The 72,089-nt window shown below is 41.3% G+C and overlaps 1 protein-coding gene across 1 annotated transcript; it reads left to right on the plus strand.

Moving 5' to 3' along the window:
- The first annotated feature begins 8,565 nt into the window (after positions 1-8,565).
- On the plus strand, positions 8,566-58,575 carry PLEKHF2 (pleckstrin homology and FYVE domain containing 2). The gene is made up of 2 exons (XM_069220506.1): positions 8,566-8,701; positions 57,676-58,575. Exon 2 carries the CDS (start codon positions 57,686-57,688, stop codon positions 58,436-58,438), a length of 753 nt encoding a protein of 250 aa, XP_069076607.1. The 5' UTR covers positions 8,566-8,701; positions 57,676-57,685; the 3' UTR covers positions 58,439-58,575.
- The last annotated feature ends 13,514 nt before the right edge of the window (positions 58,576-72,089 follow it).

The raw sequence follows: 72,089 nt of genomic DNA on the forward strand, positions 1-72,089 counted from the left end.
GCACCAAATTTGGCAGAGAGCTAGATCTTGGTTTGCAGATTGCGGTTTTTGTGCTGTGGTGTAAATTCGATCAGTAGTTTTTGAAAAATTAAGGATAAAAAATAATTGTATATCTGGACAGATAAGCTTGAGAGAAGTTTGCAGGAGTACCAATTTAAAAATAGAGCATTCTGATTGGCTCATGGAGCTTTATTTCCCTTGGACCATCTCAGTCCAGGAGGAGTGAGCGCTCTGATTGGCTGCCAGCAACATAAGAAAAATGTTGCAGGTAGCCATTAGAGGACTTGGGGACTTAGGGCCATATGTACAAACACTTTTTCCCATAGACACATCTGGCCCTTAGTCCCCTATCCTGAAGTAAAAGCAAAATAATACAAGCAGGAAGAGGGAGTTCTTCTGAGCCACTGGGAGGGGGTCCCAAAAACAAAATAAAAATTTGCAAAAAAAATGCAGCAATCCCACGGGACTCCCGCAGGATAAAAAAAAAAGAAATAGCAGCCAGGCCACACTCACAAATTATAAGTCCTGGGGAGCCCACCCCCAGGGCTGTATTCAATAAGGTGAGGAGAGCTGAGTGCCCCCTCTCCCGAGTCATTAAAGGCATCTCCCCTTTAATTAAAAAATGTCCCTGAGGGATAGATTCCACAGGCACTAATAAGGCTCAGGATGGGGTTGGGGGGGTTCATGCGGCGCCCCCCTCCCCTTTCATAAAAAATCCCTGGTGTATGGGTTCACCAGGGCCTAATAAGGCTCAGGGAGGGGGGCCAGCAGCCCCCCTACCCTTTGATAAAAACAAAAGGCTCTGGGAGATGGAGTTGCCCAGGGCCTAAAAATGAGACTTTGGGAGGGGGGATGCGTGGCCCACTCCCCTTTGACAAAAAAAGGCTCCTCCCCTTTTTAGTAAGTCTTGGCCCTGGTGGTAGGCTTCCTGGGGCCTTTAATCGCTTAGGGAGGCCTCCCCTTTAAAAAAGGCCCTTGGGTATTGAGCCTAATGAGGCTTGGGCAGGGGAGCCATGCGGTCCCACCTTTCCTTAAAAAAAAAATCACAGCCCTGGGGATGGAGTCCCAGGGCCCTATAAAGACTTGGGGAGAAGGGTTGCATGGACCCTTCCTTGAAAAAAAAAAAAAATTAAACTGCCTGTGGGCCTAATAAGGCTGGGGGGGGGGGCTCTCGGCCCCCCTCCCTTTAAAAAAAACATAAGGCCCTGGAAGATGGGGTCCTCAAGGCCTAATAAGGGTCACGAAGGGGGCCATATGGCCCCCTTGTTCCAAAGCTAAGGCCCATGTGGATGGGGTCCCCAGGGCCTAATAAGGCTTCGGGAGGTGGCCAACTTGGCCCGCCCACCCCTTTAAAAAAAAGACCTGGGGATGGGGTCCCCAGGGCCTAAGAAGACTAAGGGAGGGGGGCCACGTGGCCTCCCTCTCCTTTTTAATAACATAATGCCCTGTGGCCGACCTCCTGGGGGGCTGGCTTTACATATGGTATTAAAATATTACTTTACGTTAAAAAAAAACTAGAAATTCACAGAAGAAAACAAAGGTTAAAGTAAAGTTATGGTTAGATGTGATAAAAAGATCTGTTTTTGTTTTTTTAAAACACCTTATAAATTCACTGAAAAAAACAAAGGTTAAACTAACGTTATAGTTAGGTGAATATGTCAGTGACAACATTAACGTTTTGAACTAACCAAACACAGAGCTAACTATAACGCCCCCCCATGACTGCTTATGACTCTACCTATTACGTCAATCATGACATGTTCTATGACATCATTTATGGCATCACTCATGGCATCTCATATGCCATTATATTCCAACTCAGCCACATTTGCTGTTGATATTATTGATCTGGTCACCCTTTACCTATAGGCGTCTTCCCTATAGCTCCATTTCCTCTTCCTCTCTTCATTGTCAATCTGTGCTAGCTCCCCCTCATGCTGGGATTAGACTGCTGGGGAATGGAACATTGAGTGTGGGGAAGTGGGAGGCAAGAAAGTTAACAGCAGTATCTAATGGTTGTGAAGTCAAGAAGGATCAAATTAGTTTACCTCTACCTGTGTGTAGTGCCTAAGGCACCTGAATCTGCATGTTGTGGTAAACAGCATATGGTTTTGTCTTGCTAAATTCCAGTAGGTTTGATCTGCTTAATTTTAACGATGGGTCAGTTGTTTACCACAAAACCACCCAATTTAGAATTCCGACCCCTGCACAAACAGGGCTTTTAGCAGGGGTTGCAAAAACAGAGACCAATTCAGAATTAGGGATACAGTAGAAGATGCGGAAGAGTACAAGCTGAGTGGCTCCTGCCAGCGGTAGGCTTCTGGCCTAAGTTCTGGTCATATCATCACAAGGCTCTTCTGCTTCCTTAGCTCTGGAAGATGTTTCACTGGGAAGGACAGGCAGAGTCATCTACTGCAGTGTTGGGAACCTGTTAACTGACCAAATGGGAGGGTGTGCTGCAGGCAAACAACCCTGTGCCAGAGCTATTGGTGACTCTATCAGGTAGGCAGACGTCACCAATAAACTGCTGCTCAGCTCACTGGCATATGAAGCATGGGAGTAAGAGGAGATTTATCCCCAGTTTCTATAATGGCAACTGAAGATAAACAGTCACAGACAGAACATCTTTTTCTGAAGCCATGCTGCACATCACCTGTCTCCTTGAAGTGCTGTAATCAGAGAAGCAAACGCTTTGTGGGCTGCAAAATCTCTGCCCTGGCAATTATATAATTGTGGTCACTGACGAGGCTAAAATGACTCTGTTTGTTAGGCCTAGTGGGCAAGCTCAAGGGAAGGCAAGAGATGCTCTTTTCAGTTAATATTACTGCTGGCTCGGCTGACTTGGGAAAAAGAACGATTTTAGAAGAGGCTCCACATCTCAATGATTGCAATTAGATAATTAGCAAAAACAAAGCGAACTCAGAGCCCCTACTGAGTTTGTTATTTACGCTACAGCTCTTGAAGGAGACGCTTACGAAGAGCAGCATAATTTTGGACAGGCATGTTCTGCTGCTATGTTTGATCTTCATTGTCTGTGCAGATAATCAAAACAGAAAGTCGCACACCTAAATCTTATGACGACTTATAAATATGCATGTGTATTGTGTCACTTTGATTTGAAGTTTGGTAATTGTATTTGTGGAAATACTAATATTATTTGAAAAACTAAACATAAAGCACTGCCATTTGGAGCTAAATATAAGTGACCAGGCTGAACTGCACAGTGTGCCCAAACTGCGTGATCAGTGGGCCATTGGTTTACTTCACTATGTATAATTTCCTTAACCATCCAGTTTGAGCGTACACAGAAGTAACACTATACAGGATCTGTGCGCTACAAATTACTCAATTGTAGAAAGTGGAAATGTCCTAAGGGCAAGGGTGTTTTCTTGAGTGTTGTAAGTTTAAAAATACATTACCTTTCAATAAATACCCCTCAATTCAGTGGCATAACTGTACCTAACTTTGACACTGTGAAATGACGAAAAAATAAAAAAAATCATTTCTACGTCTTACAACTAAGCCAGATTCCTGTCTAGAGTCTTGTAAAGGCTGTGTGTGCCCCCCCCCACCCCGAGAAACACAGTGTCCCCTACATCAGTGGTTCTTAATCTGTGGTCCAGGAACCCCCTTTGGGTCTGCGAAGCCTACTCAGGGGTCTGTGACTGCTTAGAAAATTAAATAATATGAACAGATTAATAAAATGTATATAAACAATAAATCAAACCGTAAATTTGAAAATGTTTGAACATTTTGTAAATGTGAAAAATTTTGAAACCGGAGGTAAAAAATTAAATTAGTATCCTCAGACTGATTTGTGGGAGAAGAGCAATTATATCAAACAAAATATAGTATGGACAATGGGTGGCCTCATTTCAATTTAGAAAAACACCACCCTTACCGTTAAAATGTATATTGTTTGTAAATTAAACTGAATACTTCATAATTTTTTGGGATAAATACTTATTTCGGTATTTTTTATACATTGTTCTGGGGTTCAAATCATAGAAAATGTTGTAAGTCCATCCCGGTTTCCCGTAATGACTCACTGGGGGGAGGGTACCTGGATTCCAATACAGATTTAGTGGGAGTCCCCAGGTTCCAGTAATAATTAAGTGGGGTTCTACAAAAGCCAAAAGGTTTAGAACCACTGTCCTACACCCTACACCCTTTGGTCAGGTCACCCTCAGACGGCTCCCCCCTTGGAGTGGCACACACTAGCTTCTAGAGGTGAACGTTTGAGCCAAGCTCAAGCCAGAAGCTGGCTCTGCTCAAGAAACTGTTGGAACCGCCAAGCATGTAACAAGCTAAGCTTTCATGTGGCTTTTGCCTCCCTTCCTTTACCATGGATGATGTGTGAAGGCCATAGCTGCTCAATGTGGAACTTGGGAACCAGGTTTGAGTCTGGGTGTCAGTTCAACATCTTGAGATTCTGGGCAAATACCTTAGGGCCTCATTGCGACCCTGGCAGTCTTTAGACCGCCAGAGTCGCAGTGGTGGTCCGACCGCCACCAGAGCGGTGGTCTGACCGCTTTGCCAGTGATCTGATCGCGGCCACATTACAACCATGGCAGTTGCGCCACAGTCAGACAGCCATCACCACCAGTTTTCCTCCACATGAGGGACTGGTGGTCCTAATCCTCCAGGGTAGTGCTGCCCTGGGGATAACAAACCCCTCTCCGCCAGCTTTTACATGGCGGTAGCCCTGCTATGTAAAGGCTGGCGGAGATGGGGTGCACAGGGCCCCTGCACTGCCCATGCACCTTGCATGGGCAGTGCAGGGGCCCCCACGGCCAGGCTCGTCCCACTTTTGACTGTCTGCATTAGTGAAAAGCACGGCGGGCACTGCTGCACCCTATGCGCTGCAACATTGCCACTGGCTCAAATATGAGCCGACGACCAAGCGTGGAACTCATAATAGGGCCCGTAGGGAGGCAGCAGCCCTGGCAGCCACCTGCCTGTCGGGACTTCAGCAGATGGTGCAAACCGTCTGCCGAAGTCGTAATGAGGCCCTTAATCTCCCAGTGCCTATAAACAATGGATATGACCTTGTATAATGTAATTGGTGCTCATGTATGGCACTCCAATTAGTACTTAATTTGAGCTGGTAGGGAACACAGCAATCATTTGTTAGGCTGGTGTAGACTACTGGCACTCATTTTTAGGTTGAGCGTTAGCGTACGACCTCTTGTACACTTTTAGTATACTTACTATGGGCTAAAGTGAATTATCTGCTTGTTTTTGTGTCATTTAAAAATCCTTCTTTGCTAGTGGTCAGTCATGCCTCTTTGTCTCGCCTTTTTTTCTTTGGGAGCAGGGACCAACTTTTGAATGATTACGCTTTGTCCTGTTTAAATCTTCTTTAGGGGACATTTTTTTTCTTCTTTTCATGTTTGTGTTCTGCTAAGCTTCAGGTTTCCTTTGCTTCAAACAAGGGTGTATACCAGGCTATCTTGGTCACATTTCCTGTTGGAGCCAAGTGTGCCTGTGTGTGGGCCACAGTGGTTGCATGCTTGTTTTTTATTTAATTACTCTTTTTAAGTTTCCGGTCTTTACGTGACTACAAGCTACCTTAGACAAGGGCATATTATATTTTTATAGGCAGGGGACATTAGGTGATGTTGAGCCGAGGCTGTGGCTTGAACCCGGGTCCTCAGTTCCAAAGTTGGCAGATCTAATCCTTGTGCAACATTCCCTGTTGGAGCGCATGAGGCATTCCAGCTCCTGTAATTGCTGCAGCGCGGCCTGACGCGCTTTACATTTACATATGGTGGCCTGTGGCTGCATACAAAAAAAAAGAAATGGCATCTACAACGTTGAGAACTCTTTGAAAAAAGTGACACCGATTGCATTACAAATGATTGCATTGAAGTAGTGTTCCTTCCCATGCATACCTTAGGGGCGTGTGTCAGATTAGTCCCATCTCTTTGTCTGTACCTCCCTAGAGCTGGGAGGGGACGGTGGAACGCTCCAATACTGATTTTGCTGAGGGATGAAACCTTTACTTTCCCACGACCCCCTTCCACCGCTGGGTAGATAGGCGGTGATGATGAAGTCAAACTGATACTGAACCGGACCTGTTTCGCTTTGTGGCGCTTAGAGCTAAGATGGCGGTTGCTCCCAGCATCCCTCTCCTTCTACTGATTTTTCTGATGCCCCTATGCCCTCCTCCCTCCTACCCCTCCTGCTGCTCCTGTGGGTCCAAACTCATCGACTGTAGTCAGAGCAAGCGCTAGACAAATATCCACAGGCACTACCACCCTGTAAGTAATTTACAGAGGGGTCACAATTTTGGTGGTTCTAAGTGGTATTGGGGGTCGTCTTGTTTTTTGTATACAGTTCGCATGTCGAATGGAGAGCAAATACAGATGTTGCATGGTAGCCATCTTTATGCCCTTCAGGATTGCTGTGCCATAAAAGCTAGAAGGTAGGCCTTGGAGAAAGGAGGCCATGCAGGAAACGTTTTGAGTTTTATTATGGTTTTTTAAAAAAAGTAGGCACTTCCTTTGCACACGGGAAACCTAAAAAGAACTGGTATGGTCAATTTATAATCTAAACTTTTTCTGAGATCTCGCTCCGCAGGGAAGAGTTAAAGTTAAAGTGCCATATCAAAGCAATCTAAGCTGAGTCCCTCAGGACCTGTGTGATGGTACGCATTGGAAAAGTGAATGCTGATGTTGCGCCTACACCGCATCTCCAAAAGCAAGGAGTAGAATTATGTGTCCCAGTAATCCACTGGCATTATCCATCCACCTCCGAAGGGAAGACCATTAACCTGAGGGGAACTGATTATTTATTTGAGGTTTTGCTTAACTCACATCAAGTCGACGTCCGAGTGCTTCACGATGGAGTGAGGCTGTGATGAGAACCTGTCGAAAGAACACACATAAATATAAAAGGTAATAGCAGGGTACCGATACTGGTTTTCACAGGGAATGGGGTTACACACCACAGTAGCAAAGAATTGGCACATGTTCAAAATAAATATTCTCATACAAATACTGTAATGGTATAGTGTTGTAAGATAATATCGGACTACTTGAGAACTGGGCATGTCCAAATAGTGGAATGGTTGTAAGTTGTAATTTAGCGTCATGATAGGAGTTATTTTAGTCCTCTCTTGAACACTATCAATGATATTCTCAGTTCCTGTGTTGTGCTTCTGCCATTGAATACTTTTAGCGAAGTTGGTAACATGATCTGTTAACGAGCGTGTTTTCAAAAATAAAACAGAAGAAATTGACTCTTCTTACTTTTTGTTGGTTTAGTTCCTAAAGGGGTTTATTTGAGCGTGAGATCCATTTGTGTGATAGTTAATTTGTTGTTTATGAAGAGGAATTCATTTTTGACTGGATTAAGCTTTAGCATGTAGGGTGGTGAAAGTGGTATTATATTGGAATTAGAATGCAAAATGGCAACATTTACATTTTCTTGCTGCAGATAGAGGAAAAAGGTGAAAGAAGTGCTTTAGTGATGTCCGTGGAACTGGAATTATATGGCAGGAAAAGGCAAAATTATGAGGCAGGGTTGACCAATTTATGTGGGAAGAAAAGTCCAGTTATTAATTTAGAATGCCAATAGCTGTAACTCAAGGAAATGCGAGACCTATTGCATTGCAAATACTTGTTTGGGACTGGCACTTATTTTCCATCATCCAACATTTCCAAAGAGGAAGAGAGAAAACAAGAACAACAGAGAAAGAATGAGAAAATGAAAGACAGAAAAAAATTCACAAAGGGAGAAAGCAGAAACCTGAAAAAAAGAAAGAGATAAATGGGCACTTTCTAGAAGTCAGCTAAAGAGGCATGAGGTTGATTCCAGACTTTACAGCCTTAGTAATATTAATGCCGGTTGTGGGATTCTGAGCAAAGCTTTGGGCACCAGGACTTAATCTTCAACAAAATAAGCACCAATACCTTGGGGTCGAGCGCGCAAGGTATTTTAAAAACTACAAAAGAACGCATTGAGTTGAAAACAGAGCATTTGCATGAGGAAAGACAAATAGTTACCACCTATTTACTAGCTAATAAGAGAGTGAAACCAGAAAGTCTGGACAAATCGCAGCTTCCCTCGTAAATTGTTTGATCTTAAGCAAATATTTTATTTCACCTGAACTCTTCTTCTTCATTAACGCGTATGAAAGCACTTCCCCCCAAATAATGTAAGCTCAGACTACCAGTTGTACTTTTAATAAGTTCTTCTCATTGCTTTTCTATACTCCGCCCTATTCATGTGAAGCTTCGACAAACTAAATAAATGTTTTTTTCAACTTCTTAGAGACTTTAGCATACTTGACTCGTTGTATGATTTACATAACACACATCTTCATGGCTGGCCTCGTGCACGGGCGCTACCACCTGAGTCTGAATCTTGGCTCAGACTCCACTCTCCCTTGTACTTTGTTACTCCCCACTTTCACCAGCTTCACACGGACGCGATTTGCGGTGCATGTATGGTCAGCGTCGCTCGGGCGACAGAGCAGCGGAGCCACGGTGCACGCCCGAAAGAATTCAGAGCGAGGTCACGGGACGCGACGCGCTTCTGACGCATTGTACAGGCCGGGTGGCTCTCTTCGGCGGAAGTCTACTCGCTAACTCCGGTCCGCTCGCACCGCGGGGGTCTCCAGCTGCCTCGGGCCGGGCGCGCCCTGAGCGGGACGGTTCAGAGCCCGTCAGCGGACGGAGGGCTCGGCGCGCAGCGGGTGAGTTGGGTGCCAGTGCGCGGGGCTGTCAGGCGGGGAGGAATACAGAGTCGCTGGCGCCCGGGCAGCAGCAGTGAAGTTCGGGCGGCCACTGAGCACCGTCAGCCGGGCGGGGCACCGCGCTGGGGAGCTCAGCAGCGGAGCGGCTGTCACGGAGAGGGCGGCTCGGCGGGCCATGGATGCCTTCAATGTTTGCCCTGGCTGCCCCTAGCAGAAGACTTTCCTGAACTTCCCTTCGCGATTAACGCATGAAGGGGCGCCGGGTCTCTCGGCTGCAGCGGAAGCTCCCGTCCCGCAGAGGAATGCCTTCAGCAACCAAAGACCACAGTGGAGTTTGTTTACATCTTGGCTGTAACAGTAATTGTAATATGTATTGAGACAAACGAGGTTTAAAAAGGCAGTGTCTGGAGTGCAAGCGCTATTTCGAGCCGCTTTTCACTTGGAAATAGGAGGACTAACTTTTAAGAAATGTTTCTCAAATTCAGTATGGTACCTTCAGCTGTGTTGTACACTGCAGACGTATTTGTAACCAATCGCTCTCTATTAGAGGAACATTTAACGTTCAGGAGCCATGCCAGGATGAATACACCTGAATACACACACGTATCTGTGTTCTCAGTGTTGCGTTCCAATCCTTTATTGAAAAAAAATGGGAGCACACTTAAAATCTGAGAGGATTCTCCATCACAGGATGCATATGTTAATATTGTCGGTAGCAACCTGCTTGTTAAAGATTGGTGCGTTTCATAATGTTTGCTAGCATTAGATAGTCTGTCAGTTGTAGAGAAAAGATATTCTTCTAGTAACTTCCAAGTTCACTTTTTATTAGGAGCAAGCGGTACAACTTCTCATGTTCTCGTCTTTCCTGTCTCCAACCACCACTCCCCCCAGCTCGCATTCCAACCGCGAATCTCCCCACCTTGTTGCTACTATATATTTTTTCCTAAAATAAATATCAAAGTTAATAACATGCTATAAACTACTCAAATTACCAGCAACCTTATTTTTGTTACTAGGTAAATATTCTACATCATATACAAAATCTAACAATCACAATGTCAACCTAGCTATTCGTGGCGCAGCCCTATTTATGTTACTTGTTGTCAATACCTTTACTAAAGGTTTGTGGCCAGTGCGTAATTTGAACCTGGAACCCCATTCATACTGCCCGAACTTCTCCATACCGCATACAGCTGCCAACATTTCCTTTTCAATCACTGAAAATTTTTCTTCACACGGTTAACGAACGAGAAGCATGCGCTATAGTACATTCCTCAACCAAATTATTTAACTGTGTCAACACTTCACCTAAAACCTTTCCACTTGCATCTGTGGTCACAATACTATACGCACTGGTATCAAAACCCTGTAACGGCACAGCAGAACATATAGCAATTTTATTGTTCTCAAATTCCGTCTGAAGCTCCTCATTCCAAATAAACTCCTCTCTTATCTTCAGCAGTTGTCTCAACCCATGCGTTTTCATTGCGAAGTTCTGAACAAATTTGGAATAAAATTCCGCCAGACCCAGAAACAATCCAAGTTCTTCCTTCAATGTAGGAGCTGGGGCATTTTTCACGGTTCAATTATTTTGTTCCTCGGAGAAATGCCATCCTTCTCCACTTCATGTCCCAGATACGTTACTGAATTTACTGCAATTTTGCATTTCTTCAATTTAACTGTCAATCCATTGTCATTGTTCTCAATACTTCCTCTAACTTGTTGTAATGTTCCACTTTATCTCTTCCCATTATTAAGCTGTCATCTTGGAAGTATGTTACTCCATTAATCCTCTTAAACAGTTTGTGCATTACCCGTTGGAACACAGCCGCTGCTGACACCAACCCAGACGGCATGCGCACACACCTATAACAACCAAAAGATGTGATACATGAGGTTAGGCTTTTACATTCAGGATGTAATTCTACCTGATGGGAAGCTGAAGTTAAGTCTGTGGTAGAAAACAACTTCACACCCTTGGTTTGTGCCAAAAGTTCATCAATCTTTATAAGCGGATGTTTCTCCACTACAATATTCTTGTTTAAGTCTCTCAAATCGATACATAGCCTTAACCGTCCATTAGGTTTCCTTGCTACAACCAGAGGTGTCAACCATTCCGCACTTTCCACTTGTTCTATAATACTTTTCTGTCACACCCTTGGTTTGTGCCAAAAGTTCATCAATCTTTATAAGCGGATGTTTCTCCACTACAATATTCTTGTTTAAGTCTCTCAAATCGATACATAGCCTTAACCGTCCATTAGGTTTCCTTGCTACAACCAGAGGTGTCAACCATTCCGCACTTTCCACTTGTTCTATAATACTTTTCTGTTCCAGTTTATCTAATTCCTCCATTACTTCTCTTTTTATCCCCAAAGGTATATTCCTTACTTTGTGACATATTGGTAGAGCTCCTTTCTTTAGCACGATCTTATGTACATAGCCACATAATTTTCCTACCTTGCCAGAAAATACTTTAGGACATTTTTCCACCATTCCCTCTCGTACTGATATTGCTGGCTCATCCAAGGACAAAACTTGTTCTTTAATGTTGGGATCCAGAGTTATGCCTAAGTTTCCTTGGTCAGTCCATCCTAACACCGAAGGTCCCCTTTCAGCTACGTATAATTTCCCCCTGAAATTTCCCTTCTTGAAATTCGAATGTGACTATTTTACAACCCACCATTGGCATTTTTTCACCAGTGAATGTAACAGGATGAACATCCATAGTATTCAACTCTTCTCCTAAAATGTTTGCAAACTTTTCCTTCCATACTGATTGTTTTACAATAGTATATGGTGACCCAGAGTGAGTTATTATGTTAATGTGAACTCCATCAATTGTTATGTTACACATGGGTCTCTTCTTATTTTCCCCATACACATCTAGGACTGCATCATCTCCAATATTCAGTATACTTTTCCCCCATCTGTGACTCGTCTCCCTCTTCCAAATTCATCCCTCTCATCTTCCAAAATACAACGCACTGTCTCCTTACTGTCTCTTCCTTTCCTTCTTCTGCATACTTTAGCAAAATGGCCCATAATTCCACAATATAAACACTTGCTTCTCATCACCAGACAATTCTTACGTCTCGCAAAATGTCCCATGTTTCCACACGTAAAACATTCTTGATCCTTAATGGTCACCTTCTGTCCACTATTGCTTCCACTCCCTTTGAAGAACTTATCAGTAGATTTCTCATTTGTCTTATATTTATAAGCACTACTATTTGACAACTTGCAAACAGATTCTCCTCCATTTTCCGCCTTATGTGTAGCTTTCGCACATCTTTTTGAGAGCTCAGCTTTCTTTACTATGGCTACTATTTCTTTTGAGTGGGGCTTCCCCACAGACCCACAAATTGTCTTGTATGCTGTCGTTATTTGAATGCATAACTATTTGATCTCTAATCAAGCCTTCTGTAATGCTTCAAATTTACATGTTATCGCCAATTTTTTTAACGCAGATACATAGTCTTCAATTGATTCTCCCATATTTTGTTTCCTCTGAAAAAATATGTATCTGTCAACAGCCACACATACTGTACGTTGATAGTAAGTATCCAAATCTTCTAAGGTGTCCTTGAATGCAACACTGGTCTCTTCCGTTCTTTGTTTCTTCTCCATTTGGGTATATAAATGTAACCCTTCTGGTCCTAAACTATGTAACAATAGTTTTTTCTTCCTTTCAGAAGTAAATTCTTCTCCATATTCCTCTTCAGTTGCTGATAAATAGTTGCTAAAAAACTCTTTCCAATCTGCCCATTTCATTTTTGGTTCTCCTGGATGTGGAGGAAATGGTACAGGTGGTGGTAAGCTTAAATTCTGCATTGTTATTTAATATTATCCTTTTATTTTCCTTCTTTTCTGTTCTTAGTTACGTAGATATATTCACTTCAGCATGTAACAATCAGAACAATTACCGTACTTTCTCTACTAGATGGCGTGTATGTGTAATTCTTCCACAAAACAACATAGATTGTATGGCAAAAGATAGCAATCCCAGTGCGTCGTAGCTGCTTGATAACGCGTGCCTAGCAACAGCTAACATGCATGGCTACAACACTTGCATGCTTAGCAACCATTCACGCGCTACAATTCACGCTCACAATGAAATATTTAAACCGGTCTGTGGCTAAATCAGCTTGTAGGCTCGCCGCAAATCAAAGACCGATTGCTCCCGCGGTGACCTTCCTTTTTTTTTTTTCTCCTCCTCCTCGTTCCCAATGTGTATCCAATGATCTGTTTCAAATACAATAGCACTTGTGCATTCCTCTTGCTCTCCGCGAAAAGTGATTCCAGGTCCTTCTTTCAGCACTCGTCGCCAATTTGTAGAGAAAAGATACTCTTCAAGTAACTTCCAAGATCACTTTTTATTGAAAGCAAGCGGCACAACCTCTCATGTTCTCCTCTTCCTTGTCTCTAACCGCCACTCCCCCAGCTCGCATTCCAACCCTGAATCTCCCCACCTCATTGCTACGTTACTATCGAACCTGTAGCTTACATAACAGATATCATCATAGCTAAATACCACAACAGTAAACTTTGGCAATTGGTAATATGGGCCAACTCCCATTGCGCATCTTCTTCGTATATTTGCGAGCAAAGATTTTTTTTATCTTGTACGAAAAACACCTATTTTGGCCTGGTGGCAAATCATGCTCTGTTGTTTTTAATTTGATCTATTTGCATGTATTATGTCTGCAACTGTTTTTTTTTTTTTTTTCTCTTGAAGTTTTGTTTTAGTTAGTGTACTGAAGCTGCGGTTTGAACATGGACACTGTGTATTGATTTCTCAGGACCTTTTGTTTGTCTGCAAAATAAATGAGACTTTGAGTGTCCCTGTGCTGGATGTCCATAGATATTGCAGGTTGGAGATGAAGTGGGGACATACAGGACACATATTCACTAAAACCAATGCAATTTGACCTAAAACAAAACCTTTTCATTGTCATTTTATGTTTTTTAGTGTCTGTGGTCTTTCATGTGTGGTTGTTTGTGCATGGTTTTAGCACATGGTTTAGAGAACTTTGTTGTTCACTCGTAGGCTTTCTCCGTGCAGTACTTGATTTCAACAGTTTATTTCTACACGAGCAGTCTTATACCAGTAGTTGTTTTTTTTTTCTCAGTAGTGGCACATGAATATTTTTGTTTTCTTTTCTAGTAGCATTTGAATGAACGAACAAGCATTTAATTCCTATTAAACATTTTTTACTTCTACACTTTTTAAAGTTTCAGTCATTTTTATTTAGGCTACGCAGAAATGAAAGCAGCCCAACAGAGAACTTCACAATTCAGAAAGCCGCAGTGAAAGTGTATGCCATCTCCGATTCAGTACATCTTTGAGCACCATTCCAATCCCCAACCCAGACCAATGGAATAGTGGGTAGAACATCTTCTATTGTTATCTCGTAAATCTTTTTTCTTTTCAAGACCTTCCCAGCTCCCGCCCTAAAGCAGTAATCATTTTGCATGACTAAGTCACCGAGTTCCCCCTGCTAGCCAGCAAGCCATCTTTGTTCACGAAGAAAACAGTGCTTTGTTTGCCTATAATCCTCTTTCCTTGCCTCCATGAAACTCTCACTGCCTCAGTCTTCAGTAAAGATGTGACATTGACCATCATTTATTACTTTGACTTGCCTGGATGTCCCAAATATACATCTAGTCCCAGTGTGTTCACATCTTCTTGATGGTTTGAAGCTTTTGGCATCTGATTTGTGTTGAGTGGCTGTAATCCAGGATCATCTTGTCTGTGTTGTGTTGGATGCCTCCCTTGGTGTCCTTTTCCTTTCTTGGGCGCTCTCAAATTGTGCAGTCACTGTGCCCCTGGCTTTCTTCTTGCCACTTGGACCTTGCGTAGGGTGTTGATGCGGCTTTCACAATACCACACACAGGGTCAGCAATAGGAAGGGCCCTTGTAGTTAAGATCATCTGATTGAAATAGCTAGTGGTTTCTTTACTGTCAACTGTTTTGGCGCTTCCTCTGCCCAGCAAGCAAATATTAGTCAATTGCATCTGTTACTCTGTTATCAATCTGTAACAAGATTGGACCATCTCAATCCTTAAAGCTGTGCTGCGCTTCATTATCCTCATGCACTTAAAACACCTAGGCCTCCAGCTGTGCAATCTTGATCACATTCCCTTGACCGCTCCTTCTATTTTAGCCAGCTGTTCATCAAAAGTAGCCCTTGTGGCCTCTCTGAAGCTTGCCTTCTCCTTAATGTCAGTGGTGGTACATAGCTGTCAGGCTCAGTGTTTCCCCATGTGTTGTATGATCCCCACCAGTTCTCAGTTTCACTCTCCCTCAGCTGAAGTGAACACAGGGGAGGAAACAAGTTTCTCCCTCCCTTCTTGCGTTTGGCTCTGTCTTCCTTAGGAGATGTGATATGTCGTGGTATAATTTGTATGTCACGTTTCAAACATTTGAATGAAAATTGGGCCATCTAGAATCCTAGAGTGTAGCTACAGGACCAACCCCCTAAAATCCAGGGTCAGTTAGTAGTCTTGTCTACTTAAGTGCAGCAGGGCCAGATTAGCCGCAGGTTCCAGTGGCCACCCTTGTTCTCACCACTCCTATGCAGCAGCCATTTCAAGCAGCAGGGCTGTCCCACGTGGTCCTATAGGTTCACCATTCAGTTGGCTTAGCCCCTTCCTCAGTCTCTTAGAGCCTCAAAAATGGCCTTGCTTCTCTCTGATTCACCCTTGATGGCATTTTCACCACTTTTGCTTGACCACCTCCATCTTGGAAAAACTTATACTGTGTCCCCTGAGTCTCTTCCCTGCCTACCCTCTTGCCCTCCAGAGCAGATTGGAGATGCTATGAACAGGTCATCTTGATGGCGGACCGATGCTGTAAATTCACCCTGTAGCCCTTCTAGCCCCGCCCTTTCTATGCATTTGTAGGTCTGGCCTTTGAGATAGCATTAGCTGTTTCACTAAACTATTAACTTTCCGAACAATACATACATAATATGCATACAGAGGGTCTTTAGGTTAGTTGGGTTAATCCATCGGTCACTTTGCCACATCTTGTTTTCCCCAGCATACAGCATGGGACAGTGGGTCAGTCCACTTTTCCCATTGTCTCTTTACTTTGAGTGAGTGCACAAAGCCTGTGCACATTGTTCTGAAACAGCCCCTTCCTCTTCAGTGACTCAGATGGATCAAAGTATTTTTTTAAACTCTATTTATTTTTTGTACTTTCTTAAAATACCAGCTATGTGTTTTTCTTACAGTTCGGATGCCAACTTAGATGGTGATTTAATGCATGCCATTTTTAAGGCCTCGCCTACGGACAGCTTTAAGCTGACTTGTTGAAAGACCTCTTGTTGACCGTACCAAAATCTTACAGTGGGTTAAGAGCCAGCTAATTGGTTACCATTGGTTGGGTTTCTTGTGTTTCCTTCCTTTTCTTGTGTTGTCCCTCCCCTGCAGTATAACCTCTTCCATCATTTCAGTTAAATGAGTTGCATCCTTATCATGCATGCATGTACATACAGAATTACGTGACCCCCAGCAGTGTCCTCACTTGTATCCACGCATACAAGTATTCCCTTTCTGTTCATGTATTTATTTCCTATTCACAGACCTTTTTACTTTGCCAATATTTGTTAATTTGAACTTAGTATAAAGTCTTTAAGTGACATTGTAGCTGCCTGTCATTTGAGTGCTTTTGGTTAGGTGGTGATTTTATTCTTTTCTCTTTTTCAAATAATAATAGTAAAATGCACAGCACAATTGAAATACTTATTTCAAAGCAAAAAACTTATTAGTAGAACAGCCACGTATATAAAAATTGATAGTAAGCAAATGGCCATCACATTTAGGTAGATACATGCTTTCCTTTTTTTTTTTTCTTTTCTTTTTTTTTTTTATGGCACACCCATGCAGTAAAAAATAAAGCCCAGTGAAGCGATTGTTTCAGCTCACCAATGTTAGTCATTGACTTTGCCAATTGTTGTTTAAATGTGTATGACCTTTTGAAGTTTTAGAAAAACTTAACGTGTTGTGTGCAGTGTAAATTGGGGTTATAATCTGAACATGACAGTGTGTCTCAAGTCTCTGTAGCTGGTATCTTGGTCTTAGAAATACCCACTTATGTAGTCAGAGGTGATAAAGCCAATATCTGGACTGAACTGGGAACGTGGTAAGCAATTGTCAGTGTTAATCTTCCTTAAGAAAGTGGAGTTACGTGGTTGCTTTTCTTGTACAAACAAGAATATAATGCCCTGCTCATTTTCTACTGAGTGTATCATCCCCTCTGCTATCTCCCGATTTTACCAACCCCCCCCCCCCCCCAAAAAGGTCTTCATCCTTCTTGCCAATTGATTTGGTACTTTCTCCCTAACCTCATGTCTTTCTACATACTTACCAGTAGCAATGGGCCCATGGTCATCCTCCTTGGCTTCCTGTTCCCTCCCACTGCCCACGCCTTCCTGGCGCTTACTGTATCACTTCCCCTCCCATACTTCCTTTCGAATGTTCCTGCTTATAGATACTTTCCTTCCTTTTGGGCTCACTTTTCTTCTTTTTTTGCCACTTATCACCTATAGCCTGTTCGCGTGGTGACCACGTCTTGGAAGCCCATGAAGCCATGTTCCCATTCCTTAAACTACCTTTCTCAGACTTTCATTGGCAGACATTCCCCTATGTGCTATTGTTTGTCTTGGCAACTGCTTCTGAATGGATGCTTGCCTCTCTCTTTGTAAAGAGATGGTCTGTTGTCCCGCCAATATTAAATTCCCTTCATCATTCATGTCAGATTCTTCCACAGTGGTACCTGCTCTTTCATTCCTCTCCCCATGTTCCTCTCTGCAGAAAATCCATTTATCTCCCTTTCCTTTTAAATTTGCCACCCAGGTCAGTGCTGCTAATAATCGTCCTCCCTTTCCCTACTGGCCCTCCATCACTTCTTGCCTTTCCCTGCGTGGGTGTGGTGGTTGACTGAGCCTCCCCTACCTGCTGAAAAGATCTCTGCAACACAGTACAAAGTGCTGAACTGCCTGTATTGGAAGCCAGAACTACTACACCATAACCTTGGTGCAACAACCAAGCCATAGCTGATGCAGGCATAACCTAATATAAAATGTCGGCATTTAAACCAACACAGTTGTCCAGCTACTATGTACCGTTATCTTTGCATTAAACTAATGCCCCAATTTAGACTGAGAACCTAGTAAAAAACAAACGTTTATGTAGTCATTACGTTGTACAGGATCTCTGGCCAAGTGAAACTCAAAGTAACTGTCTTGCTTTCAGCCTCTGACTTACCAGAAAATGCTTTCACCCTCAAGTACATAAAGAGCCCAATTACTTCTCTGCTCTCTACTTAGTTTAGGTATTAAGGGATCTGCCCAGTGAGCTGTTGCAACCCTCTCAAGCCAGCCTTCTTCACTTGTTAAAGCCTTCCACAGGTCCCGCCATTTGGCTGAATCCTTTAATGCTGTGTTGCCGGTGGAACAGATCACTTAGATGTTTGGGAATGCAAGTTTCCATCTACTCCAGAATGGTTGCTGAAGAGTGATAGGGTCTTTGTACTGTAAAAGGGAATGGTAGTACTCAAACTACAGAGGTCACTAAGACTCTCTGAGGGTGGGGCTGCTGCAACAAACGCCTGAAAGACCTTGCTAGCACTGCATCGGCGCTCTCTTACTATAGGTTGTGTGTATGGTATAGCACAGTCTCATTGTGCTGTCCCTCTGCTTGGATTCGAGTTTTTGCTGGTCCTCTCACAAGCACTTTCTGGGTTGATGCTTCCACTGTCTTAACTGGCCGTCACTCTGCATAAAGGAATTATGTTGCACATATGTTTCAATATACTATGATGATACGTTTTGGCCGCCTGATTTATTGCCCTTTCGAAAAAGGTATGCAAGATGGGATGAAGCAAGTGGAAGGCAAAAGGTTCTGAATTTTGATAAGGGTTATGTAGGACAGATAACCATCTCGGGGGTGGATATTACTTAATACGAAATGGCTCGTTTTAGCTTGAGCGCATTTTGCCCCATATTTTATTCATCTTTATTTGTGGTTAGAAATCCTTTCTCTTTTTACCTGGAAAGTGTGACCAACGTAAAGTAATTCACCGGAGTACTTTATTCCCGAGTCACATTAGAGCATTTGCAGTAAGACAATGTTGTAATAATGCATATCAGATTGCTGTGTTTGGAAAAAAATGTTTTTTGTATTTTGCAAACATGCTGAACGGTTATCACATTTTTAGTGTATTTCTCATGTCTCTTCATGATTGGAAATTATTTCTCTATATGGAACTTTGTCCTATTATGTACATTCCCAGTTAGAATTGTTGGTCAACCTGTCAATATGTCTCGCCTGGGACAGTGAATGCGCTGGTCCTTGCAGGACGTTTTGTTAACTAAAAAGGGCTTGGAGCCTGCCCATGGCTTCCTATTGGTTAGTTTCATTGTCACTCTTATTTGCTGGCTCGTGATTAGTCAGCATGTGCCAATTGCACTTTTCCTTTGTTCGTTTCTGACCTCTATGGAGCCTGGAACTTCTTTTTGATTAGTTTCTTTCTGCTGCTCGTTCTGGGATTGAGATACCTTTTTTCTTCTTTCTTGTTTTCCCCCTTCGTCATTATTACTTATCTCCTCCCCCCATTACTTGCCAGTTGTTGCTTGCCCTCCTCCTGTGTCATTTTGTTCCGTCACTGTTGCTTTCTTCTCCCCTCTTCTCCCTCCCATGTCCTTGCTTACTATCATGGTATTAATATGATTGTACTGCATATTCTGCCCTCATAAATAGGTTTGGAATAGTATTCCTCCTGCTTCAGTTGTAAAGCGTTCAGCTCAAAGCAATGGTGTACGAATGCCAAACCAACTCATTACAAGACAAGAACCTAAAAAGCATGAAATCCACACATGAACATCAATAGCTGTATCATAAACTGTCAGTACAGAAGGGCGTCAGCTGCAGACACTGTGCAGGCAGTGTTCACCCTTTTGAAGTATGGAGCATAAACTTGATATGCAATAGATGTATTTAATCACCCGCTCCAAACGTGTTTGTAAATGCAGTTTCTCATCTGTAACTGCTGTTTAGCCCCTCCTCTGAGCTTACGAGAATGGTAGGCTACATATGCTCGAGGAAGTGCAAAATGCATGCTGTAAATGTTCAGCAAGAAGCTTTATCTCACAAGGTTCAGACGTGCACCTGCTGCCTTTTTTTGCTTCAAGTGTGAACAAGGATTATCAAAGCAAGTAGGTCTCGTCTTTGTTGATGTTTTCTTACCCATGTTCTATAGCAAAATGGCTGAAAGTAAAATGATACCAGGTGTGCAAGGATAGTTATCACTCAAAATAATTGCTCTTTCAGTATTTTCTGCCTTAAATATGGAGCGGTCTTCATGATCTATCATCAGTTCTTTAAAATATACATAGTGGGTTAAGGCTCTTCCCAGAGGAGTGTTCTCTGTCATGTCATGCTGTTGGCTGTTTTGCGTATTATTTTGCCTGCTATGAAGTCCTTGCATTACAAAGCATGAGGGACTGTTTAACATCTCAAAAGTACACTGAAACATCACATTCTTTATGTTGTAGAGCATTGTATACTGAAAGCAGTCTTCTCTTAAATGCAACTTTTTTTTTTTTTTTTTTTGCTGCAGTTGGCTTTTTAAACAATATTTTAGTCAGGACTTCCAAGTGTAAGCCAGACATCTTGACCTGGCCCGTATTATTATTTAAGGGTGTTTTTTATCATCATCCAGCTTTTATAGAGCATTTGAGATGAAGGTGCCAAATCCAACAGTGATAAATACTCTTACCATGTTGTGACCAGCTTCAGTTGTGCATTGCATGTTTCGGAAATGACTGGTTGTCTGCTTGGAGTGTTCATGCTTACAGTGCTGTGAAAATGAAAGCTTGGCTTTAAAATCTGTTGGTGTGCTATGTATTTAGCAATTGTAAATTTATTTATATAGTGCTTACTACCTCTGACGAGGCGTTGAACCACTTAACTGTGAGTAGCACACTGTTCTGGAACCCAACGTTTGTGGTTAATCCAGTGATTATTATGATTAGTGATGTCCTCTTCAGAAAAAGAGATTAGGTAATGTTAGATTATAACGAGAGGGTCTTAAAAAGGAGAGATTGTGAACTAAGAAATGAGGTATCAGTCAATTGCAGAGTTACAATAAGAGAATTAAAGTAGACTGAGAGGAGGTTATACCCGGAAATAAAAGGCATGCATAGGATGGAATGTGTGAGGTTTTGGGTGTATGGTATGATATGGATATGACTCTCAAATACTGTCTTTTGTCCAGTCAGGTACGTTTTCTTAACCTTAAACTCAACCCTGGGTAGCTGTGGCTGCGAGCAGTAAGACTTAGCAAAAGAACGTGTAAAGCATTTTAAAGCACAAAACAATGAAAAAAAAGTCACACAACACAACCCCCCTCCCCCCCCAATTTATACAAATAGATGATATTTTTATGAATATTTAGAGATCTTGATCATCAAAACCCACTGCAAGGTTCCAGAAATACTAATTTTAGAAGAAATAAATAATTTTTATATCACCCGCAAACCATCATTTGCCAAAAAAAAGTTTGGAAACTTTTGAAAAGTTTGAAATGGTTAGTTTGGGAACTCTTGCTCTATTTGGGTGACCAAGTCAGGCAGGACAAAGGTCTTGGGGGCCAAGAAGGATACTTTTGATAGTTACCTGGCCACCAGAGCATTTTTAAAGCAAGATCTAAACTTTACAGGACGACCCCCATAGACATCAACAGATGCCGAGGGACAGAGGTAAAAAGATGCTCATCGCATCCTTTGGTCAACAGGGGTGCTTTTGTGGGTGTTCCTCAGTCCAGAGGTGAAGTTGGGTAGACTTGGCCACAGAGGTAGAGGGTCCCTCAAGGTCCTCTATGTTGCAGTAGCAGGCCAGCCGATGCTGGGTTACTGATCAGTCTGCACCATAGTTGGGGCAAAATTGTTTGGTGGGTGCTAGAGTCTCTTGGGTATGACAAATCCAAACTGATAGCACTCCCAGGTCCAGCAGACCCAAGTGCAGGTTTTAGCTATCTTGGCTTTGTCCTCTTGGGGGCCCAGTGACAGGTGGTGGCATAACTTCTTCTGTGGTGGCTACCAACTTGTCGGTTTGGGCTCCTTCAGCTCTTGGGTCCCTACTGCTGGTTTCAGGAGATCAATCGACTGATGCATGGGGTCACTGCTGTGGTTGGATGTTGGGAATCAACTTTTCCTGAGCAAGGAGCTGTAGGCACAGTCCAGCAGATGCAGTCCTTCCAAGCATGTAGCCTCTTTTTGTGCAGGTCCAAGGGCAGCTGGGCACTCCTTCTTCGATCCTCTCTTCGACTCCAACATGATTGGAGGGTCAGAGTGCCATATTTATTCCAGGAACATGCCCTGAGGGGACCACGTGGTCACTAGCCAATAGGCTACTGGGTCCCCTCCTACCTAGTGATGAAGTTCCTGTGATGTGTTACATATGGCTATCCCAGAATTCCATATTCTAGCCCTTTTTAAGATGGCACCACCCTTCCTTGTTTGTCAGTAGTTTGGTAGCCCACCCTCGAGGTGTGGCTACCTGAGGGCTACACACCAACAGTAAAACAGGTTTGGGTGTGAGTTTCTGCTCTCTGCTCTCTGTCCCTGTCTCCATTCTGTCTACAAGAACAGAAGGCATCCTTCTCAGGGGTGTTGTGGCTGGCAGCCCACTGAAGGTGGCTTTGCCTTTTGAATCTCGCCCTCTGGATACACCTACCCACCCCCTCCCCAAGTGGCCATCTTGGCAGAGGACGTGATGCCTCGCTTTGCAGTCGATGCCTTTGTTTTTGAGCCTGGGGGTCGTTCACACATCTCCACAGGTGTGTGTGTGTGTGTATGCCTTTGTGAGGCTACTGGACTAGCAGAGGCATAGAGTGGCAACTTTCTAAAAGTTGGATAAACTTAAAAGTGAAGTTAATTTTGACGTAACCATCAAGTCGTATTTAATGCCACAATTAATGATTAATGTGATACCACACATGACCCAGTTTGGTAGTCCTACTCGGAAGTTAGCCGGGTTTGGATGCCACCCAGTAACTCTATGCTAGCCAATAGGGATGCTGCCGTTACCCACAGCAAAACGACAGTTTGAATGTGTTGCTGTTAAGACGCATCGAAAAACATATGTCTTTCTGAACAAAATACAGCTCCCTGATATAGGGTTCTTTAGGCCTTCCTTAGAGGAGACTTGTATATAATGTTAAGGGATAGATTGGATTTGCCATTGGTTCAAATGGCAAAGTCGAACTTGCAGTGAAAACAGTGTTCTTTCTGTCTGCAGGCTGGGAGCCATTTTATATCTTGTCACACAAAGGGTGGCACAAACAGTGCTGAAGGCCTACGGTGACACTCTTTTTCTTGCATGCCCTGGGTACCATATACTATGGGCCTATAAGTAAGTCAGTCCCTGCCAATTTGGGGTATCCTGTTTGATATGCAATTTGTATAGGGTTAGAACACTGGCAGTAGCAAGCCTCAATGCACTCAGTCGAAAAACCAGCAGCATCAGTCCAAAAATGTGAGGGTGAACATGTAAAAAGAGGCATTTCCTTACATAATATAAGGAGAGGGTCACTCTAAAGAAAGAAATGAAAGAACAGAAATCGAGCAGGAGTTAGGCAAGCTCATGTTTTCATGCAGGGTTTCAGGAGTTTAGAGAGATAAAGGCTTTTTGACATAGCAAGTAATTGGAGGATGCAAGTAGTAGAGAGAAATAAAATTAGACAAAGTGCTACATATCCAGGGCAGATCGCTTAAACTTGTGATTCAGAGCGTATTCATCACTTCAACATAAGCCTGTTGTGTGCCAAGCCTAGGATGGGCCTTTTAAATATTATCTGAAGTACAGGGTCCATATGCTGCCCTAGGGGAGTTGGTGCCAAAAATAAAAAGGTCTAATCTAAATATCTTCCCTCAGTATACTCTGATTAAAGGTTTTTCAGACACTCGCCGAAAATGAGTTATTTGGCACTAGCTGAGAGTGGCCAAGGCACAGTCCTATTTATACCCTGTTTTATCACCTAATCCCATCCAAGTGTATGTTGTGAGTGTTTGTGGCTGTCGTATTATTATATGTATCTGTGAAACAGAGTCAAGAAGACAGTGGAAGGGTATCAGGATAGAGGCAGGAGGGAGGAGACTTAGACAGTGAGTAGACAGCAAAGGAGAAAAGCCTCTTATAGAAATTCAGTTTGTTGCTTCCTGTGGCACTTCCACTTTGGTAGATGGTGGGAATGATGGGGCTGCAGTCTGTTCAGAGTGTGAAGGATCTTTAAGGTGAGAAGAGCCTTTTCTTTTTTTCCTGATCACTGTCTTTGTGGCTGTTCAAAGCAAGATGCAGAAAGTTCACACCTAGTTGTGCCTCAGTCAAGTGTGCCTCAAGGATGGAGACTACTCTTCTGTGAGGAGTATCACCCCATATCTGCAAAACAGAATAGAGAGGCCATTGAAAAGGGAAGCTGGACCAAACCAGTTCTAGCTGGGCCATCGGCACCTATGCGTTTGTGGGGAAATCAACCTCATGGCACTCCTAGCAAAAAGAAAACATCCAGGACATTCCAGGAGTAAAAGAAAATGAAACGCCACTGGCCGCCCCCCATGCAAAAAGTACTCAGTTGAAGAGTACTGCGTGCTCTGCTGCTTAGGATATCTGTCCCACTTAGTGACACTGCAAGACAATAAGACCGCAGGGTATGCTTTAACTACAGAAAGTAAGATAGGTGCACGGGCATTAGCGGATAGGGCGCAGAGAAGCTCTCACAGCTCAATATGTATAATTACAGGAATTACATTAAAAGATGTAATTGGGGAATTTCAGCGATTACAGAAGAATACTTTCATTAAGCTTTGTAAGACACTCTGCAGACAATTATAGATACCTCAGTAAGCTGAACTTTGCTTATAAAGGCGAGTGTTCTGCACCCCTCCCTCCTGCCCTAACTGTTCAGCAGTGTGCCCCTCGCAGGGCGTAGAGAGAAAAGGCTCCTTGTTCATCCTTTCTGTCCCAGAGTGACTGCAGCACTAACGTCGCTCAAGCAAAGACTGGACTAGGAGTGTTGCCGTGTCATCCCACTAGCTGCTAAGACGAGGGTAGCCAGCCGCCTACTCAGTTATGGAGCGGTCAGCACTCTGCAAGGCTTTTGTCTAATGGAGAGAACTCTCATGACCTCTCACAGTCTTGTGAGATCACATGCATGTTGTGCACTGATTATATCAGTATGTTCTGTAGATTGACGCCATCTGTTGCATACATATTACAAGCACAAAGCCATACACCCAATTACTTACTCACCCACAAACGAAATTAGGAACTCAGTGCAGTACATTCTGACATGGACTTGGTCAACATGATCTGCTTCCCCTAGGGATCGAGATACACCGTAACAGTAAACGAGTAAGCATGTGCACACTGCAGTTGTTGGTGATTTGTGCTCACTAGTTCCCTACTTGTTTTTATTTGTGGGCAAGCTGTTAGTACTAGCAGAAACCTGGTAGTATGTACACATGCACAGCAGAAGAGAGGGCAATTTGTGGACTATTGTATTGGGTCTATGTGGTGTTTGTTGTAGTGTGTGAAGTACACTTTGGTGACTTCATACATGCTTGGTGCATTAGTGAGTGTGCAACTATATTGGTATTGGAGTGTGATTTGGTAAGGTTATATCATGCTTGTAATCAGGTAAGCAAGGAGTCGTGCATAGCAACGGAAATGCAGGTGGCATATACATGTCTTCTCCCAATACCCCTCTCCCCCCCCCCCGTAGTTTTTCCCTGAGTGGCGCACAGCGTTCATATTTGGAGCGCTACCTTTGTAGATGGGTTATTAACTTCTCTGGTATAACCTTGGGGAGTGCTCGCTTCTGCTGTGTTCCCATGCATTGCCCAGGTCTGAAGATAAAAGCAAAGTTGGGGAATGGCAACTGGCTGTTTCACTGCTGCTTCCCGCCTTTCCTGGGTCTCAACAGACTTGAAGGAAGCAGGAGAACACAGGCTATGCGTGGCCTGCTCAAGTCTGCATTTTTCCTTGCTTTTATACTTAGAAAGTTTAATGCTGAAGATGATGTGGAAGGGTGCCAGATATTTATTTTTTCTTAATTTTGAACGGACGGGTAGATGGATGGCCAGAGGGTGGTAGGGGTGATTGTCGGGCAGGAGGCAGAGTAGACCAGGTTCTGCATGGCTTCTCCAGTATTACTCTACCCCTGTGTAGCAGGGGCAGATGATTTGGTCGTTTGTAGGGGAGGGTTTAATACATAAAATTGAGAATGATGCTCTTAGAAGCTTGAGTTGTTTATAATGTCACTCTTTTTATCTATTTGTTGTCCTTCATAACCAGACAGTGAAAAAAATCAAACTAGTTCACAAAAGTCTGTGCTTTTTATCTTTTGACTATACATTAGGCATTTTTTTCTCAAAATCACTGTACTCCATTATGAATTGTTGAAGTACAGTAGTGGAGTGTTTCAACTATAGTCCCAAATATGTACACATTTCTTGGGTCTCTTAGCGCCCCTCGTGTATAATTCTTCTTGACATTTTGATTATCACTTTTTTTCTGTGTTTATTGACCAGTTTTCCCATGGGATGCAGCTTTTCGAATTTATTTTCTTCCTGCTTTCTTGAATGTAGTATATTGATACTGCGTCTGGGCACATTTGTTCAGAAACCTTGATCTGGACCGTAGTCTGCGTTTCCTGCTGGGAAGGGATAAAACCGAAATAGTTATAAAACCCTGCAATTTAAGGTCTGTTGAACGCCTGGGGCATTGTCGGCTCTACTTTCGTTAAGATATGTCAGATGCAGTAAACTGCCACTGGCAAACAATTTTCTGTTTATCATTGGGCGAAATGTTTGGATATCTACGTATTCGTACGTGGCTGTGATCTATTACTTTCCACAAGGTAAATGGTTAGCCTTAAACCATTTGTAGCGCATTTTATTGTGCAAAAATAGAATGTAAACGGCAAGATCAGGTTAGTAGGCAGTCCTTCCAGAAATGGGAACAGGTTTGGAAGTGGGTGGGTTCCCTGACCACAGGTTGGGAACCACTAAACCATTTAAAAACTTGCAAATTCTTCCACGATGTTGTTGGTTCAACAGCACACGTTGGGTTCGCCAAGCATTGCTTGCAAATAGAAAGTTGCAAAGCGTCCCGTCTTTCTCTATTTATAAACTCTGTTTCAAAACGAAACTGCCAATGCCTGTGTGACCAGTTTTAGCTGTGGCGTCTGTTTGCCGTGTAGATTCAGGCTGCTCATGAAGGAAACTATGCTACATTGAAGTTGACTTCCCCAGATTATTTGTCTGAACATGCTAGAATCTTGGTATTTGGACATCTTGCCTTTTGAGGAATAATAGTTGTGCCACATTTATTTGGCGAAAGGAATGCATGAATACCATATCTCCCTTACAGATAGGATAATACAGCTAAATTACACATACAGTGGTGTTGACACGGTCTCTGCCGTTTTTAGAAGTTTAAGCCTTGCTGTTTTGTGAATACTGTAACTCAGGAGACTAACAGAGTAGCTGGCGTGACCGCCGTGTGGCCCTCGGGTCCTTTAGTGAAGATACGAGTCCATTATTTTGATCTGTGGCAATCCCCATCTTAAATAAGCTCAGAGGGGAGGGGAGTGCAAGGCTGTTTACTTCTGACTGTACAGAAGATTGCCTCCCAGCTTCTAAATTCCACATATACCCCCTATGTCGCCTCAACACTTGTCTTCCATTCGCTGCCTTCATAGTTAATATTGCATCTCTGTCGACCACTCCACCCCTCAGGTGGGTTTTACTTTTTTGTGGAGCAGCTCTCAAAGGTTTAATTTCTCTGTTGATCCATACTATATCAGAGCTTTGAATAGAAACAATTAATTACTTGTTACTTGCAGTTTACCCCCCTCTTTGTTTTTGGTACAGATAATCACCCCATCGGCCACTGGAAAACTGAGACACTTGGATATTCCCTGCTTGTTGAAGCTGATAAAAGAAAGTGTTGACTCAGTATTCATTTTCGCAGTTTAGTGTATTTAAGGAAAAATCTTTTGTAAATAACGAATGTACAACAGCCACCTCCTCTAAGGCCCACAGCTTTGATGCATTTGTTCTTGTAAGCGGATGCATCAAAGAACTGTGCATTATAAGATAGTCATTCTCTTGAGAGTGGAGGAGGCATTGACTTCAAAGAGGCAAAGCTGGTAGTGAAGTGTGTGCGTCCTGTCTCAAATTTCTAGTCCAGGTTTGTACACGATGTGCGCTTTCAGAAGTGGTCAGGACAAATCATGTATTTGTTATGCTTTTTTTCCATTGGTATTATTCCCTAACTGATGATGTACTGCCCTTGATGGCAGGTAGGATCAGTCCCTCCCGACCCCCCTGCGCCAGACCCAGGGCCTCCTCACCTTCAGGAGACTCCTCAAGACCTGGCTCTTCGACCAATAGCAGCTACCCCCCCCCCTCAGCGCCTTGAAACCCTAACGGGTACGTAGCACGCTTTACAAATTTACTGATTGATCAGAAACAAAATTCATATTGATTTGTCCGCTATGGCCGCATGGTTTCTGAAGGCTGCGTGTTCTGGTTGTTGCTCATTGCTTGATGGAATTGGCCATTCGTGCTGTAAGATTATAAATAGTACCTGTTCACATTGTCAGAACAGCGCACGTGAGCCTCCGCCTGTTAAATACTAACATTTGAGGGCAGTTTTTGCTGATAATGAGGAATAGGGACTTTTTCTTCATTTACAAGGTGCTTTTGCAGACGAGCTCTCTGGAGTTAGGGTAATAAGTGTAAAGTAAACATGAATGAATTGTAAATTAAGCATTATAATTGAGAGAGTATGTATAAAGAGAGAAATAGCAGCTCTTTATCAGAGTTGAAAGTATACTTGGGCCTTAGCGGAGCAACCAGGAAGGAAATGTAGTCATTTTGGATCATGAAGAGAGCAAACGCAGAATTTAGAGCAAGGTAGTTAGCCATCAGTATAATAAAATTGGTTATTAACTGAGGGGTGGAGTAAGTACCCACTTCAAATAATAATCACTGTCTTTGTCAGGATGACCCTCTAAAGTCAATAAATAAACCTAAGCTTTACCAACTGGTAGCTATGGCACAGAGTAGACAGACCTAATTTGGTGGCAATGTGTAAAGCGTTTATGCAGTACTAAAACATTAATAAAGTAAAAATACAAAACAAAAAATTCCAGAACATATAAGAAAATAGAGTACATTTTAATAAACAAAATCACAAAAAATCCAAAAAGGGGAAACGGAACTAAGATGTTTTTATTGTTTTAAGTAGAAATAGTGCCCAAGCAGCATACAGTGCCAATGGTAGTCATTAGTCACGATAGAACACAACCTGTGCACAATTTGACCCTGACTTTGATGGAGCATGGGTTGCATACACTAATCAAATTCTTCCTGGTCAAAGATTTTTCCCTTGACATTAGCTCTTTAACCCCTGCGCTGCCAGGCCTTTTCCCCCTCAGGTGCTAAGCCTTTTTTTTGGCTGTTTGTGTCAGTTTGCGCTTAGGCCCTCATTACTTTTTGTCCACATAAGCTACCCACGCCAAATTTTCGTTCTTTTTTCCAACATCCTAGGGATTCTAGAGGTACCCAGACTTTGTAGGTTCCCCTAAAGGAGACCAAGAAATTAGCCAAAATACAGCCAAAATTTTGGTTTTTTTTCAAAACAATTGGGAAAAATAGCTGCAGAAGAAGGCTTGTGTTTTTTTCCCCTGAAAATGGCATCTACAAAGGGTTTGTAATGCTAAAATCACCATCTTCGCAGCTTTCAGGAACAGGCAGAACTGAATCAGAAAACCCAATTTTTCAACACAATTTTGGCATTTTACTGGGTTTTTACTATTTTTTGTGCTTTCAGCCTCCTTCCAGTTAGGGACAGAAATGGGTGTGAAAACAATGCTGGATCCCAGAAAGCTAAACATTTCTGAAAAGTAGACCGAATTCTGAATTCAGCAAGGGGTAATTTGTGTAGATCGTACAATGGTTTTCTACAGAAAATAAAAGCTGAAATAAAAATTTGAAATGGAGGTGAAAAAACCCCAGCCTTTTTTCACAATGTTTTACTCTGTAACTTTTTCATGCGATGTCAGATTTTTGAAAGCAATATACCATTACGTTTGCTGGACTCTTCTGGTTGTGGGGATATATAGGTCTTGTGGGTTCATCAAGAACCCTAGGTACCCCCAGCCAATAAATGAGCAGCACCTTGCAATGGGTTTTCATTCTATACCGGGTATACAGCAATTCATTTGCTGAAATATAAAGAGTGAAAAATAGGTATCAAGAAAACCTTTGTATTTCCAAAATGGGCACAAGATAAGGTGTTGAGAAGCAGTGGTTATTTGCACATCTCTGAATTCCAGGGTGCCCATGCTAGTGCATGTGAATTACAGGGCATTTCTCAATTAGACGTCTTTTTTACACACTTTCTTACATTTAGGAGGAAAAAATTGAGAGAAAGACAAGGGGCAATAACACCTGTTTTGCTATTCTGTGTTCCCCCAAGTCTCCCTATAAAAATGGTACCTTACTTGCGTGGGTAGGCCTAATGCTCGCGACAGGAAACTCAACATGGACACATCACATTTTTACATTGAAATCGGACGTGTTTTTTTTTTTGCAAAGTGCCAAGCTATGGATTTTGGCTCAACCGGCACATAGGAAAACCTACCTAACCTGCGTATTTTTGAAAACTATACACCTAGGCGAATCCAAGATGGGGTGACTTGTGGGGCTCTCACCAGGTTCCGTTACCCAGAATCCTTTGCAAACCTCAAACTTTGGCTAAAAAACACTTTTTCCTCACATTTCAGTGACAGAAAGATCTTGATTCTGAGAGGAGCCACACATTTCCTTACACTCAGCGTTCCCCCAAGTGTCCCGATAAAAATTATACCTCACTTGTGTGGGTGGCCCTGGTGCCTGAAGCAGAAAAATGCAAATACCCTGTAGAGATTGAGGGATTAGCACAGTGAGTTGATAAGCACATATTTTTCTTTTATACATCTTTTAGGCTGGCTCTGCTTTGGGGACCCACAGAAGGGACGTATCATTTTACTTGGGAGACTGAGGGGAACCCTAGTTGGTAGGAAATTTGTGCCGGAGCGGTGATCCTACAAAGAAAAGTGAGGAAAATATGCTTTTTTTTAAGCAAATTTTGAGCTTTGCAGAGGAGTCTGGGTAAGAAAATGTTGGGGTATCCAGGCAAGCCACACCTCCCTGGACTTCTTGGGGTGTCTAGTTTTAAAACATGCCTGGGTTTGGTAGGTTTCCCCCAGATGAAGGCCACACTTGGGACCAAAAACATAGGTGCCCCCCTACCCCCCAACACAGGTAGTTTAGCACTAGATCATTTTGATGTGTCCACGTACTTATGTGATGTTCGAAACACTAAAATCGTGAAAAGAAACACACTTAGGTTATGTTAAAAAGACCCCTCACCCAACAACCAAGTTGGTGGCATGCTTCATCATCGGGGTCCCACCCGAAACACCTAGCGTGTCACGGGTGTGCTACGACGCATGCTTACAGTGGAGCAGGTTTTGTTATTTTTACCACGCATACTGGTTGGATTTGGCACAAGGGTGAGTGATGGTTTAGTAGATCAAATTTTATTAACAAGAGATTTAAAAAAAAAAAAAATGCACTGTTAATAACTGAAAGGCCAAAAAACTGAACCAATGACTCACAGCTCGTGAGCTGTAAAGCCACGACAAGGCACCAACCGCTTTACAGTCCAGTCACTCACCTTTTATACATGACATGCACAAGACAATTCACGCCGCCGGCCACGGGCCCAGCACATTACAACACTTGCATTTGCAGACCGCGCCACTCAAGGGCCCATCACTTACATACACCCTCATGCCTGATACAGCAATCACACCAGCTGATGGGAGTGTGTGGACTAACGTTTGCCTGGCAGTGTGTTACAGTAGCCAACAGCAAGTCAGTATTTACACCGCCAGCCAAGCGCCACCCCACGCACACCGCCATCACTTTTTTGTTTTTAAACAACAAGGAAACCACTAATTATAAATAAGTAGAAAACTACAAACACAAAAGCTCTAACTGAATACATGACAGTAATGCCAACCATGAAACTGAACATATGAAAATACAAAACAGCAGTTTACGCTCACGGTATTTCCCAATAATTCTTGTGTGTGGTAGCTCCTGAAACAGCCACCCACGCACAGCCCAGGCTTTGAAGGAGAATCAGGGCAGTACATCCTAGTCTCCTTCCTGATACCTCTTTGAGCACAGACTCTACATCTCTTAGCAGGAAAGTTTCATTTTTTTTTTTTTTTTTTTGGCCGTAGAGGAATGTGCTCAGCAAAGTGACGATCTTTCAATATAGCCATATCCTCCACCACTGATTCTCTAGGAACTCTTGCCTGTTCCAGCACACCAAGGCTTGCTATGATAGACTCCTGAAATTTCACAAATGTCATCCTTGACTCTGGAGAACTATCCTTGAACACAACAAAAGCATTAAAAGTTGCCAAGTGGAACAGGTGAACCGCTAATTTCTTATACCAAACGTAAGACTTACGAGCAGCAGTGTAAGGTTCCAACCTCTGATCTACTCTATCAACACCACCCATGTGCTTTCTGTAGTCTAAAATGCACACAGGTTTGCTCACTTCAGCAACTTGACCCCAAACAACCACAGGTGAAGTACTCTCATCATGGATGGTACTTAGCGTGTACACATCCCTCCTGTCTACAAATTTCAGAGCTAGCAGCTCATCATTCCGCAAGGCACTGCACTGTCTCTTCTCAAGTTTTTTACAGACAAGCTCTCTTGGATAACCTTTCCGATTAGAGCGGATTGTACCACAAGCAACAATTTCCACTCTGAACAATTCCTTGAACAACTGAACTCCAGTGTAGAAGATATCTACATATAAATGGTGACCTTTGTTAAACAGTTGTCTACCAAGTTCCCACACAATTTTCTCACTAACTCCAAAAGTGGATGGACAACCAGGGGGGTCAATACTGGAATCGCTAGCAGTGTAGACCCGGAAATTATAAACCTACTACTTTAAGGCAGCATATACAGTTTAATTCCATACCATGCCCTCTTGCTAGGAATGTGCTGCCTAAAAACCAAACAACCCTTGAACAGGACCAAAGACTCATTTACAGATATTTCTTTGCCTGGAACATTGATCTCTGAAAACCGATCTACCAAATGATCGTGGACAGGTCTAATCTTAAAAAGACGGTCAGAATCAGGGTGATCTCATGTGCAAGTCTAAAGCGTTATCTACAAAATGCAACATCTGAAGAAGAAGCTCATACTGGTTATGACTCATGATTGCAGGAAATATAACAGTTGCTATCAAGGGACTAGTAGACCAATATGAAGACACTGATGGCTTCCTTATCAGCCCCATCAAAAAAGTTAAACCCATTAACTTTTTCAACTCTTCCAGATTTGTGGGAAGCTCTAGAGTGTGGCCTAAGTCTGGCAGCGTTGTCCCTCAAAAACTACTCTGTATACAAATTAGTCTTCTCAACAATCTTTTCCAAAAATATATTGTCCATAAACAACTCAAAAAGTTAACAGGCAAAAAGTTTTCCGTATCAAGTCGACACCCTGGGAAACCAGTAAACGCAGGCAACTGTGGCTGCTCCATGTTTGGTGCAACCCACGTGTCAGGTCTTCCAATGGAAAGCCTTTCAGCCGCTGGCTGCTGCACCATAGGCACATCTGTGTCCTCCTATAAATCAGGCCCTTCATCAGCACTAAGAGTGGCTTCATCATCAGATGATTCCTCTCTGACAGAAAATTCACTTCCAGAATGTTGCACTTCCTCCTCTGCCTCAGATGCAGAGTCAGTCTCCTAAACATGTTCAGAAGACGACTCAAAAAGCACACCAACAACCTGCTGAGTGGTCATCCTACGACTAGCCCATGATCCTTCCTACAAAAAGTAACTGGACAAATCCACCACCAACAACCAGCACTGTGTAAGATAAGTAACAAACAAAGCAGAGATTTATCACTAAGAGTTATAAACTCAAAAGCTATACTGCTCTCTTGCCTGAAAAAGCTTGACTCACCAGCAACTACTCAGCACAGCCACAGCAATCACCAATGATATCCCACTAAAAAGAGAAAGAAAAGCAAATTAAACATAAGACAACACAATAATCATTTTTCATAAATCTAAGGACAATTTCACACACAATTCTGCATTCAGTACACCACGTACAAACATGTCATTCACGCATGGCAACAATACTCCTTTGGAGTAAAATTATTTACTTACCTAAAACATGCAACTACGCAAACCGCACGACCACCACTGCCAACACTGCAACAAGCCACAGCAAAGGAAGCAAAAGCTTTGAACTAGAACAAAAGGGAGAAATAAACTGTTATTATCATAAATGCAAATACTTCGCCAGTTGAGAAACACCCTGCCACCAACAATTTTTAAATTTTCCCTGGTGTCTAGTGTTCTCTGCTTGGGGGCAGACGGGCCTAAAAACAAATTGGCCAATCTGCCCCCTTAGGAAATGCAAAATTGTGTGTTCCATAACAAAAAAAATCCCCATATGTTTTCTCCCTGCTACAGCCGAACCTACTTTAAAAGAACTTTACCAATTTGGCAGGAAGACAGAAGTGTGTACAAGTTATTTTTATGTATTAGTATAAATCTGTTGAGTATTTTTGAAGGTATTAGGGATTTGAAAAATTAACAGTTTACACTTACCATTTTTTCTAATGTATTTCTATATCAATCAGATATGTGAATGGATTTTGGATCAAAGTGTCTCATAAAAAAAAAAAACAATCTTTTTGAGATTCATAATCTGCTGGGACTGTTGAATATGTTTTATTCCACTGGTCACGTTCTAGCAATATGCCTTGCAAGAGAATTTTCGAGATTTAGCTCTAGAGAATTTTTTCTTCTGTCTCCGGTGAGCAAACTCACACGCCCATAAGGGCGCACTTCAGATGGTGGAGAAGGCCATCATTTGCCTTTAATATTGCACATTTAGTCTGGATACTTATCACTGATTGCACTTCCTGTGAACATGTACATTGCAGAAACAATTCTTGATTGCAGTAAATCTACTTTAGACTTCTTGTGAACGCTGCAGATGTGTACTGTGGACTTCAAATTATGTCAGTGGTTCATTTCCATCAGTTGTTAAACACAACTGTATTTTCACCTCCTTCAATAACCTGAATTTCAGTTCTTCCCTATTCCTACCAGTTTCGTTTTGTTCTCCTTATAGTCACTAGATACACCCTTCTGTTATCCACAGGCCCTTTAGACTAAACCCTCAGTGCACAATCTATCACAATTTAAATCTTGTTTCCTTTCTGTTTTGACTACCTTTTCCTACTCAGGACCAAACAAATAAAGGTTACCAGAGTTGAAACCAGCAGAAACCACAGTCCGCATAAAAGTGTTCAAAGCTTAAAAGGCTTACCTTGCAAAATGTATGTTTTTTCAGCATTTGCTATGAACTAACCAGCAAGGAGTGCCTTCAGCTTATCAGGAGTGACTAGGTATGACCTCCTGATGTTCTTTGAGACAAATGAATATAGGGAAGAGGCAGTGAGTCATGTGTCATGAAGACCTGTGTCATGTGTAAAATTGCACTTTCTCTTCATTCCACAGCCACCTGCTTTTACCCAGTAATTAAGGGGGGGATGTTAAGTATGTCCCCCAAAAAAGTCCACCTGCTTATGGATCTCCTGTACCACGCATGCATAAATATTTTTTTCACTCAGCTGAGGTGTACGTTTTGTCCACGGTTGGTACTTCTTATTCTCTCTGGTGCCCTGGGAAACCTCATTCTAACCTGAATATTTTGACTTTCAGTACATCCCCATCTTACCCTGCCTCAGCAAAACCATGGAAAAGGAGTTCAGAAGAGCACTTAGAAGAAAGAGTACTTACCAGTCTGGGCTCAGACCCACACGTGGCACCAGAACGTACTTACTTAACATCATATGGGAACTCGTGCTGACCTTGGATGCAAACAAGAAATGCATCCTCCTTGACTTGTTATAATGGGTACAGTAAACCACTTCAACTAACGTGAATTTCAGAATGGCCTGTAATGGCTGAATTACGCCTGTGGTGGACGTGATCCTTTCCAATCATGGTTACCATGGACAAACTTGGTCGCTGATTTAGTCTTCTAGTGTGATGCAGAATCACTAAAGAGTCATCCAGTCCTGCCTGCTCTTCACAAGCTAGATGCACTTTCTGGAACAGCTCCTAAAGCAGATACCAAGTGAAACCCTAAAACTATGCTAATGACACCCAAATCCACATTAAGTTTGATAGTGGACTGTGACCCAGGCATTCATAGCCACCTGACTGGACTCCCTGTTCGATTGGATGAAAGTGAGCTTTCTAAGCTTGAGCAGAGACAAATTTAAGATTATGGTACTTGGAGGAACATAATCCACCCTGCTGCTCTTTCAGTGGTTTCTTAGTTTAGACACTAAATTCCCCCATAAACAAGGAACCTGGGAGACATTCTCAAGTTTGACCTCTTTCATTCCCTGTGTCAATACAGTGGTTAAGGTCTTCTACCTGCAGCTGGTTTTTCCTAAGAATTCTCCTGCTCTGTTGTACAGACCACTGAATGGAGTTGATACGAAACTTCCTGATGATGCGCTTAGACTTGCAGCATATTCTTCATCGAACACCCTAATAACCATTTTTCCATGGTGCAGAGGCTTCAAAACGTAGGTGCCGGACTGTGTCTCAACCTCTCCAAAACACAATTGAATAAACCCAATCTTGAAAGCAGTACACTGGGTCTTGGTAGTCTCAAAGATAACGTTCAAAATCCTGTGTATCATTCATGTAGCCTATTTTGTGGCCTGAGTGATCTATAAAAACGTGTACCACACTATATGCCTAACATGACCATGGCTTCAGTCACCGTCCACAGCATTACTCCGCAAACTTTGTCAGATCACACACAAAGTTAGCACTATGATCATTTAGGATACCACAGAGCAGAGACAAACTGCCTGTGTTTCAAAAGAGGCCAAAAAGCCCAAACTACCGGATTTCCTGTTATTGAATGCATTCACATGGTGGATAGGAATGAAGAATTATGCCAAGCCCGCTGGCTCGGTTTACTAATGTATCCATTGCAGGAATCTCACACCATGGTAATGGGTTTGAATCCCCAGTGGGTCCACTTATCCTTTCAGATTTTCTTCCTGTCTAGGTCAATAAAAGTGAGTGCTATTGAGTTGGATAACAATAAACATATGTTGTCCACATCCAGTATGTTCCCCTAGATGATTTTTTTTTTTTTAAGGCTATCTGATTCAAGAACATCTTTATCAGTGGGAGAGATTACCTCTTTCAGTTCAAAGCAAACATGTGGAGCCTAGGTTGGTGGAAGATGAAACAAGTAATGGTCTTTTTTAAAAATGTGGTTGCAGTGTATATGTGTGTTTCACTTTACATGTAAGTAATTTCTGTGTGTCATCATTTCTCTTAGTCATAATGCAAACTTTTTTTGAGGAAAGTCATGGAAGGAAAAAATAATCATTCTTTCAAAGCTGTGAACAATTTACAAAACTAAATCTTGTAGGATGTGTGAGCTTGTAAATTGTTCTCCTATTGAACCAACTTAATCTCCACAAAGTTATTTTTAGGGCATTTTGGCAACCCTAAATGAAGGTAAACAAGTAATGTACTTTAGCTCAGAATATTATAGGGGAAATGTATCTAAGTGCACCACTTCTCTTGCGTCACAAATTCTCCCCTACCCCTCACCTTTTTAGGTGGCGTGCAAGCGCTCTGGCCTGTTGTAATCTATCTTTGGGTTTTTAACCACACCCACCACACACCCTCACTATCACTTGTTCATGATATTTGCTTTCAAAAATCCTGTGTTATTATTGGTAAATGCTTTATGTCTGTCCCTCCTTGGGACAGTTTTGTTACTGCCTCGGACATCGACCCTGTTACATGGATAATTGCACTTTTGCTGATACGTTTGACAGCGAGCAAACTTCTTTTTCCTTTTGTGTCTCTCCTTCGTTCACCTGGCGGCCGTGGCACTTTGAATCGGCTTGCTTAAGTCAACTGTCTTACTTTTCCCTTTTAAGTTTATGTGGTAAGAAAAGTCCAGTTAGGAATTTACAATGCTAATAGCTCTTACTCGAGCAAACGCAAGACCCCCATTGCATTGCAAATGCTTGTTTTTGTTTACTTTTAACACTGTTAAGGATGCCGTATGGTAGCGTCATACAAGGCAGTGTCTTTCACGTTCTTGAGGATGCCAAGGGTAAGTTGATGTGAGCTCGAAGCCAGTGCAAATTAGTGTGTAAAACGTGTCATATGTAGATGGATGTGTTTTTCACTGTATAAACGTTACATTAAACTATAGGAGGACCTCCACTCAATCACTTTTGCATCCCCTCCCGTATTGCATTGGCATACCCTCCACTATGTTGTTGTGCCGTTCATCTGCCTTTTCTCATCATTATTACTTCCTGTCCCTTGCCTGCATAAAAAAATGTTTTGCTCATTTTCCTTTCTTTTTTGCTATTGATCAAACTCAGATTGGTAAATGAATCCTTCTCTCCCCACCCATATCCTTCTCTTCTGCCCTCCGTGTTGCCTCAACCACTGCCTGCTCCCTACCCCAAGCCTTTTCCCATTTTTGTTTATTAAGTGCTTTAGTGCTTTATCAAAAAAGTGTATTCTCATTGTATCAAAGAAGCGCATTTCGCACAACTTTTTATTTGCCACTCTTTCTCAGGAAAAAAATGCTCCACTCATTTTGTAGGTATGCATCAAGGGTGGCATATGCCTACAAAATGATGTGACAGCCACGTCATAGCATTTTTTTTTTTTACATTATTTTTAGCCATGATGCACAGCTGCTCTGATGCTGTACAGCGTGGCTAACAAAAATAATTGCCAAATACAGTAGGTTTCATATCTGAGACTGATTGGTTTTGCTAATACTTGATTTATTATTGTTGATCTTCCAAAAAGCCCCTTTCCTTTTGCTGGATTGGCACTTTACTCCGTCATCTGCATGCTGGTGCTCCCTTAGCACATTTCCGTGATGTGGCAATAAAGCATCAGCATCACCGGTTACTCTGTGTATCCTGATAGGGGTAAGGAAAATTGGATTTGGAATTTTGTGATAGGCTATAATCTAATTTGTTCACTACAACTTTGAAAAGCATAATTTGGTCACCTTATTGTGTCCATTCCAAGATTGTGGAAGATAGGTTAAGGGGGAAAATGTTGCACAAGTGAATTAGCCCATGCTGTCCATGTAATATTATCTCATTTGAAAATCCGTAGATGAGGTGTCCTTGCATGTAAAATTAAAAACACTGAATGTTTGGCAAGCCTGGGGACACCCTGTTTAACAGCTTTCCACCTTATAAAGAGATATGGTTATGTTGAGAACATTAACCATATTTGCAGCCTCCAATGGTTTCCGCTATAAATTGTGTACATGGTTGATCCACTGTCCATGTTATCTATGTTTGCTGCACTAGAGCAGGCTCTCTGTACTGTGTGCTTACCATACATGTGATAGTCAAACCCCTTGCGTGGATTGTCAATACATTGTGGGTGTTGACACGAGTGATGTTGAACTGCAGTTGCTATATTCTTGTGCAAATGGTGGTGGCTTCTGTAAGGTTCTTTTACGCTAGCTTTACTGTGAGTATTGCACCCAAATATTAGATCATCTATGCTCCAAAGATTGGCTGTAATCCGACCTCAATCTGACAAATGTTAAATACAAATAGTAATTTTGCACTGACATTTTAGTGTACGGATTGAAACACCATAGAGCTCAGAGGGAAGCTGTGCTATGTCATCCATTCAATTTTCGAATCTGCTATTATAGGCTAGTAAGTGTTTGTGTTCTCCTGGCTTTGTAGAAACACTACAGAAGGAATCTTGGAGACAAACAATCAGATTAGGAAAGAAATTACTCTGTAACTGGCTGTACAAACAGTGTGTATTGGTACATCTGGAGGAGCACGGCATGGCCAGACACCATTAAATGTTTGCCATTTTGGATTTGTGCTGGCCCATACATACACTGACAGTGCAGGGAGCTTTAGTATATACATAGTAATAGGAATATATTATGTAAATGTTTGGTGATGTTCCAATTTAAATGTATTGGGTCATAGTCTAGTATTCTATATTCTAGGTGTAATATGTGAATGTGGAATGTTGCACATTCTTCTGATGGGAGCTGTTGCTGTTGTCAGTACGCGCATGGGTTGATAATAAAGAAGATAAATACTTGAAATATGCTGCATAAATTTGGTGACAAAGATGGGATTAACCCCCGGATTCACTGTGAATACAGGATTCGAGGACCTAATTTGGATCGATTCTTTCCCGAATTATATCTCCAGAACGACAATACTTGTGCTGTGGAATTCATCTTAAATCTGGATTGTGGCAACTTTGATGTGGGCACGTTAAGGAAATTGTTTTTGCCATTTTTTTCAGTTTTTTTTTTTTTTTCTTGTCGGCCAAATGAACCACTTTAGGCACTACATTTACTTTAAAAAAAAGAAAAGAAGCCACTGTGAGAGTCCGCAGGCAGCTGAGCCCTATGCATGCTATATTTTCAAAGCAGCATATAATTGTTCGGAATCATGAGCGTTTGTGCCACGTGTACCTCTTTCAGGATTCAAGGAATACTTAGTGCATCATTGGAGCCCATTGTTGGCATTGCTTTGATCCACTACTACTGTGGAGCATTGAATTCTGGGGTGAGTGCACAGGTTCACAAGGTCACGTGGCGTGACTTTTGCATGCCACCATTTTTGTTTGTACTTGCAAAGTGAGTTGCCGTGGCTTTCAGCGCTTCCCTTCCTCTGACACAGGACTTTAGTATATCTCATTGTTTCTTCAACGTTGTTACACTGCACAAGCAAGTATTTTTGCTTGTTTTTCGTTATTGCCATGAGTAAAATTTGCTTAAGTTAACAATTCTGCTCCAGTTGCCCTAAACATCTGTGTGTATTTCATTATCACGTATAAACTGGGGACATATTTCATTTCTCAGGCATTAATATCAGTGTTACCATGGAAATGAGTTCATCCAAATCTACTACCACTCATATACAAATTACTTTAAACATTTCCAAAGAATTTGTGACCAATCCAGGAGAACCTATCATTAAATGGGCTGAATGGAAGGAATATTTTTTTAAATTATATTGCTACATTAGAAGATAATGGTTGCATTTTATCACCTGAGAGGGAAAAAAAATAATTCTTATACATTGCTTTCATCCTGAGGGACTCTTGGTATACACCCAAATGCAAAAACCGGAGAGAGCTTGTGATATTCAAATGTGCGATACTAGACATGGATAAGCATTACTCTCAGGGTTTGCATTGCCATTAAGAGATGGACATTCTTTAAAGGAAGCAGCAACAGACCGAGTCCATTGAAGAGTACGTGTTGGTTCTCAAGACCGTTGCTGCCACATGCAGATTTGGTAGTCCACACAATGAAATGTTACATGATCAAATAGTTATTTGCACAAAGAACCTAGGAATCTAAAATAGACTCTGGATTGAAGGGGCTCAAGTTTGAAAGACGTTAAAGCTTTGGTGAAGAAAGCAGAATTATCAGAATTGAGGGCCAGAGTTCTCATCTCAAAGTGGAATACCTTCATTCAATAAAATATCAAAAGGGAAAAAAGTGAACCTAAAGAACACTTATGGCTGTACTAATTTTAATAAACATTTGTGCAAAGACAGTTTAAACAACCAAGGAAAAACTAAAACCTTTAAGTGCTACCGCTGTGGTAGCAGTGCTCATAATGCCGAGTTTGAAAAGTGTCCAGCATAAAGCAGTTAAGTGTCTAGAGAGTGGTATTGTAGGACACTTTACAATGGTGTGTAAGAAAAAGGGGAAAAGAAAAACAGAGTAGCTTGTCTTACATAAACTGATTCTGATTCTTTAGGAAATTAATCTGAGGATTCTGAAGAATTGCACTCTAACAAGGAGGGCAAAAAGAAAAATGTTGTTCTAAATATCAAAAGCACTGATAGGAACAAACCACTGCATTATTAATTTCTGAGGCATTCCTTTATATGTGGTTCTGGATTACAATTTACCATCATAGCTCACACTGTATGGGAAAGAATTTTGTAAATGTAATTTGTCCACACTTGGAACACACAGATGTGAATCCGGAAAGCTTTATGGGAGAAAAAAGTAATGTTGCTGGATAGGTTACTTGTATTTGAGCCTAAGGATTGGAGAACAACATGCAAGCTTTATGTTGTGGCCGTTGGTCCTTCGGTGTTAGGATGGAAGGACCAAAGAGCACTACATATCATACTTGACCCTAATAGTCCCGAGAAGTCCAGGTAGCATGTGCTACAGCACCACAGAATTCTAGCTATTATTTATACTGAATAGTGGATTCTGAGCTAGAGGTCAATGGATCGAAGCGACATAGGTTTGAGGGGATGTCATCAATGTGTAATGTAAGCATCAACAATAATCAGCATAATCAATGATATTAAACCTTAAACAAATAAACACACCAATTTATTACGGAGAATTACAAAATGTATTTCCCTAGATTAACAACGCTAATGTAACGAAGATAACTCTCAAACACAAATGGTAAGCATATAGAAGTGGTTGATTAGAACGTCTTAGATATCTAAGTTTAATCAAAACAACCAAACAAATAATCTCCAAAAGAATTACACTTATTAATAATACCAGAACTGGTAATAAATTCAAAGTATACATTAGTACAAACCTCAAAAGATGTCAATGTAAACCATGAGCATTTCAAGTTAATACCCTCTCTAAGCACAAATTAGCATTAACATGTTGGGTTTCATGTAAAAAGAATTTAGAAACACAAATTTAGGAAAAACTCTTCAACTCGGATTATTATTAAAAATATTATTAATATGCAACAGTCAAATTATAAGTTGTAGCTGGTACCTGGAAAGCAAAAGAGACGCATACAACATTACAAAAACATACGTTACCCCAATCCATAGCAACAAGCAGTCTACTTCAGCAAGGGGACACCATCAGGGGACACCATCAGATATGTCTTCAGAAGAATCTGGCCTAACAGCTAAACCCACACTGCTAATATGACTCGACTCTATCTCATCTCTCATCTCCAACTCTAGAAAATCCTAACTAGGTTGTTATACTAATCTCTAAAAAGCTTATGATTGGTAAGTCCCATGGGGTGGTTATGTTTCAGCCAATAGAAAATTTAATTGATAACCTAAAATAAGACCACATTACATTAACTAAAACATTTTCTCAACAGTAACTTTTTCCTCTTCCGTCTCGTCTGTAGCGCCATTGTTCCATCTCGGCTAAACTTCTCTTCCCAGGAAGAAATTTTTACAGTTGCAAACTTTACTTCCATCCTCGAGGAAGAAATCATGTATTAGTAACATTCTCAAACAATAGAACATTCAACTTATGCAATGCTCAGTTAAAACACAGCCTTGAAAGACATAATGCAGCAACCCACTAGGGGTAGCTGTGGACACATCCATTAGAGCATCAGTTACACTTTTATGTAAGCAATGAATTATGGAAAATAACCACAGTATTTAGTTAGAATTTTCTCAGTTAGGAACTGAAAATGAACGGTGGCGACCATTTTTAAGTCACCCTTTTTACACGTTAATTCATTATACATTTAGTATACCACAATCATTAATAAACATGTTAAAAAATTCACACACTCACAATCCCTCCTCTGATGACTATTTGTCATCACATCAATCTTTAATAAATTCATATATTATCATCCATTTTCAAAATTTGGTCATTTATTTTCGCATTATTTTTCTTTCTCCTTTTATTTTCTCTATAAAATGTATTCATTTGAATTTCAAAATGTCTTCTATTCTTTTCCAATTTTCTTCTTTTTAAACATTTTATCATTTTATATGTTCCCCAAATTCCAGTTAGACAAAATACAATTATTGGCACCCATTTTGCAATTGTCAAAATAATACTTCTTCATTACTAAACCAATTTCCCACAGCTTTAGTTCCCTTGCCAGCTTTTTCCCCAAACTGTAGTTTCAGTTCTTTTAAATCTTCTTTGTTAATTGTTATATTTTTAATCAATTCTTTAACTTTCCCAGAGTGGTCAGGTATAAATGAACAACAATGGTTTGAACCAAGTAATTTACAAACTCCACCCTCTTTTGCTAAAAGAATGTCTAACGCAAGGCAGTTTTGAAGTGCCATAGCACTTGTAGCATCCAATTCTGTGTCTAGAAAAATAATAGCTCCAGAATATCTTGTCAACATGTTATCCACTATTGTAGACAGCTTCTGTATTTTGATTGAATTCAAAACTGCTCCCACTGAAGGAATTATAGCCCCAGCAATGTCTCCCACAGTGCTAGAAATTGATTCTCGCTTGTGTCTCGTTTGACATTTCTGAGTTTCAGGAATCTTATTCAAGTCTTCCAACTGATAGATTTTCGGAAAGACTATTCCCAAGTAACATGTTCAGTACCATCCTCTAGGAAGATGCATTTCTCCCACAAATATAATAAATTACGGGTACTGGTGGGTCCTGTCCATTTATCATGCAATCCCACTTACTCTTGAACATAAAAACATGTCTACACTCAGTCTTTTCTACAAACACACTATCATTCTTACTCCAAGGTCTGTATATACAAAGTCTTCCCACGTGATCAGCATCATTGTTAGTTTTCCTTGTTAAGTAATATCAGTATAAGCATAATCAACTCCAGGTTTTATACTTATTATTCCCTTAACTATCTTTGCCTTTATTTCTCCTTCTATCTTCTGTATTATCTAAAAATGTATTTTCTACAGGAGTTAGTAAACAAGTCAAATTATTTCTATGAACACAAGCAGTACCAAAAGTTAAAGTAGGCTCAAAGACATCTCTCATAATAACTATGTTATTATCTTTGGCTATTCTGTTCAAATAACCTATGACTGGTACAAATGATAATACCATGTCATAATATGATTAGAAATACTGGATATATTCTTGATTATAGAAACGCGTAAGCAAAAGACTGCAACTTGTAGCGTAAGTAACAGGCAAACTATAATAAGTAGTTCCTTCTTCCACTGAAGTCAGAATCTGTGTACATACATTATAATCTTTTGTGTCGATCACCTCAACATACTCATGCAATAAGTGATAGAAAACATTAGAAAAAAGCAATTTCTCTTCATATAAGTATTTGACATCTATTCTAAATTTATCTTTAGTGAGTGCTGTATCAGTTATATCCAAAGAACTATCAATCTTCATAGTCTGGTTGGCTCCATTCATCTCATAAACAGTCACCCCTACGAACAACAATAAACACATTAACACACTCACTACCACCAGTCCAATCGTTAAAACTTTACAACAACTAATTCCACTGTTTTGCTTCTGTAAGGTTCTCATATTTTCCATAATCTAAAAAAAAATTTAAAAAACCCAAAAATTAAAAACAATCAAAAATCCTTCATAAATGTATATATTTTTTTTTCAAAAATTAATTCACTCTGGACAAGTCTTTCTGTCAATTTCAGTATAGCAGCTTGTCAAATCCAGTTCATTATTTGTTGATTCCATTAAGTAGTATTGTCTCTCTTAAGCACGTCTTTTCATATAGTTTTCCAATATCTTTCCCCAAAGTCTTTTCTCGCAATCTTCACATGCCAAAGTAAAATTTTCAACGTCTCTGTCAGACAATAGCTCAACAATTGTTAGTGCCAGTCATTTGTAATTAAGTACACCCATTCTGGCCCTGCATATCTCTTGCTTGCAACTCTTTTTCTTTTTGGTCTTCTGCCACTTTCACCTTCTTCTCCACTGGTATTTTCTCCTTCATGCAATTCCTTTTCCTCTTGAATTGGTGGAGCTACATTATTCCTTCCACTCTTTGAGCTTTTCTCTGGCCCATTGTCTCCTTTCAATGTCTTATTCGTCAACAGTTTTCTCAAGATTGAGTCTTCACTTGCCTTTGAACCTTTTTCTTCTGACGTTCCTGCAACTGCTTCAGGAGGAGTATAATCCACTTGGGCAACACTACCTTCAATTCCTTTCCCAATGGGGTCTGTCTTTTCTTCAGTTAGGTATGCCAAACCACCTGCTACTGAGAACACCCTCCTCTGAGCAGATCTTCTCCCAGTCGATTCTTTCTGACTCTCATTCGAGAACACTCTTCTCGGGTCGCAATCAGTCTTTTCACTTTCTTCACGGACTGACTCTCCTACTCCTTTTACAGATTGTTCAACTTCTTCTGCATTTTGTTCTTTCTCGTCTGTTATAGGAGTAGGCACATCTGCGTTTTCAATGTGCTGTTCACTTTCTTTCTCTTTGCTCCTAGTGTTTTCAACTGTTGGTAATCTCAACAGTTCTTCTTCTCTTTCTGTTGGATCATGCACTTTTCTTGTGTCATGCACCCAGTTCGGTAAACCAGCACACTTTACAGCTGTCATCGTAGTGAGCACCATTTGATAAGGACCCTTCCACCGTGGTTCCAGGCAAGACTTTCTCACGTGCTTCTATATGAGCACCCAAGCTCTCAAGCTGTGACCTTTACCTTGCGTTTGTTGTAGTGTTGTTGCTTCCACCTGATGAGAAAAAGACCGAACCACATCAGCTAGGCTTTTGCAATAATCTAGCCCCATATCATCTGTAATATTCACAAGTGCATTTGCAGGCATTGCTGGCAATCTCATTGCTCTCCCCATCAAAATTTTGGGTGGAGACAACCCAGTCTTCTTATCAGGAGTACTTCTCATTGACATTAGCACTAGTAGTAAAGCATCTGGCCATTTTAAATTTGTTAACGCACATACTTTTGCCAATCGTGATTTTAATGTTCCAAACATTTGCTCTGAGTCCTGAAGCTTCTGGGCGATAACAACAATGTAGTCTCTGCTGAATGTTTAATGCTGAAAAAAGCAAATTTATCACTTCATTAATAAAGTGGGTTCCCTTATCTGATTCAATTGAAACTGGAAAAACAAAACGTGGAATTAGTTCTCGCAAAAGTAACTTAGCTATTGTAAGACTATCATTTCTTCTTGTTGGATATGCCTCAATCCAGTGACTGAAAATGCACACAATCACCATTACGTATTTCAAACCAACACACGCAGGCATCTCAATGAAATCCATTTGCATTCTACTGAATGGACCTCCTGCCATACCTATATGTCCCATGTTGACAATTGTTCCTTTGCCGACATTCATCTGCTGGCAAATTACACATCTATGGCAAACCAGTTCAGCCACTTGCCTGAATTTTGGATTGTATCAAAACTCCTCATCATCGCATCTCTCCCTATGTGTGTCTGACCATGATAGTATCTAGCCATTTGTGTCAACAAACTGTTTGGTAAGACTCCTTTCCCCTCTACTGTCATCCAAATTTCGTCTTCCCTTTGAATGCAACGATGTTTTATCCAATCCCTACGCTCTTCTTCTGGAACATTGTTCTGTATGACTTTCAACTCCTCCAATGTCTCAACAATCTCCATTGTAAAATGTGCATTCACCTCATCAGTTTCAGACATCAATTCCTAATTTCCTTTGAATGAGATCCCATTCAGAGCACAACATTTTGCAACCTGGTCTGCATTAGCATTTCCCAGTGTTAAATTATCTTGTCCTCTCTGGTGTGCACTGCATTTAACCACGGCAATTTTCTCAGGCTTCTGTACAGCTTGTAACAAATCATGTAATCTTTCTCCATTTCTCACAGGTGAGCCTGAAGAATTCAGGAACCTCCTTTGTGACCAAATTTGCCCAAAATAATGTACAATTCCAAATCCATACTGACAATCAGTGTAGATCGTTACTTCCATCTGGTCTGACAATAGGCATATCTCGTATGCGCCACCAATTCTGCGACTTGTGCAGAAATTACTCCTTTAAGCCATGAAGCTTCTAGTATGCCTGTAACTGTGCACACTGCATATCCTGCTTTTAAGGCACCTCTTGTGGTCTCTTAAGCAAGAACCATCGACAAAGAGAATTTGATCATTGTCTTCCAAACAAGTGTCTTCAATGTCATCTTTGTTTGGTGCATAGTTCTGTCACCTCCAAACAATCATATTCAATTTCATCTATTTTATTTGGATCTTCTCCCTCATTTGGTAACAATGTTGCCGGGTTAAACTCTGTATCTTTTGATCTTTACATTTGGTGCTCCAAGAATCATTGTCTCATATTGTGTCAACCTTGCATTTGTCAGGTATTGCATTTTTGACCTGGTCAGTAGAATTTCTATTGAATGATGTACCCTCACTGTCAAAGGATAACCCATCACCATGTTTTCACTTTGAGTTATACTCTGCTCAGCTGCTGCAACTGCTTGTAAGCATCCTGCTAAGGCTGCTGCAACATTATCCAAAGTAGCAGAAAATATGCTACTGGACGGTTGACACCACCATGTGTTTGTGTCAAGACAGACCAAGAACATCCATCTCGCTCATGACAAAACAACAAGAAAGGTTTTGTGTAATCAGGCATACATAAAGCTGGGGCTTCACACAAACTCTCTCTGTCAACAAATGCTCTCATGCATTCATCATCCATCATTATGGGATCTGAAACATCCTTATGTGTCAATCTCTGCAGTGACTTAGAAATAGCTGAAAAATGTGGAATCCACTGATGACAATATCCTACCATTCCCTGAAACATCCTCAACTCTTTCTGTGAACTCGGTATTCTCATTTTCATTATTGCCGCTACTCTTTCTCCTTGACCCTTTCTCGATCACATGTACCAAATATTTCACCCCTTGTTGACAATACTGTTGCTTAGTAGGAGATACCTTATGACCATTGTCTTCCAAAAAGTTCAACAATGCAATTGTATCCTCCCTACAACATTCCTTTGTCTTTGATACAAATCATCAATGTACTGCACTAATGTCGATTGGTAAGGCATTACCAATGACTCCAGGTTCTTGTTCAAAATCTGATTGAAAATTCATGGTGATCCTGAAAACCCTTGAGGAATTCTACACCAGCAATAGACTCTGGTCAGGATCTTGAAACAAACGAGATATCTGTTGTCCTCGTTTAGAGGTACTGAAAAGAAAGCTTGACACAAATCAATTACTGTGATCCATTCTGCATCACATGGAATTTTAAACATTATCCCTGCTGGATTTGGCACAACTGGACAACATTTCACCACAATGTCATTTATTTTCCTCAGATCCTGAACAAGATGAATTTTCCCATTCGGCTTTTTCAAACCCATTATTGGTGAATTACACGGACTGCTCATCACTTCTTTCAAAACTCCCTGTTCCAAAAACTGTTCTATCAAAGGGCTTATCCCTTTGATTGCCTCATTTGTCATTGGATATTGTGCAGTCTGCGGAAACACTACATTCTCTTTTACTGTTACTTTGACTCCTTCGACTCCCTTAATCAAACCAATGTCTTTTCCTGATAAGTCCCAAACTTTTGACTTAACTCTTTCCTGTAAATCGACAGGCAGATCTTTCTTTTCAAAAACTGGAAAGAAATGAATTAAATCTACTGAATTGTGATCCTCGTTTGCCTGCTCATTTTCATCTGTCTGATCATCGAGATTTAGCAAAGCAAATTCTCGAGACACCGTCCTTTTACCAACATCAGCTGACAAATCTTCTTCTTCATCACTGTTTATCTCAATTTCAATCCCTTTCGTTGAACACACAATTGAACAATTTATTTTGCACAGTAAGTCTCTACCCAATAATGTCACTGGACTAGAATCACAAACAACAAAGCCATGGTAATCTCTAAATTTTCCAACTTTCACAAGAACTAGTTCTGTAGGAGTATTGACCAAATGTTTATTTGCAACTCCTACTATTTGCACTGTCTTTTCTGAAAATCGGTATGTCGGGAACTTCTACAGTTATTACTGTAGAGCGCGTCGCTCCTGTATCGACCAGAAATTTAATCTCATGACCATGTACTTCACCTTTCACATAGGGACCTCTCTGATCCACTTCTAATGATGCAGCCATCATACACTCTTTCTCGTCTGAGCTATCCAACGGCCATTCAGCATTTATTTCATCCTCACTGTGTAAAGGAAACTGTTCAGCTGTTTTTACACTTTTGTTCTTACTCTGATTTGTGACCACTTGCGAAAGCATTACCTGTTGCTGATCCATAGGGCTCTGTATCATTTGGACCTGTCATAGCATGTGCATTTGCTGTACAGGCACCATCTGCACCTATGACTGCATTTGTGGCATTTGTACCTGATGATGTGCATTCTGTACCTGCTGTATTGGCTGTAAAGGCTGAAAACCTTTCATATTATTAACATTGTTCTAGAAATTTTGATTTTGACCCCCGTCCTAGGTCCTCTCATGCTCTGATATGGATTGACACCATTTGTCTGTTGTACAGTTCCTCCTCAATTTAACATCGGGCACTGTCTCTTCCAATGTTCAATTACTCCGCAAATATGACAAGGTAACACCTTTCGCCTTTGCTGCTCATCCTGCATCACCACCGAGCTCAAATCCACATTTCTAGTGACTACCGGAAGCATCGTTCCACTTCAACCTCTGCCTCAGAAACCAACCATTTCCCTGTGGCAGTTGTTGAAAATGTCCCTGTAATCCTGTCTATGTAGCCTTGGTCTGCATCACCATTGCTTTCTCTTTTAGCTTTTTCTGCTTCATCTCAATTTCATCACTACAGTATTTAGCATACTGGAACACCTCATCAATCGGCTTTGCTTGCCAGCCAATTCAATAATTTTTAATCATCTGATTTATTTCTGGTTTTAACCCTTCAACAAACCTGAACACCAAATGATTCATGCTCTTTCTCAATTGTTTGAACGCCTTCAACAACCTTTCGTAATATGCATGAACCGATTTCTTTCCTTCCTGTGATGTTCTATCCATGTGTTGCCAATCAATTTTTTTTCAGTAAAACTCTTATTTTCAGATATTCAGTGACTTTATAGTAATGTTTCATTACTTCAGGAGATGGCGCACCGGTTTTCAAATCTCTTTGCGGTTCACTCGTTGGCCAATCAACACTCCTTTTGCATTCAATCCACAAGTCTGCTGGAACAACAGTATCAAAAAATGTATTTAGATCTTCCCATAAACACTTCGCAAGTTTCACAAACCTATCTGTTTGCTGATACCACTCCATTGGTTTCTCTCTCAACCTCGGGTAATCATTTGTGAAACTTAAAATATCACTCCTATTCCAAGGTACATGTATAAAATTCCCTCCTGTTGTTTCTCTCATCGGCAGAATTTTCACTGACTCTCCTGCCTATGTTGCATCATCTTTCTTTGGTCTTTCTCTTTTCTTGACCCATCTGCCTAGCCCAGTTATCTAATGCTCTCCAAACCTGTACTTTCTCAAGTAATTGTCTAAGATGTATTCTCATCCCTGTAGATCTCATGTGTGTAAAATCTTCCTCTTCCATGTTTAATCTGTAACTTATTTTCAAAGTTTTCATTTTTGCTGAATCAGTATCATAATAGTCTGCTACTTCTTGTAACTGCTGGTAAACTCTCTCTGCTCCTCTAGTAATTATTTTACATAGGTACCTCAATTGAGCTTCAGTATAGGACTCAAGTCTGTTCACTACCATGGTCACTTTCAAGAGTTCACTTTCTTCCATGTTCAGTCTCACTCTGTTTATTGCTTCTTCCTCTTTATCATTGCTCTCTTGCATTTTTGAATTACCTAAATCTTTCAACCATTTTGTTATTTCTTGTGCAGACATACCTTTTAAAGAAATCACGTATTAGTAACATTCTCAAACAATAGAACATTCAGCTTATGCAATGCTCAGTTAAAACATGGCCTTGTAAGACATAATGCAGCAACCCAGTAGGGGTAACTGTGGACACCTCCACTAGAGCATCAAATACACTTTTATGTAAGCATTGAAATATGGAAAATAACCACAACATTTAGTTAGAATTTTCTCAGTTAGGAACAGAAAATGAACTGTGGCGACCATTTTTAAAAGTCACAAGTTTTACACGTTAATTCATTATACATTTAGTATACCAAAATCATTAATAAACATGTTAGAAAATTCACACTCTCACACGTAACACTGAGGATACCAAGACGTGGATTTCAAGTGAGTTCCAGGACCTATTTAATGGTAAGATTGGTAAATTGAAAGGTTTCACACACCTCATCAAACTAAAATCATCCTCCACACCAAAGTGCGCAATGTCCCAATCATTGTTAGAGAGGAAGTTAAAATGGAACTGAATAAATTACAAAAAACAGGTATTATGGACCCAATAGAAACATCTGAGTGGATTTCTCCTATTGTTACAGCAAATCGACCTAATAGGAAGATTCAACTTTGTGTGGATCTTAGATGTCTAAATGACAGTATAGTAGTGGACCTATTCCCACTACGTAGAATTGATGAAATGGTTTTGTTAACCAGGGGTGCTAAATAGTTCTCAACCATCCACCTTTCCTTAGCATATCACCAAATTTTCTTACATCCATCTAGTCTGATCGTCACTGCATTCTGCACACTGTTTGGTTGCTACCGATTTCGCTGCATGCCTTTTGATTTGGCTTCTATGGCTGCAGTATTTCAAAGACTTATGTCACAGGTATTTGATGATATGTCGGGGATTGTGTTTTTTTCAGGATAACATTCTCATTATGGGATGCAAGAAACAAGAACATGATGATAGATTGAGAAGTGTGCTTAGAGTAGAGTTAAAGGATTAACAGCAGGACTGTCAAATTACAAATTTGTAGAGAAAAGTCGCTTATTTGTAAGTGGTCATGGGATAAAATCAAAAGAAAAAGTTAGTTAATGCTAACATCAGTGCTCGACCTCCCAAATCCAAACGTGATTTTCAGTCATTCGTGGGTTTGGCTGAGTTTTAATCGAAATTTGTGGTCAAATTTTTAGATAAAACATGTCATGAGAGTATTATTGAAAAAATAAAGTTAGCTTTAATTGCTCTGAGTGCCAACTAGTTTTTGTTGTGATTAAAGATGTCATAAGTAAGGTGCCTAACTTACAAGTTTTCGATCCTGTTTCTAGAACCTTTGTAACCACTGATGCAAGTAGTAAAGGTTTAGGCGGTGTTCTCACCAGCTAGATGAAAACAATAATGAAGTAGTTAATGCTTTTGCTTCTAGGTCGCTAACACCTCAGGACTGAAAATTACATTGCCATCAAGAGAGAGACCTTAGCTTATGTTTGGGTTTCCGAGCACTTCAGGCAATTCTTGTGAGGCAAGAAATTTGCCTTAAGGTGTGACTACAAACCCCTTACATATGTATTAACCACAGAGGGGTTATTCAGAGCAACAACGAAAACAGCAAGATTTTCAGTGAAATTGCAAGACTTTAGATACGAAGTCTAGTATGTCTCTGGAGCAAAGAATCTGACAGCAGGTTTCCTAAGCAGAATGTGTTTATCATTAATGGAGATTGGTAAAGATCCGTGGAATGAATACTGAGAGCCAGAATTTCACAAGTAAACATTATGAAAGAATGTTTTGACCAAAATGAATGGTTAGAGGCTGAAAAGGAAGACTAGTGTGTTTTGTGAGGTGAAATCTAAGGCAATGAATGGGTGGAGTAATGTGGAAAGAAAGTTAATAAGTGATGTTTTAAGAGGATCTTGGAAGGTCGGAGATAAACTATTTATTTTTGATCATTTTCTTTAAGGAGAGAAAAAATTATCCCTCCCAGGACATTAAGGGAAAAGACTATACCTTTGTGTGATGAATGCCATTGAGGCATCTCTAGAACCAAAAGAAGACTCAGGGGCTTATATTGGTGGCAGGGTGTACGCAGTGCTATTGAAAGATTTTTAAGGATGCGTGTGAGGTAGCTGAAAAATCGCTTAAAATTTTAATTCTCCTTTAGGTGCTTTGAGTTGCCCGAATTTACAGTGAGGATGAAGCTCTAGATACAGTGGGACATTGGCAGGATGGAAGTATCAAGTACATACTAGTGGTGACAGATGTGTTCTCGAGGTGGTTTAAAATGAGTATTGCAGAGAAAATTTACTCTAAAATAGTATTTGAATTTTTAGATAGCGTATTTTTTAGAGGGATTTCCAGCGTCCATTCTCTCTGGCAATGGGGTGCAATTCAGATCTAAAGAAATGCTTTTCCTAAAGCAGAAACTTACAGCACTTTATCATCCCAGCGGTAATGGAGTTGTGGAGAAAAAGAGTAATTAAAGGTATTTTGCAGCTTTCTAATAAAGTGAATGTTTCATGGGAAAATGAACAAATAAATTGTATGGGTTTACAGAGTGACTTGTTATGGCTCTTTTGGGAAAATCTGTTTTCCTTAATGAGAGGTAGAGTTCCTTTCTCCAGTGTCATTCCAGGATGGATGAGGAAAAGTAGTCTGGTTGAGTGCGATGTGAAAGAACTGAGGAGGAATATTAAGAATTCACAAATGGAAAAACAAACTATATTATCCTGTCAAACATGGTGCCAAAGAAACCAATTTACGTGTACGTCAGTGGGTATGTGTGAAGAGTGCGAGGAAAGTTGCCAAAGATGAGAGCAAATTTGGTGAGCCAAGAAGTCGCACAGGTTAGAAACAACACTTCTGTGTTAGATAATGATGAAGTATGGCACATGAGTAGACTTGCATTAGCAGGTAATGGCGCTTGGAGTGAGAAAGAAAAATACAAAACATGCTGTGATTATTGGCGGTTAAGTGTAAATAAGCCAAGCCGAGAGGTGTATTGAGAACTATTGTGAATTGAGAACTATTTGTGAAAAGTTTGTAAGGAAACCAAGGAAGTTTGATAATTCTGATTAATTTCCTAATGATACATTTTTAGGTATTTATTCCTGAGCCATGTATTTTATTTTAGTGTTTCTTTTAACACTATGCTTTAGTAGTTAGTATTTTATTTATTTTTTAATAAAAAAAGAGGGCTTATGTAGTGTGTATGTGTATATGTATATGTGTGTGTGTGTATATATATATATATAGAGAGAGAGAGAGAAATGTATTATGTAAATGTGTAGTGATGTTCCAATTGGAATGTATTAGGTCATAGTCTAGTATTCTATATTCAAGGTATAAATATGTAGACATTGAATGTTAAGCATTCTGCTGGGAGCTGATGCTGTTGTCAGTATGCAGAGGGGTTGATATGTAAAGAAGATTTATACTTGAAATATCCTTTGTCCTGGATTATTTATGGAAATAAGGAGCCCAGCCACGCATGCAGCAAAGAAAGGGTGCATATTCATGGACTGGTGCTTGGTTTCCTGGCAGAGAGAGATTTACGGGACCAGGGGCGTACCATAAGAAATTTGAAAAGATGTATGAGATGATATAAGGACTAAAAATGTAAAGTTTCATTTGAGAAGGAGGCTGATTCTAGGAGACTTGAATTGGATGGAACAACCCTCCTTTTTTTTTTTTTTTTTTTTTTTTTTTTTTTAACCGATCTTGTCACAAGTATAAAAAATGTGTGTTAAATAATGTGTGATGCCAGTATTTATCTGGATGCATACTGACGGAGGAGGTTTTTCTTCTTATTTTAATAACGTGCTAAAAACTACAAGTTCTCAATACAATTTTTAGGCCTTGATTCTAGGCATATAGACTATTATGTTAGCTTTTGGAAGACTTGCCTTTTCACATTCTTCTCTTTTTAAGGAGAGATTGTATTGTATTGTAATAGTATTTATATAGCGCTTACTACCCCTGACGAGGCAAACTTCCCTCTGTTTTTTGCAGAAAGGGCATATAGTTGATAGTCGGTGGGGCGAGAGGATGGTGGGAGTCGAAATTGTACCTGCAGAGTAGAAAGTTAAGGATCGCCTTCTGAAAAAGGATGAATGTGAAACTCCCTTTGGACCATAAACTATAGCAGCGGTATAGTAGTGAGTCGGTAAGACACTTCTATATGTTTCCAGTCGGCACTGTAAACTCGACTAGGACAGAGCTATGTGCACTTGTCTATTAGTATTATTAAAATAATACCGATTGGGTAGATTTACGCACTGCGGGTTAAAGGTGCTCAGTGATGCTAAAAGGGTGTTTTCTAGCTAAGAGGAATAGTGCCACATTGCTCTGTAGTATTCTGCCACCGTTGTCCTGGCACTGTCAGATTGTTAGTTCAGTGGGAAGAGCACCTCGGAATGTAACCCCTCTAGACATGGCTCGTTATCTGGTTCAAATGGAGAATCCGCAGTGGTTCACATAATATCCATAAATTCGGAGGTTTTGCCTGCTGTTCAACAGTTTGATTCTCCGGCAAGGGATGCACTCGACGAGCAGCCCACTTGCATATTTATGTATTTATTTACTTATTTAAAGGGCATCGGAGCGCTTTAAACATGATTGTGTAAGAAAGTATTACAGTAACATACATAGGTAGAAAAATCTCACAACTAGACTAGTAGAAAAGACTACTCTTCACCTGTCTAGTTTTAATTTGTCCTAGATTGGATCGAAAACTATTCAGAGATCATATAAATGCAGCTATTTATAAACTATAGAGAACCAGAAAAACTAGGAAACATGAAGATGATGTTCGAAATAAGCCTACCTGGAAATGTCTGAACAGGGGAGATCAGAAGCCTTTTTTGAAAGGAGCAATGCATATGCACTTTCCCACATGGAGAAAAGTTTTCAGAGTGGGCAAGTGGGTTGAATGTAGTTTTGATGATGATAAAATAATTATGATCTTTTTATTATGAAACGATTTTCTAAAGAAAGATGCACACAAAGTACGCCAATGGCATGATTTTTATGTTGTTTATTTGTTGCGTTGAGGTTTTTGTAATTAGAGTAAAAACATAGGCTAGTAACAGACTTAGAGGATATTGGAGGATGTTCCTAGAAAAAAAAGTCTTAAGAAGGCTCGCGAGGAAAATAAAACAACCATCAGTACAAATGTCATGTTTGTGGAGTTTTCCACAAGTACAGAATATCTTGAGTTCAAGATGAGCGATGTAATGTTAGTGCGAAAAAAGGCATCTTTGGAAGCATGTGACAGGGTGAGAGTGGAAGAGAACTAATAAGATGATGTGTAAAGAGAGAAAAAAGGAGCAACAGTTGACCTCTGTTTGAGGATTGGGATGTTGTTTACAGGGGAGGTAAAAGTCCGTAGACTAGTAGGTAATAAACATCTTTTAACTTAAGATAAAGTGAACGAGACGTGCGATTTATGGGAGTTAACATTTTGTAAATATATTTATTCCCTAGCGAACTGTTTTCGGTGGTTATCACTTTTATTGATATACCATAGCCTAGCTTGCCACATGTGGATATTTTCACAGCTTCTTTCCTTGAAGCGAAAGTGTTCCTCACCCCCAAAGCAAGCAGTAAATCTAGTTGAAAGATGATCTTTTGATGCAGTCTTAATGCAGGTAAACAGAAGAGCCTGAGCATGGTATGGCTGTGTAAAGTCCCAAGTTTTAAAACCTGCCAGTTAAGGTTTATCTTTCACAAGTTTACAATTTCATTTGTCATTATTAAGTAAATAAGGATTGCTGTCAGTGGTATGCTTTTGTGAGGGCCACAGTCCATTGAGGCATAAACAAAGAGTACTTCCTGGATCACAGCTATCTTTGTGGTTTAAAGATAGACTTTGAGAATATCATCTACAGATCATTCAGTACACAATAGAAATGTCGTCATGCTCTATTAATGGCCAAACCTGAACAAATGACTTTGTAACTACTTTGTAAACCCTACACATCAAGAGAAACACAAACTTACATGTTAGAAGTGTTACGTTTGCAATGTTAAATGTGGATACTAATATATTTGAGTTTAACTTTTAACATTTACATTTTAAACAGTCACATGTAATACATGTCAGTGCAGCAACAGCACACTGTGAAAAGTCTCTTAACTCATAAATCTAATGCACAGTTTGTTTTTTCTAGGATTTTGAAAATGGTGGATCGTTTAACAAACAGTGAAGCAAACACAAGACGAATAAGCGTAGTCGAAGGATGTTTTGGGACCGCTGGCCAGCCATTGGCCATTCCTGGTAGAGTTCTCATTGGAGAAGGAGTTCTAACAAAACTGTGCAGGAAAAAGCCCAAAGCCAGACAGTTTTTCCTTTTCAATGATATTCTGGTGTATGGCAATATCGTAATTCAGAAGAAAAAATATAACAAGCAGCACATAATTCCATTGGAAAATGTCACTATTGAATCTATTCTAGATGAAGGAGATCTGCGGAATGGATGGCTCATTAAGACCCCAACTAAGTCTTTTGCTGTTTATGCAGCCACAGCCACTGAAAAGTCGGAATGGATGAACCATATACAAAAGTGTGTATCAGACTTGATCTCTAAAGGTGGCAAAACTCCAAGTAATGAACATGCTGCAGTGTGGGTACCTGACTCTGAAGCGACAGTGTGCATGCGCTGTCAGAAAGTAAAATTCACACCAGTGAGTCGCAGGCACCACTGCCGCAAGTGTGGTTTTGTTGTATGTGGGCTGTGTTCTGAGAAGAGATTTCTTCTTCCAAACCAGTCTTCCAAGCCCGTGAGAGTTTGTGATTTTTGTCATGATATTCTTTCATCTGGGGAAGTGAGTCCCTGCTATCCCACAAGATCAGACTCTTACTGCCAGGCGGCAAAATTCCCCCCAAGTAATGTGTCAGATGATGACGAGGATGATGATGACAGCAGTGATTAAGCACACATATTTTTAGGTGTTTGAATGATTAATCAAAGTTATCCGTGAAGAGCTGCTTTTGGGCATGCCCAAATTCATACCAGGCTCAAATGTATCCTCGTTTAGCCATACATTTTACCTGAGAACCCTCAGCTGCATGTGCCTCAATATAAGACTGTTTATTAATGGATTCTTCACCTATGCAGGGACGTGGGCTGCTTGAAATTTGCCCAAGATTTTCCAGTTTCCTTTGCCTGTGTGTTGTGGGCTAAACCTTTGTGGAAAAGTCGTCTTATATATTTGGGGAATTTTATGCATAGCTTTCTATTTGTTATAATGTGGTGGACTTTCGTTCTGTGGAATTTTATAGTTTTCCAAACTACAGGAGCAATCATCGCCTGATGCACGGAACACAGTTGTCTATGCTTTGAGGACATCCAGGGTTTGAGAAGGCCACATCTTCCATTGTTCGAGGAAGCAACATCTTCTGTTGTTTGAGCAGGCCACATCTTAAACGTTGTTTGAGGGCACACTGCCAACATTTTCAGATAAAAACATAGGTACATTGCCAGTAGTATTCAAGAAGGCCTCATTCTCAAACCTGTAATGTTGAATTTGGTTTGTAGGTTCTAGATAAATATTGAGAACAGTAAACCAAAATGTGTTGACTTTTGAAGCACACTGCATGAATACTTTATTTTGTAACAGAAGAATCGTTTGCTACATAAAGTTTGGAACCAGATTGTATTGTTACTTTTTCTACATCTTTGTTCTTCTGTGCCACACAGTGCCTTGTAACACCAGAACTGGTATACGCACATAAAGCTTCTGGAAGTTTCTGCCATTTTGAGTTTGCATGCCATCCTTAATCTATGGTGCTATTTCAAATGAGTGCTGTGATAAAAAAAAAACGGTGTGTGGTAGTTTTCATGAGGTAGCTGCAGATGTCTAATGAAAGTTATAGTTATTATCAATACTAAATGTAGCACATCACCGTTTCGAAATGGCCCCTCTAAAAAGAACACGTTCACTATTTATTTTGGAAATTGTGGAGCAAATGATTTTGTGCTTCGATATTAATAAAGCTTGGTTTCGGGCTTCTAGCTGTTAATCGTTATGTTGCAACAATTCATGTTTTTCAGCATTGCTTTATTAAACTTTGTTATAAAGACAAATTAAGACCTTTGTGTGACTTTTGGCCTTTAAAATTCATTTCTAAGGCCTTGGAGTATTCGAAGCACTTTAAGGGTAATTAATTGCTAACCCAAGGTCAAGTAATCTTGAATTGTGGATGCAACTTTATATTTAAATCTGGACTGCCAGTTAGGTGGCGAGTGTTGCACTCTATAAGGATATCCCCATGAAGACTGCACCAGTTTTCTTTTCCAGAAGGGCACCCCGTTTTGTTTGCCATGGTATGCTGTATGCCTTTTCTTTTCTTTCTAAACCTGGAGTTACAGACCATTTAAGAATGCCATTAGCCTAAGGCCTACTTTTGACATTTTCAGAAACCAAAATATCTAATAGTTGTTCTCTTGCCGTAGCAGTTGAAATAACCAGCATATAGCTCTGCTTGAAGGGTCTTTATCCAGTATTTCAGCTTCTGCTCCCAAAACTAGCACACAGTGAGGGGTGTCATGGGGAGGAGAAAATAAAAACAAAATATAGGTTCCAGTGCTCTAATACAGATGTTAATGATTAAATCATATCACTGCACATAGGTGAGAAATGTAAAAAAAGGCCCTAAATATGGGGTTATGATTGCCTACCATAATATCACCGGTGGTGATCTGGACAGCTGATCAATTTTTGAGCAGAGCCACTTGCGTGCACATGTTAATTACATTAGAGGTCCTTCTTTTGCAGAGAGACTGAGCATTAACATGCGTTGCATGCATTTTGCACCTCTTTCACCTTGGTGTCAAATAGCTTCATGAGCAGCTTCACTGTCAGTGTTTGAATAATGGTGTTGCGTTATCAGTTTTGAATTATGTAATTATACTCTGTGGATGCTCAGGAAAACTACCTGCTTTCGCTGACTTCCCGAGGAACTCAATTCTCAGTGCGATGTAGTGGAAAGCGAAACCTTTCAACTGCCTATTGCTGTTGTGCAGTAATAACATGGGCTTTGTGTGTTTCTGTATAAACCTATCGCTGAAAGCAGTCAATTTGTGTGGTGAGGAATCTAAATTAGGGTGACTTCTGAACAAGGGTAAATCGATAACCCTAGCAAGGTTGGTTACATTTTAAGTAAACCATAATTAAATGAAGCTTAGTTACCCGTGCAGCAGCAGTTCTTATGAAAGTTAGCTGTTGTAGAAAAGCTCTTATGTTCAATGTTAATAGTCACTCACTCACATTAACGTATATTCAGGTATATAAACTTGTGAATGTTGGCAGGGAGTGCAAAATTTGAGAAACAGTCAATTTGCAGTGTTTCAATATAACTCTGTTTTAAAAACGTAATGGTAATGAACCATTTTTGATAGTTCTTCTAGTAAATATATTCTTTCATTAGTGTTGAATACAAGGCTGGATTGACAGTGGCTGATTGAGTCCTATGATTTTTGTACGTTTATGGTATTCTATTAAAGCTAACACTTGGGGCAATGCAAAAACATGGCCTTGTTGCCTCAGAATAAGGGCATATTGTTGCCTACAGAAATAATGTTCTTCCAGGAATAAACTGATATTCAGTTTGACATTTTGGGTGATGGCTGCTTCTTTTTGAAGGGTTACTAAATAAGTTTACATACATTTAGACTTTTTTTTCTGATAAATGTGATTCTTGTGGTTTATATGTGTATTTACTTATACTACTACAACCAAAAGGAATACACTTCTTTGCCTCTCAAACAATCACCAACAATAGGAAAATATTGCTTTGTCTGTCTTTGTATAACCATGTGACACTTTTGCTAGAACCTTTTTGACCCAGTGCACATAAACATTTGTTGTCTGATGATAATTGATTTAAAATTAAATGTATTTTAGAACTGCGATGTCCTAGATCAGAAATGAGATGATGCAACCCTTGCACCATAGTTGGTGTCACCCCCTCACAGATTACATTTTGATTTGCAAAATGTAACCTTGTGTGTGAATAAGTTGAATTTGACTTGGTGTACTTAATATGATTACGTTTATTATTGTCTTGAAATATGACTTCAAAAGAAAAATTACAATTTCTAAACTAATTTTGTACTTCTTTGGCTTATTTTACATTTTTAATTGAGGGGAAGGGTTAAGAAGAAATGAAGTTGCTTTGGTGCAAGCCAAAGAACATTTCTAACAACCACACAAGAGAGAGTAGATCACTTGCTTATGTCACTGTTTCATGTTATAATGTTTCAATGAAATTTTGCAGTGACAATCCATAGAGATCCACCAGGTCTGTTTTATGCTGCAGGAATCCAATTTCCTCCTTGTTCTTGTTAATGTATGTAGCATCATGTGAACTATATTGAGCAAAATAAAACTGGCAGAAAGCACTTGGATGAAGCTTATATTAAGTCCTTTTGATAATGTCCTACTGATCTAAGCTAAGAACTTGAACAGGATTAAAATACAATGATTGAGCAATACGCAAATGCGCCTTATTACACATGTAAATGTATAACTTTTACTTATGAACATGCATAGTTTATTTTAGTACTGCATCTTAGTTTTTAGGTATAAAGACAGATGCATAATTCTCTGGACTCCTTACCTTCTGTGCATTTTCTAACAGTTGCACATTTTGTATGCTTGTTATCACCTTTTTACACTTTGTACCACCCTACTTTTGGTAGATTTAAAATTATTTCTAAACTTATTCCTATAACTTTATCTGATTTGATGTTAAGAATTTAAATCTGGCAAGCATTTCAGTGTCCAATAAACCTATCTGAATCAATATTTTTACCAATTCCTATTGCAGTACTGAATTTGTTTCTTCATGGTGTTAACTTTTTAAGTTCCATCTAATTTCGAACTTTGGCCGTTATCTTGTAAGGTGCTAATGTAATAACCTTTAGTTTAATTATACTCTGCCATACTGTTTTCTTGTTTTAGTACTTTTTAAATATGTCATCTGTTGAAATAATTTGGTTTCGTGTTAGATTTGTTAATCCAGCAGTGATTTTTTTTTTTTAGTGTTGATACTCTTTTTAATATTTCCTCTTTCACACATACCGTTCTCTGGAAAGTTAGTAATTTGAGTTGGGTAGAATTTAAGTTTCAAACTTTAAAAAAACAATGTTTCTTTTTGGGATAATCTTGATGTCTACTGGCACATAAAAAACAAAATGCAGTTTGCCCTATAAAGAGTAATGATAATAGCCTGTAAATTTGAGAGAAGTCCATGTATCCTTCCATGTACAAAGCAAATCTACCTCACAAGGGATGCACTTTTTCCATGTCTCACCTGAGACAACTCTTGCACTGTTGGTTGCAAGCTATTTTGTTAACTTACAGTGAGCTTAGAGTCTGCCCCTTGCTTACCTTTGGTATGATTATCACTCATTTGTTTTTTTTTTTGCCACATATGCCAGCTTGACTTCCTCTTCTTGGGTTTGACCCTTGCTGGACTATGGCCCTAGTGTGTGTGTTCTTCCACTGATTAAGCTTTCAGAGCTACTTTTCTTTTTGTTGAAGAACTCTAAAAGGGTGCATGTATTTGCAGGCAGTCTCCCTCATGTGTTTCTCCTCCCAGTCTCCCCTTGTCGCTCTCCCACCTTGTGCTTCGGTTATCCTCTGCAGTATTGCTTGCCAACTCCGCTATCCCTGTTGCTGCTTGCCCTCTCTCGACCTCCATGTTGTTTCCTACCCCCCTCTTGACTTGACATGTTGCTTGTCTCCTGCTGTCTGGTATGTCGCTTCCCCCACTCACTGTCTGGTAGGTCGCATCCCCACCCACTGTCAGGTAGGTCGCTTCCCCCACCCGCTGTCTGTGGTGGTGTTGTCCCCCCACCCGCTGTCTGTGGTGGTGTTGTCCCTCCACCCGCTGTCTGTGGTGGTGTTGTCCCTCCACCCGGTCTGTGGTGGTGTTGTCGTCCCTCCACCCGGTCTGTGGTGGTGGTGTTGTCCCTCCACCCGGTCTGTGGTGGTGGTGTTGTCCCCCCACCCGCTGTCTGTGGTGGTGGTGTTGTCCCCCCACCCGCTGTCTGTGGTGGTGGTGTTGTCCCCCCACCCGCTGTCTGTGGTGGTGTCCCCCCCACCCGCTGTCTGTGGTGGTGGTGTCCCCCCCACCCGCTGTCTGTGGTGGTGGTGTCCCCCCCACCCGCTGTCTGTGGTGGTGGTGTCCCCCCCCACCCGCTGTCTGGTGTTGTCCCCCCCCACCCGCTGTCTGGTGTTGTCCCCCCCCACCCGCTGTCTGGTGTTGTCCCCCCCCACCCGCTGTCTGGTGTTGTCCCCCCCACCCGCTGTCTGGTGTTGTCCCCCCCACCCGCTGTCTGGTGTTGTCCCCCCCACCCGCTGTCTGGTGGTGTCTCCCACCCGCTGTCTGGTGGTGTCTCCCACCCGCTGTCTGGTGGTGTCTCCCACCCGCTGTCTGGTGGTGTCTCCCACCCGCTGTCTGGTGGTGTCTCCCACCCGCTGTCTGGTGGTGTCTCCCACCCGCTGTCTGGTGGTGTCTCCCACCCGCTGTCTGGTGGTGTCTCCCACCCGCTGTCTGGTGGTGGTGTTGTCTCCTACCCGCTGTCTGGTGGTGGTGTTGTCTCCTACCCGCTGTCTGGTGGTGGTGTTGTCTCCTACCCGCTGTCTGGTGGTGGTGTTGTCTCCCACCCGCTGTCTGGTGGTGGTGTTGTCTCCCACCCGCTGTCTGGTGGTGGTGTTGTCTCCCACCCGCTGTCTGGTGGTGGTGTTGTCTCCCACCCGCTGTCTGGTGGTGGTGTTGTCTCCCACCCGCTGTCTGGTGGTGGTGTTGTCTCCCACCCGCTGTCTGGTGGTGGTGATGTCTCCCACCCGCTGTCTGGTGGTGGTGGTGTTGTCTCCCACCCGCTGTCTGGTGGTGGTGGTGTTGTCTCCCACCCGCTGTCTGGTGGTGGTGGTGTTGTCTCCCACCCGCTGTCTGGTGGTGGTGGTGTTGTCTCCCACCCGCTGTCTTGTGGTGGTGGTGTTGTTGTCTCCCACCCGCTGTCTTGTGGTGGTGTTGTTGTCTCCCACCCGCTGTCTTGTGGTGGTGTTGTTGTCTCCCTACCCGCTGTCTGGTGGTGGTGTTGTCTCCCCACCCGCTGTCTGGTGGTGGTGTTGTCCACCACCCGCTGTCTGGTGGTGGTGTTGTCCACCACCCGCTGTGTGTCCCCCACCTATTGTTCATGATGTTAGTGTTCTCCTTCCCTCTCGAACCTCACATGCTGTTTGTATTGCTTTTGGCCCAACACCCACCCTCCATGTTAACTCCCACCCTGCATTAAACAAATCGCTGATACTGTCAGTACGGGCAGCTTGATGATGCCTTTCTTCCCCCTATTCTTCCCTGTTGACTCCTCAAACATCCTTCCTCTGTGTTGCCTCCTGCTCCACCAGCAATAGAGAATCTGTACAGTTTTTTTTTTTGTAATCGTTTAGCCATGCTGCACAGGCATTGCATGGCTGCCTATTGTCTCTGCTAATTCTTGTTCATTCAGCCCTAATTCCAGCCACCTGTTTACGGTTTTCATGGCAGCACACATTGAGTAGAAAACATGGAGATATTTTCAAGGCCTGGATAAAATACTGCAGGGGCTCGTGGATTCGTTTTCAGATAGTGTCCAGCTGACGCTGGTCACCTACATGACCGGGGAAGGGGAATCTGGAGTCTATCTTACCACATCATCTGAGGGGCATACTAGAGAGTGGCTCTGGAACAGAAATGTTAAATGCTACACTGGCAAACATTCCTTACCTCTAGTGACATTTGCTCTCACTGGTTATTATGGAGACAGCTCCTCCAAATGAAGGTCGCTTACGCTAGCTTCCTTTCAGATATTGTATTGCACATGTTGTTGAGCACCTTAGTAGTCGAACAGTACAATAATGGGCACTGTGTACATGTAAATCACCTGAAGGGTGGATGAAAATACTTTACTAATGGGAAATGTGTAATATTTTGCTGTCATTCATATTCCTGACAGAAATTCTAACCCAAACATTTAAAGTATTCAGAACGGGATAAATGTCAACACTATGACTATGAAACCTCTCAAGTTCAGTCTAACTAGTGAAGTTATCAGATTAGTTGAGTGGGATATTTCCAAGGTTCATGCACAAGAAAGGCCCCAGGCCATGTTTTTATCATGAATTTTGGGGCTTGCAAGCTTAGCACTTACGTTGTAATATTCAGGACTACAAATCCCCTTATGTGAAGTAAAAACCTGGACTGATGAGTAGACAATCATGGAACTAGAAAACGTGACCACACTGTAGCGGTCATGTCATGTAATGGCTGGCAAGGAGACAAAACCCTGTAGAGGGCTGGGCAGGGGATGTGGTGTTACAGCCAGAGCGGTTGACTTTGCAGTTAGGGAACCAGGTTTGAGTCCCAGCATCGAGTCAATATCCTGTGATTCAAGGCAAGGCACTTAATCTCCACATCCCTAAAAATGAATCTGACCTTTTGTAATGTAATTGCTGTTCATTTTAAACACAGCAATGCCTTTGGGCTGAGTTTGTACTATGTAAAACTGCCAAAAGAAACCAAAATTTAGGGATGATCCATTTGTACCCCTGCTGCCTCCCGGAATGGAAGTGGTGAGGGATTCTGCAACACCCACCTTAACTCCTTCATTAGTCCCTGTTGCTTAACCCCACCCGTCATCTTGCTTGGCCATGTTGCTTGGCCCCTTCTGCATTCTTCCCTTTGATGTCGGTGTTGCCTCTTGGAGGTGCCCGCTCTGCATCTGTTGTTCGTTTTGTTCTCGCCCTCCCCGCCACCATAAGGAGAAAAAAAAAGTGATGACGTGGCATGTCATAGTGCTTTTCCCCCCACACAGTTTCTTTTCAGTGTTGACCACCCCCTCTCCTGTCCCTCCATGCTGCATTCTGCCCTGCCATCACTCAAGCTGGCAATGTAATAAAGCATTTGTTTTTGTTTTTACTTTTAGCCTTTTTGCACCCTGCTGTTCTACATGGCTAAAAACATTGGCAAAGACAAAACCTTGCATACGCAAGATCCTTTGACTTTGTCAATACTTGTTATTTTTAGGGAGTTTTGATTCACTCTAGGAGTACCTTTTGCTTTTTCCCCATATCCAGGCACACCCCTTGGTTCTCTGCTCTGACACCCAATCTGTTGCTTTTAGGGAAGGGCTGTAGAGCCTCCTCTGCTCAGGAGGCTCTTAATGCTACCTCCTTGGCCTAGCCCCCACTGAAGCCTACACAGCTATAATGTGCTAACACACTCCAGACCGCCTCCGATTTTCCAGATGGCCAAGGCTATTTCTGCTCCATTCACTGCTGCTGGCTTCATAGGCTGAAAGAGCTATCCATGATGTGGTCTAAATTACTTTTATTTACTTTGATGCCAGTTATTCTTGTGATGCTATTGCCCTACATTGCTCTAGTCTCTTCCATTATGCTGTACTTTAACATACTCTGTGCCCAGTGCCTATTTGAACAAAGGGTTTCATCTGAGTTATATACTTTTTTAGTGTTATATATCAACAGGTGCCTTTATGTGTGCCCCAATACAGTGATGAACTAAAATGCTAAAACCAGACCAATACATTATCTGATGCCTAAATATGTAGAATTTGACTGATGACCAGAGGGGAAAAAGATATGTTTATTTTCTGTTAACAGCAATGATAATTTAGTTTGGAAAGATATCTCGGTATTACAAAGAAGAAATGCATCATATGAGGATTATGCAGGATGCTGAATTTAATCTTGGAGTGACACTGCAGTGGTCAAACAAGTTAAGAATTTAGCAGAACATCAGTGAGGTGTAAGCTTTTTGCTTAACAGAAGAAAAACTGGTCTTGGGGCATATTCAAAACTCCCCAGTGCTTCTTGAACAGGAAAATGGCAGCTTGCAACCAACAGCGTCCCCTCTCCTGCAGACACAGATTACTCCCTGGCTTTTTCAGTATTGAGAAACTGCAGGGTCACATGTCTACACTGAGAAAATCTCACATCTTGGTGCCAGGAGCAAGTAGAGGCTACTGGGCTGTGACCTCTCTGGCTTGGCATTAAACTAACAAAAGCATTATTAGAATGTTCTGATAGAGGCTTCTAACCACATATTCCTCACCATTTGACTATTTCCCAGGGATTGGACTGGATCCAGAAACTTCTAAGCTTCTGTGCGCCATAAGGTGGCACTGTGCTGCTCTGCACTGATTCCTTTCTACTGCAGAAATGATGTGCAAAGCCTATGTAGGTGCTACTTCTGTGAGCTGATGTCATTATCCTGTCATGATGCCGCCTCATCCTCGACGTACCCCGCAGCAGCCACATCTCCGCACACCTGAGACACCTGCATTGGCTCCCAGTCAGCAAAAGGATCACCTTCCGACTTCTCACCCACGCACACAGAGCCCTCCACGACAAGGGACCGGAATACCTCAACAGACGCCTCAACTTCTACATCCCCACCCGCCCCCTCCGCTCCTCTGGCCTCGCACTCTCCGCCGTCCCTCGCATCCGACGCTCCACGGCGGGTGGGAGATCTTTCTCCTTCCTGGCGGCCAAGACCTGGAACTCCCTCCCCACCAGCCTCAGGACCACTCCGCTTTCCGGAGACTCCTAAAGACCTGGCTGTTCGAGCAGCGATAACCACCCCCTTTGTCCCTAGCGCCTTGAGACCCGCACGGGTGAGTAGCGCGCTTTATAAATGCTAATGATTTGATTTGATTTGATTACTTTTCTTTCCATGCCCTCAGATGTTGATCTGGAACTCCCTATCCTTTCCTTTTACCGCTTCAGAATTGTAAAACAATATGAAAGGGAATTATTACATCCATCCACACCCTGGGAGGGACTGTTGCAAATCAATGTCTGTGACAGACCCTCATCATGTTTGCATGGGATCCAGTCTCGACTCTTGAGGCCTGCAGCGATTGCAGTGACTGACTGAGGAACATCTCTCCATTTTGCAGCAATAAGGACAAGCTGTTTTGGCCAAAGTGGCTATTGTGCGGGTGCCTTTGCCAGAAGTAGTGTGCTTGTTAGTTCCAGAACCTTTCTTGTGCCCAAAAAGGATTGAGGCCTTTGTCCTATTTTAGACCTGTGCCTCTCAATGCCTTCCTCAGAAGAAGAAATTCAGAATGCTCACACTGGCCCTGGTCTAATCTGCCCTGAACCCTAGAGACTAGATTGTGGTGTATGACCTGCAGGATGCCTATTTCCATATATCAGTTCTGCAGGCTGCTGCCTATGGTTTGTGGTGGGATAGGAACATTTTCAGTAACACCAATTTGCTTTTGGGACTCTGCTTCTGGTGGCGCAGAACTCCTGAAAGCATCTGATGTCAGACCGCAAGAGTAACTTCTATATGACCTCCACATGTCATTTCCGGAGCAGAGTGGCATTAGTGCAGAGCCTCAAGGCTCCATCTACTGGTAAGCAAATGTAGTACTGAAAAGATTCTCGATCCAGTCTGGCGCCTGGGAAACATTCAAAAAGTTGGGAGTCTGTGGCTAGATAGTCTCTATCAGAAAGAGTGTTACCAAAGGTAAGTAACTTGTTCATTTAGAAATGAGGTAATAGTCTTTTTAAAAACAACAAAATGACAAATGTATTTAAAGGAAACATAAGCACTCACCCAAAAATGTAAGCACAATAAACCATGTTTAGAATAAATAAATATATTACAAAATCCACATTTGATTATTCAAAATTAAGAATGTAAGCACCATAACAATAAAAATCCTGGCAGCCAATATTAGAAAGAAGTGCTACTTATCTGTATGAGGAGTAGGGTTGAAAGAGGAGGCATCTGTAATGTGGCTACTGTATAAAGTTTTTAGGACATTCTGTATTAAGTTTTATTGTTCTTCCTGTTTGGTGTTTAGAATGGCTGTGGTGTGGAATTAGAGTGTGTCAAACATAATGCTACCATCCAATCTTGACATAAAATGTATGGATTTGGTGCATAAGTGCAATAAGATAAAGGGGCATACATGATTTATCAGGCGTGGAAGGAACCCTTTGTTCTAGAGTGCATACCCATATTCCAAGAAAGAGTGCTGGCCCCTTTATTATAACAAGTATTGGCAAAGTCAGTAGTTACACTGTCAGAACTGACCATGTCTATACACACACATACTATCCAACCTCTCCACAAAAGAGATGCACAGTACACTTTAATAAACCGCAATGAGAGGCACTTTATTCTTGACCTTCAAATTGCAAAAGCATGTTTTCTTTCCTGACCCGTTTCGGCTGTCAACATCAGCCTCAGTCATAGGTACATGATTCCCAATTTGAAAATAACCACGTGATAAAACCAGCCACTCTTTTCTCGTGAAGCCTTAAAGTCACAGAATCTCTCTGCAGTCTTGTATTAGCAGTGCATTTCACGTTGAGTTCAATTAATTAACTGTTAACATGGTGTGATTGTTTTGTTTCTCCCATTTCCAAAGCACACTGTAAATATAATTATTTTCACGTTATTGCCGCTTATCCATTTTCAAAAGCGCACTACTCTGTTATCTTTGCACTGTAAATATCTTAATTGAAATGTTTAGCAATAAACATCTTCGTGCTTTTAAAACAGTGGCTTTGTATTTCTATTTTGAATACACACCACAGTATCTTCCATACATACATATATACATATCTCCACACGCTCTGCTGGATAACATGACTAAAGAACATTGACAAAACTAAGTAACTCTTGCGTAGGTTGTTGGCTTTGTCAATGTTTTATTTTATTTATTTATATTTAGATCCTGGTGGGAACAAAGGGGGCACGCAACAACGTGGGGCTGGAGAGGCAGGGAGGGAAGCAAAAACTGGGAAAGCAACGTGGGGCAGGAAGTGGGAAGCAATGTGGAATGGGAGAGGGCATGTGGGGTGCTGGAGCTCAAGGCAATGTTTTTAAAAATAAAAGGGATAAAAAGCACTATGATGGGTCCAGCAGTGGCCGTATGAAAGTGCTGCAGTTTTGTTACAGTGGGCATGGGAAGGAGGGCGAGAGGGGGTAAGCAACATAACAGCAAGAAATGGCATGCAGCACAATGGACAGCGCAAACACATGAACTCCTCTGGAGTGCTTGCTCAACTAGAAAAACAAGCATTAACAATTCAACGGGCCTCGCGTTTGCCCGTGTTAGAGCTATTAGCCTGGTAAACTCCTAACCTGGCTTTTCTTGCCACATAAACTAATAGTGGGAAGTGAAACAGTTTCACATACGCGAGCTGATGGTTGCTATAAGCATGAAGGAGACACAGAAAAGGAAACATAAGTTTGCTCGCACTGAAACTTATTGGCAAAAGTGCAATTATCCATGTAACCAGCAAAAGTGAAATTATCCATGTAACAGGGTCGATGTCATGCAAAGCGCTAGACTTCTGCCCAGCAAGATCGCGCTGCGCAGGAAATGAAAAGATAAAGTAGTCCAGAATCCAGCTGAAAACACACAGCCTCGTTTTCAGTAGCTTACTGTGCACTCGAGGAGGGCTAAACAACGGAAAAGGCATGACGTATGCATGCCTTTCACAAATGGAATCAATTGATTTTTAAAAGGCAAGCCCACGAACCAGTGAAAGTGACGGGCATGACATGGGCGTGGTTAGAAGCCCACAGAGAGATTACAACATGGCCCAGAGCCCTGGTGTGTGCTCGACCCTAAAAGAAAACGGGCGGACATTTGCGTGCTGGTGTTAGGACTTGCATAGGAGGTAGACGTTTTTTCTTGCATGAAGGATGCAACACTGATCCAGGAGTGTAGGAGGCTGGACTGGCTTGTAGTGAGTACCAAGGGGTACTTGCACCTTGCACCAGGCCCAGTTATCCCTTATTAGTGTAGAGAGTGTCTAGCAGCTTAGGCTGATAGATAATGGTAGCTTAGCAGAGCAGCCTAGGCTGAACTAGGAGACGTGTGAAGCTACTACAGTACCACTTAGTGTCATATGCACAATATCATAAGAAAACACAATACACAGTTATACTAAAAATAAAGGTGCTTTATTTTTATGACAATATGCCAAAGTATCTTAGAGTGTACCCTCAGTGAGAGGATAGGAAATATAGACAAGATATATATACACAATAGCAAAAATATGCAGTATAGTCTTAGAAAACAGTGCAAACAATTTATAGTTACAATAGGATGCAATGGGGACACATAGGGATAGGGGCAACACAAACCATATACTCCAAAAGTGGAATGCGAACCACGAATGGACCCCAAACCTATGTGACCTTGTAGAGGGTCGCTGGGACTATTAGAAAATAGTGAGAGTTAGAAAAATAACCCTCCCCAAGACCCTGAAAAGTGAGTGCAAAGTGCACTAAAGTTCCCCTAAGGATAAAGAAGTCGTGTTAGAGGAATAATGCAGGAAAGACACAAACCAACAATGCAACAACGATGGATTTCCAATCTAGGGTACCTGTGGAACAAGGGGACCAAGTCCAAAAGTCACAAGCAAGTCGGAGATGGGCATATGCCCAGGAAATGCCAGCTGTGGGTGCAAAGAAGCTTCTACTGGACAGAAGAAGCTGAGGTTTCTGCAGGAACGACAAAGGCTAGAGACTTCCCCTTTGGAG

The sequence above is a fragment of the Pleurodeles waltl genome, chromosome 2_2 (genome assembly GCF_031143425.1).
Source record: "Pleurodeles waltl isolate 20211129_DDA chromosome 2_2, aPleWal1.hap1.20221129, whole genome shotgun sequence".
NCBI lineage: Eukaryota > Metazoa > Chordata > Amphibia > Caudata > Salamandridae > Pleurodeles > Pleurodeles waltl.

Bases quoted from the DNA above. Each gene is read 5' to 3' on its own strand.
- PLEKHF2 (XM_069220506.1), top strand. From the start codon at position 57,686: ATGGTGGATCGTTTAACAAACAGTGAAGCAAACACAAGACGAATAAGC.